The sequence below is a fragment of the Cornus florida genome, unplaced genomic scaffold, assembly GCF_030987335.1.
Source record: "Cornus florida cultivar Cherokee Brave unplaced genomic scaffold, ASM3098733v1 CherokeeBrave_3.0.0_Hap2_Chr03, whole genome shotgun sequence".
NCBI classification, from domain to species: Eukaryota; Viridiplantae; Streptophyta; class Magnoliopsida; order Cornales; family Cornaceae; genus Cornus; species Cornus florida.
The window spans coordinates 19,241,189-19,313,277 of NW_026775573.1; the positions used below are offsets into that span (position 1 = coordinate 19,241,189).

General features: G+C 33.1%; 3 protein-coding genes and 1 long non-coding RNA gene across 6 annotated transcripts in view; 3 read left to right on the top strand and 1 right to left on the bottom strand.

Annotated features, from left to right (window-relative positions):
* The first annotated feature begins 15,026 nt into the window (after positions 1-15,026).
* LOC132301223 (probable nucleolar protein 5-1) lies at positions 15,027-17,533 on the top strand. The gene is made up of 8 exons (XM_059798497.1): positions 15,027-15,063; positions 15,272-15,378; positions 16,032-16,082; positions 16,573-16,680; positions 16,734-16,891; positions 16,944-17,065; positions 17,219-17,295; positions 17,489-17,533. The coding sequence occupies exons 1-8, from the start codon at positions 15,027-15,029 to the stop codon at positions 17,531-17,533; spliced, it is 705 nt and encodes a 234-aa protein (XP_059654480.1).
* A 3,481-nt stretch (positions 17,534-21,014) lies between these two features.
* LOC132299804 (uncharacterized) lies at positions 21,015-30,339 on the top strand. Of its 3 annotated transcripts, none has more exons than XR_009480184.1 (5): positions 21,015-21,879; positions 23,903-24,008; positions 24,113-24,837; positions 29,128-29,214; positions 29,443-30,339. It is a non-coding gene; the product is annotated as an uncharacterized LOC132299804 (long non-coding RNA). The 3 variants fall into 3 exon arrangements; XR_009480186.1 differs by having other exon boundaries at positions 24,113-24,810; XR_009480185.1 differs by having other exon boundaries at positions 21,037-21,879; positions 24,113-24,199.
* A 31,147-nt stretch (positions 30,340-61,486) lies between these two features.
* On the top strand, positions 61,487-66,058 carry LOC132299805 (uncharacterized). Its single transcript, XM_059796626.1, has 3 exons — positions 61,487-62,119; positions 62,202-62,365; positions 65,710-66,058. The coding sequence occupies exons 1-3, from the start codon at positions 61,997-61,999 to the stop codon at positions 65,849-65,851; spliced, it is 429 nt and encodes a 142-aa protein (XP_059652609.1). The 5' UTR covers positions 61,487-61,996; the 3' UTR covers positions 65,852-66,058.
* A 3,226-nt stretch (positions 66,059-69,284) lies between these two features.
* Positions 69,285-72,089, bottom strand: part of LOC132299806 (uncharacterized) — a 3,912-nt gene continuing 1,107 nt past the window's right edge. The window contains exons 5-9 of the mRNA XM_059796627.1: positions 71,917-71,980; positions 71,451-71,717; positions 71,251-71,342; positions 71,067-71,147; positions 69,285-69,694 (exon numbers count right to left, since the gene is read on the bottom strand). Of these exons, the coding sequence (XP_059652610.1) occupies positions 69,554-69,694; positions 71,067-71,147; positions 71,251-71,342; positions 71,451-71,717; positions 71,917-71,980 (645 nt within the window). The 3' untranslated portion in view covers positions 69,285-69,553. The remainder of the gene's footprint in view (positions 69,695-71,066; positions 71,148-71,250; positions 71,343-71,450; positions 71,718-71,916; positions 71,981-72,089) is intronic.

Genomic DNA, 72,089 nt, shown 5'->3' on the forward strand with positions numbered 1-72,089 from the left:
TACAAAAAGGTCCCTACCCAAAATATCTCACAAAATAAATTACAAAATGGTTCCTAAGACAAATATCCCAAGAAATTTTAATTACGAAAAACACCACGTAAAACAAGAATATTTTAGAAGAAACTATGCATCCACGCCCTTGTGGGAAAAGTAAGCAAGTAGCAAATTTTTCTACAAAAGTAAAACTACACATTTTGTGGAAACCAAATATAATGGATGCATGTGAAGTAAAAAATCACATCCGAACTCGAAACCGAACTCAAAAACCTATCACAGGCCTCAAAAACCCTAAGGTTATACAAAAAAAAAAAAAAAAAAATGCCGAAAAAAGGAAAGGAAGGAAATTAACTCGGTCATTATATCACATTAACGATTTAAATTTATTCCCAAGGTTTCTAATGGCTATAGCTATAGTTTTCCACAATTACCTACTATCGGTTTGAAGGATTATTCAATAGTACTTCACTAAAATAACTATAGCACTTGGTGTGATTGGAATTTGAGTATAAGATTAACATCATTGGAAAGATGAATTCGAGCCGATCAGTTTAGACTCAAGAACAACCCAATTTAGGTTTAGAATGAGGAATTTATGATAATTTGAAGTTTGGGCAGCAAAATTGGTGATGAATAGTGCAGTGCTCGAACACAACCCTCTTGTGCTCGAGCTTTTGCCCCAGAGCTCGAGCTTTACACTGCATCACACAATATAGTTCTCGGGATCTCATAATTTTACATGAGAGCTCAAGCTTGTGTGTTTCTTCTTGTTGTTGTTTTTCTTCACTCATGAACCTCTATCTGTGATCTTAGTAAAGAGAACCAAACTCGAGACTCGTTTAATTTTTTATGAGATGCAATTATTTTTATAATTAGGGTTAAGATTTGGTTGAGAATTTTCAACCCAAATTTAAATTAGGGTGAACTTGGGTTGAGGTGTTAGCAACCAGAATCAAACCAAATCCGAGTCTAACCCTTGAATTTTATTTTATTTCTAAATATTATATATATGTGTGTGTTTTAAATTTATGATCACATTTTTCAACTTCCTTTTATTTAAACATTAATTTATTATATATTAATATTTTGGAGAATTAAAATTCTAAAAATAGCTTTGGGTAATAAATACAAATATTATATCACACACACACACACACACACATATATATATTAAGGTATTGTATCATATTTATTATATATATTATATATACATATCATATTATGAAAATTAGACACGCAGGCTCGTATGAGAGTAAAAAGAAACCCAAGTTAACTCATTTGAGAGAAAAACAATTATAATATAACATCTAAATAAAAAATTTCAATTGTTTTATTTATTTGGAATTGTTGTATCTTTAATGGTCATATTAGAAAGGTTTAAATAGTCAATCTATTCTTCTCCCAAAACTTCAAACGAAACCCTAGTTCGAATACCATAAACACCAACTGAAACTGTAGTTCATATTCCATTTTTGATACTTCAAAACAACAATTACCCTAGTTTTTAAAGTTTATGTTCTGTATTTAAATATGCTTTTGAATGTGTTCCTTCTTGTGGATTATCAAAAAAAAAAATTTGGTATGTTGGTCTTTAAGATGATATGATACATGAAGAGACCCTGTTCAGTGAACATGAATAACAAACGGTGACTGAGGTTCCGAGTGGATTGGTTGCAAGTAATACTCTGGAGTTGGTTGATACGGAGGAACTGGTAGATGATTTATCTTTTTGGGTTTCACTCATCTTTTTAGATACTGATTTCATGGAGCTTGAGAATGATGGAATCATCATCAACAATCAGGGTAAGACTCAGATTTTTACAGCTTGTATGTAGCTTTCAAATTTTATTCTGATGCATGTCGTGCTACACAAAGATTTTGAAGCTGCATTATGCAAACATGCAAATGCTGATGATGTCTGGTATGTCTCTTTATTTGATATTTTATATGAACTCCTAATGATTTCTACTTCAATGATGCACCTTTTTACCTATTTATTCCACTTTGACAAATGATAAACCCTGGTTTGAACAACGAAAGAAATGGTGTCGAAAAATGAGTCCCAAGCAGGGAAATAAGTCCCAAACAAAAAACGGCAACTCCCTGGGTCAAAAACCCGAAAATGGAAAAAAATGTCCGAAATGCATTTTTAAGAGTCCGAGCTCAACAAAATGATAAAATGAATCCCGTGCAAGAATCCAAACCAAAAACAAGACATTTTCCTTTAACTTTCGTCAATTGCACAAAGGTCCCCCACAGAAATATCTAAAAAGATAATCGCACATTTGCCCCCAAAATAAAAATATCTTTAAAAAATACTTTCTTAAAAACCCGTTAATGAAAATATCTCCAAAAGATATTTTCAAAAAGATCCCAAACAAACTAAAAAGTTCTACAAACTTAATTACACAAATACCCCCAAATAATAAAAGATAAGCAAAAATAAGGGCAATAGAAATCTCAAATAAAAGAAGTGTCGGAAACTATTCACGAGCACTCAACTCCACAGGATCCGACAAAACCCGAACTCGAAAAAATAATAAAATAAATAATAATAATAATAATAATAATAATAATAATAATAAAAAGAAAATTCATAAAAATGGAAAATGAATCAGTCTCTACATTCTTGATGAGTTAAGACTTAGAAATGATCAATATTTAGAAATCTAACAATGGGGAGGACATGATGGTTGATGGAATTATGGGTAAAACTGCAATTTGCTTTTGTGTGTGTTTGCTTTGGTAGTCCTTCATTATGCTTTGTGTTTAACGTTCTACATACTACAAGAATAACTAGAAAACGCACTAGGGACAATAGATCCTCCGAGGAAAGACCATAATTTTTTTTTTTTTTTTGTAGATGTGTTTCAAGATTAGTGTATATTCTAACCCATAACTGAGAGGTTTTTCACTTTCAAATAAAAAAACATTTATATATATATATATATATATATATATATATATATATTAAGGATTTTGTGCTGTACGACAAGCAAAAAATCAAGTGATTTCGGATTCTGCTAGTTCAACTCTTTCATCCGATAGGAATACCCTAGCCAGACAAAAAAGACAATATAGAATGTAATTCAAATTTTAATTTTCTTGACTATTTTTTTTTTAAAATAAAAAACACTCTTAAAATTATTGACTTTTGCCATTTAATCTTTCACAGGATCTTGTAGGATTTATGGAAATGAAATTTAAAATTTTATTGCTATAAACCTACTTTTATATCAGCTTTTTACAGCTTGTAAGTAGCTTTCAAATTTTATTCAGATGCATGTCATGCTACACAGAGAATTTTGAAGTAGCATTATGCAAACATGCAGATGCAAATGCAAATGATGTGACACTTTACTTGATATTTTATATGAACTCGTAATGATTTCTACTTCTAGTACTATACCTTTGGTTTGAACAATGAAAGAAATGGCGTCGAAAAATGAGTCCCGAGCAAGAAAATAAGTCCTAAATAAAAACGGCAACTCCCTCGATCAAAAACCCGAAGACGGGAAAAATGTCCGAAATGCATTTCTAAGAGTCCTGAGCTCAATGAAATGCTAAAATGAATCTTGTGCAAGAATCCTAGCCGAAAACAAGAAATTTTGGATTAACTTTCGTTAATTACACAAAGGTCTCCCACAGAAATATCTAAAAAGATAATTGCACATTCCCCCCCCCCTCCCAAAAAAAAAAAAAAAAAAACCTTTCAAAAGATACTCTCTTAAAAACACCTTAATGAAAATATCTGCAAAAGATATTTTCAAAAAGACCCCTAACAAACTAAAATATTCTCTAAACTTAATTGCACAAATACCCCCAAATAATAAAAGATGAGCAAAAATAAGGACAATGGAAATATCAAATAAACGAAGTGCCGGAAACTATTCATGAGCATTCGACTCCACCCGATCCGACAAAACCCGAACTCAGAAAAATTATAAAATAAATAATAATAATAATAATAAAAAGAAAATCCATAAAAATGGAAAACGAATCGGTCTCTACATTCTTGATGAGTCAAGACTCTGAAATGATCGATATTTAGGAATCTAATAATGGGGAGGACATGATGGTTGATAGAATTATGTGTAAGACTGCAATTTACCTTTGTGTGTATTTGTTTTGGTAGTCCTCCATTATATTTTGCGTTTAATGTTCTAAATACTACAGGAATAACTAGAAAACGAACCGGGGACAATGGATCCTCCGAGGAAAGACCATAAAAAAAATTGAGATCAAGTAGATTTTTTTTTTTTTTTGGTTGACGCGTTTCAAGATTAGTGTATTTTCTAACTCGTAATTGAGAGATTTTTCACTTTCAAATAACAAAACATTAATATATATATATATATATATATATATATATCTATTTTAAGGATTCTGTGCTGCACGACCAGCAAAAAAATCAAGTGATTCCAGATTCTACTGGTTCCTTTCTTTCATCCGATAGGAAAATCCTAGCCAGACAATAAAACGATGCAGAATGTAATTCAAATTTTAGTTTTTTTGTTTTTTATAAAAAAGTACTCTTAAAATTATTGACTTTTATCGTTTAATCTTTCACAGGGTCTTGCAGGATTTATGGACATGAAATTTAAAATTTTATTGCTATAAACCTACTTTTATATCAACTTTTTATAGCTTGTAAGTAGCTTTAAAATTTACTGTGATGCATGTCATGCTACACAGAGAATTTTGAAGCTGCATTTTGCAAACATGCAGATGCAGATGATGTATGGTATGACACTTTACTTGATATTTTATATGAACTCGTAATGATTTCTACTTCTAATGCTGTACCTTTTTACCTATTTATTCTACTTTGATAAATGATAAACCCTGATTTGAACAACGAAAGAAACGGTGTAGAAAAATGAGTCTCGAGCAGGAAAATAAGTCCTGAACAAAAATGGCAACTCCCCGGATCAAAAACCTGAAAACGGGAAAAATGTCCGAAATGCATTTCTAAGAGTCTCGGGCTCAACGAAATGTTAAAATGAATCCCGTGCAAGAATCCCAACCAAAAATAAGACATTTTGCATTAACTTTTCTTAATTGCACAAAGGTCCCCCACAGAAATATCTAAAAAGATAATTGCACTTCCTCGAATCCCAAAAAAAAAAAAAAAAAAACTTTGAAAAGATACTTTCTTAAAAAACTCCTTAATGAAAATATCAGCAAAAGATATTTTCAAAAAAACCCCAACAAACTAAAATATACTCTAAACTTAATTGCACAAATACCCGCAAATAATAAAAGATGTGCAAAAATAAGGACAATGGAAATATTAAATAAAAGAAGTGTCGGAAACTATTCACGGCACTCGACTCCATCCAATCCGACAAAACTTGAACTCAGAAAAATAATAATAATAATAATAATAATAATAATAATAATAATAATAATAAAAGAAAAATCTATAAAAAGGAAAACGAACCGTCTCTACATTCTTGATGAGTTCGATATTTAGGAATCTAACAATGGGGAAGACATGATGGTTGATGGAATTATGGGTAAGACTGCAATTTGCTTTTGTATGTGCTTGTTTTGGTAGTCCTTTAATATACTTTGTGTTTAATGTTCTAAATATTACAGGAATAACTAGAAAACGCATTAGGGACAATGGATCCTCAGAGAAAAGACCATAAAAAATACAAAGATCAAGTATAGTTTATTATTTTTTTTTTTTGGTTTATGTGTTTCAAGATTAATATATATTCTAACTCGTAACTGAGAGGTTTTTCACTTTCAAATAGCAAAATATTAATATATATATATATATATATATATATATATATATATATATCTATCTATCTATCTATCTATCTATCTATCTATCTATTTTAAGGATTCTGTGTTGCATTGCCAGCAAAAAATCAATTGATTCCGAATTCTGGTGGTTCCTCTCTTTCATCCGATAAGAATATCCTAGCCAGACAAAAAGACAATGTAGAAGGTAATTCAAATTATAATTTTTTTGTCAATTTTTTATTTATAAAAAATACTCTTAAAATTATTGACTTTTTTCGTTTACTCTTTGGTAGAGTCTTGCAGGATTTATGGAGATAAACTTTAAAATTTTATTGCTATAAACCTACTTTTATATTAGCTTTTTACAGCTTGTAAGTAGCTTTCAAATTTTATTCTGATGCATGTCGTACTCCACAGAGAATTTTGAAGCCGTATTATGCAAATATGCAGATGCACATGATGTCTTGTATGACTCTTTACTTAATATTTTATATGAACTCGTAATGATTTTTACTTCTAAGGTTGTATCTTTTTACCTATTTATTCTACTTTGACAAATGATAAACCCTAATTTGAACAATGAAAGAAATGGCATTGAAAAATGAGCCCCGAGCAGGGAAATGAGTCCTAAACAAAAACGGCAACTCCCTAGATCAAAAACCCAAAAACAGGAAAAATGTCCGAAATGCATTTCTAAGAGTCCCGGGCTCAACGAAGTGCTAAAATGAATCCCGTGCAAGAATCCTAATAAAAAACAAGACATTTTGCATTAACTTTCGTTAATTGCACAAAGGTCCCCCACTGAAACATCTAAAAAGATAATTACACTTTTGCCCCCCAAAAAAAATCTTCAAAAGATACTTTCTTAAAAACCCTTATTGAAAATATCTTTTGGAAATATTATTAAAAAGACCCCAATACACTAAAATGTTCTCTAAACTTTATTGCACAATGACCCCCAAAATAATAAAAGAGGAGCAGAAATAAGGACAACAGAAATATCAAATAAAAGAAGTGTCGGAAACTGTTCACGAGCACTCAACTCCACCCGATCCAGCAAAACCCGAACTCGAAAAAATAATAAAATAAATAAATAATAATAATAATAATAATAAGAAAATTCATAAAAATGGAAAACGAATCGGTCTCTACATTCTTGGTGAGTTAAAACTTTGAAATGATCGATATTTGGGAATCTAATAATGGGGAGGACATGATGGTTGATGGAATTATAGGTAAGGCTGCAATTTCCCTTTGTGTGTGTTTGTTTTGGTAGTCCTCCACTATATTTTGCGTTTAATGTTCTAAATACTACATGAATAACTAGAAAACGCACTGGGGACAATGGATCCTCCAAGGAAAGACCATAACAAAAACTAAAATCAAGTAGTTTTTTTTTTTTTTTTGGTTGACGTGTTTCAAGATTAATGTACATTTTAACTCGTAATTGAGAGATTTTTCACTTTCAATTAGCAAAACATTAATATATATATATATAAAGAATTCTGCGCTGCACGACCAGCAAAAAATCAAGTGATTCCGGATTCTGCTAGTTCCTCTCTTTTATCCAATAGGAATATCTTAACCAGACAATAAGACAATGCAGAATGTAATTCAAATTTTAATTTTTTTACCTTTTTTTTTTTTTTTAAAAAAAAATACTCTTAAAATTATTGACTTTTATCATTTAATCTTTCAGACTTTCACAGGGTCTTGCACGATTTATGCATATGAAATTTAAAATTTTATTGCTATAAACCTACTTTTATATCAGCTTTTTATAGCTTGTTAGTAGCTTTCAAATTTTATTTTGATGCATGTCGTGCTACACAGAGAATTTTGAAACTGCATTTTGCAAACATGCAGATGCAGATGATGTCTGGTATGACACTTTACTTGATATTTTATATGAATTCGTAATGATTTCTACTACTAATGTTGTACCTTTTTACCTATTTTTTCTAATTTGATAAATGATAAACCCTGATTTGAACAACGAAAAAATGGCATCGAAAAATGAGTCCCGAGCAGGAAATTAAGTCCTGAACAAAAATGGTAACTCCTTGGATCAAAAACTCAAAAACGAGAAAAATGTCCGAAATGCATTTCTAAGAGTCTCGAGCTCAACGAAATGCTAAAATGAATCCCGTGACCCCACAGAAATATCTAAAAAGATAATTGCACTTCCCCTACCCCACGCAAAAAAAAACTTTCAAAAGTTACTTTCTTAAAAACCCCTTAATGAAAATATCTGCAAAAGATATTTTCAAAAAAACACCAACAAACTAAAATATTCTCTAAACTTAATTGCACAAATACTCGCAAATAATAAAAGATGTGCCAAAATAAGGACAATGGAAATATCAAATAAAAGAAGTGTCAAAAACTATTCACGAGTACTCGACTCCACCCGATCCGACAAAACCCAAACTCAGAAAAATAATAATAATAATAATAATAATAATAATAATAATAATAATAATAATAATAAAAGGAAAATCTATAAAAATGAAAAACGAACCGGTCTCTACATTCTTGATGAGTTAAGACTCTGAAATGATCGATATTTAGGAATCTAACAATGGGGAGGACATGATGGTTGATGAAAATATGGGTAAGACTGTAATTTGCTTTTGTGTGTTTATTTTGGTAGTCTTTCAATATACTTTGTGTTTAATGTTCTGAATACTACAGGAATAACTAGAAAACGCACTAGGGACAATGAATCCTCCGAGAAAAGACCATAAAAAAAACTAAGATCAAGTATGTTTTTTTTTTTTTTTTTTTGGTTTATGTTTTTCAAGATTAATGTATATTCTAACCCGTAACTGAGAGGTTTTTCACTTTCAAATAGCAAAACATTAATATATATATATATATATATATATATATATATATATATATATATTAAGGATTCTGTGCTGCACGATCAGCAAAAAATCAATTGATTTCGGATTCTGGTGGTTGCTTTCTTTTATCCGATAAGAATATCTTAACCAAAAAGTCAATGTAGAAGGTAATTCAAATTATAATTTTTTTGTCTATTTTTTTTTTTTTAGAAATAATACTCTTAAAATTATTGACTTTTTTCATTTAATCTTTCACAGGGTTTTGCAGGATTTATGGACATGAAATTTAAAATTTTATTGCTATAAACCTACTTTTATATTAGCTTTTACAGTTTGCAAGTAGCTTTCAAATTTTATTCAGATGCATGTCGTGCTCCATAGAAAATTTTGAAGCTGTATTATGTAAACATGCAGATGCAGATGATGTCTGGTATGACTTTTTACTTAATATTTTATATGAACTCGTAATGATTTCTACTTCTAAGGCTGTACCTTTTTACCTATTTATTCTACTTTGAGAAATGATAAACCCTGATTTGTACAACGAAAGAAACGACGTCGAAAAATAACCCCCGCGCAGGGAAATAAGTCCTAAACAAAAACGGCAACTCCCTGGATCAAAAACCCGAAAACAGAAAAAAATGTCCGAAATGCATTTCTAAGAGTCTCGGGCTCAACGAAATGCTAAAATAAATCCTGTGCAAGAATCCTAACCGAAAATAAGACATTTTGCATTAACTTTCGTTAATTGCACAAAGTTCCCCCACTGAAACATCTAAAAAGATAATTGCACTTTTGCCCCCCAAAAAAAAATCTTGAAAAGATACTTTCTTAAAAACCCCTTGCTGAAAATAACTTTTGAAGATATTTTCAAAAAGACCCCTAATACACTAAAATGTTCTCTAAACTTAATTGCACAATGACCACCAAATAATAAAAGATGAGCAGAAATAAGGGCAACATAAATATCAAATAAAAGAAGTGTCGAAAACTATTCACGAGCACTCGACTCCACCCGATCCGACAAAACCTGAACTTGAAAAAATAATAAAATAAATAAATAATAATAATAATAATAATAATAATAAATTCATAAAAATGGAAAACGAATTGATCTCTACATTCTTGGTGAGTTAAGACTCTGAAATGATCGATATTTAGGAATCTAATAATGGGGAGAACATGATGGTTGATGGAATTATGGGTAAAACTGCAATTTGTCTTTGTGTGTTTTGTTTTGGTAATCCTCCACTATATTTTGGGTTTAATGTTCTAAATACTACAAGAATAACTAAAAAAACACACTCGGGGCAATGGATAGACGAGAAAACACTATAAAAAAAAACTGAGATCAACCAGATTTTTTTTTTTTTTTTTTTTGGTTGACATGTTTCAAGAGTAGTGTATATTCTAACTCGTAACTGAGAGATTTTTCACTTTCATATATATATATATATATTAAGGATTCTGTGCTGCATGACTAGCAAAAAATCAAGTGATTCCGGATTCTGCTGGTTCCTCTCTTTTATCCGATAGGAATATCCTAGCCAGACAATAAGACAATGCAAAATGTAATTCAAATTTTAATTCTTTTGCCTTTTTTTTTATTAAAAAAATACTCTTAATTTTTTTGACTCTTATAGTTTAATCTTTGATAAGGTCTTGCACGATTTATGCACATAAAATTTAAAATTTTATTGCTATAAACCAACTTTTATATAAGAATTTTACAACTTGTAAGTGGCTTTCAAATTTTATTCTGATGCATGTTGTGCTACACAGAGAATTTTGAAGTTGCATTATGCAAACATGTAGATGCAGATGATGTCTAGTCTGACTCTTTACTTGATATTATATATGAACTTGCAATGATTTCTACTTCTAATGCTGTGCCTTTTTACTTATTAATTTTTCTTTGACAAATGATAAACCCTGGTTTGAACAGCAAAAGAAACAACGTTGAAAAATGAGTCCTGAACAGGGAAATAAGTCCGGAACAAAAAGGGCAACTACCTAGATAAGAATTTTGAAAACGGGAAAAATATCCGAAATGCATTTCTAAGAGTCTCGGGCTCAACTAAAGGCTAAGATAAATCCCGTGCAAGAATCCTAACCGAAAACAAGACATTTTGCATTAACTTTCGTTAATTGCACAATAGTCTCCACTGAAATATTTAATTAGATAATTGCACTTTTACCCCAACAAACTAAAATGTTCTCTAAACTTAATTATACAAATACCCCCAAATAATAGAAGATGAGAAAAAATAAGGACAATAGAAATATCAAACAGAAGAAGTGTCGAAAACTATTCACGAGCACTTGACTCCACCAGATCCGACAAAACCCGAACTTGAAAAAATAATAAAATAAATTAAAGTAATAAGAAAATCCATAAAAATGGAAAGCGAACCGATCTCTACATTCTTGGTTAGTTAAGACTCGGAAATGATCGATATTTAGGAGTCTAATAATGGGGATCACATGATGATTGATGGAATTATGGGTAAGACTGCATTTTGCTTTTGTGTGTGTTTGTTTTGGTAGTCCTCTACTATACGTTGTGTTTAATATTCTAAATACTACATGAATAACTAGAAAACGCACTAGGGATAATAGATCCTCCGAGGAAAGACCATAAAAAAATTGAGATCAAGTAAGTTTTTTTTTTTTGGTTGGTGTGTTTCAAGATTAGTGTATATTCTAACCTGCAACTGAGAGGTTTTTACTTTCAAATAGCAAGATATATATATATATATATTAAGGATTCTGTGCTACAGGACCAACAAAAAATCAAGTGATTCTGGATTCTGCTGGTTCCTCTCTTTCATCCGATAGGAATATCCTGGCCAAACAAAAAAACAATGTAGAAGGTAATTCAAATTTTAATTTTTTGTTTGTTTTTTTTTTTTTTTTATAAATTTTTTTTTTAAAATTATTGACTTTTATCATTTAATCTTTCACAGGGTCTTGCACGATTTATGCACATGAAATTTAAAATTTTATTGCTATAAACAAACTTTTGTATCAGTTTTTTACAACTTGCAAGTAGTTTTCAAATTTTATTCTGATGCATGTTGTGTTGCACAGAGAATTTTGAAGATGCATTATGCAAACATGCAGATGCAGATGATGTCTCGTCTGACTCTTTACTTGATATTATATATGAACTTGTAATGATTTCTACTTCTAATGTTGTGCCTTTTTACCTATTAATTTTACTTTGACAAATGATAAACCTTGGTTTGAACAACAAAAGAAACAGCGTCAAAAAATTAGTCCCGAACAGGGAAATAAGTCCTGAACAAAAAGGGCAACTCCCTACATAAGAGTTCTGAAAACGGGAAAAATGTCCAAAATGCATTTCTAAGAGTCTCGGGCTCAACGAAAGGCTAAAATGAATCCCGTGCAAGAATCTTAATCGAAAACAAAATATTTTGCATTAATTTTCGTTAATTGCACAAAGGTCCCCACTGAAATATCTAAAAAAATAATTGCACTTTTACCCTAACAAACTAAAATGTTCTCTAAACTTAATTGCACAGATATCCCCAAATAATAAAAGATAAGAAAAAATAAGGACAATAGAAATATCAAATAAAAGAAGTGTCGAGAACTATTCACAATCACTCGATTCCACCCGATCCAACAAAACCCGAACTTGAAAAAATAATAAAATAAATTAAAATAATAAGAAAATCCATAAAAATGGAAAGCGAACCGATGTCTACATTCTTGGTTAGTTAAGACTCGGAAATGATCGATATTTAGTAGTCTAACAATGGGGAAGACATGATGATTGATGGAATTATGGGTAAGACTGCATTTTGCTTTTGTGTGTGTTTATTTTGGTAGTCCTCTACTATGTTTTGTGTTTAATGTTCTAAATACTACATGAATAACTAGAAAACGCACTAGGGACAATGGATCCTCTGAGGGAAGACCATAAAAAAATTGAGATCAAGTAAGTTTTTTTTTTTTTTTGGTTGGTGTGTTTCAAGATTAATCTATATTCTAACCTGTAACTGAGAGGTTTTCACTTTCAAATAGCAAGACATTAATATATATATATATATATATATATATATATATATATATATATATATATATATATTAAGGATTCTGTGCTATAGGACCAGCAAAAAATCAAGTGATTTCGGATTATGCTGGTTCCTCTCTTTCATCCGATAGGAATATCCTGGCCAAACAAAAAGACAATGTAGAAGGTAATTCAAATTTTAATTTTTTGTCTAGTTTTTTTTTATTTTATTTTTTTTATTTATAAAAAATTCTCTTAAAATTATTGACTTTTATCGTTTAATCTTTCATAGGGTCTTGCACGATTTATGCACATGAAATTTAAAATTTTATTGCTATAAACCAACTTTTATATCAGCTTTTTACAGCTTGTAAGCAGCTTTTAAATTTTATTCTGATGCATGTTATGCTAAACAGAGAATTTTGAAGCTGCATTATGCAAACATGCAGATGTAGATGATGTCTCGTCTGACTCTTTACTTGATATTATTTATGAACTTGTAATAATTTCTACTTCTAATGCTTTGCCTTTTTACCTATTAATTTTACTTTGACAAATGATAAACCTTGGTTTGAACAACAAAAGAAACAACGTCGAAAAATGAGTCCTAAGCAGGGAAATAAGTCCTGAACAAAAAGGGCAACTCCCTAGATAAGAATTCTGAAAATGGGAAAAATGTCTGAAATGCATTTCTAAGAGTCTCGGGCTTAACGAAAGGCTAAAATGAATCCCGTGCAAGAATCCTAGTCGAAAATAAGACATTTTGCATTAACTTTCGTTAATTGCACAAAGGTCTCCACTGAAATATTTAAAAAGATAATTGCACTTTTACCCCAACAAACTAAAATGTTCTCTAAACTTAATTACACAAATACCCCCAAATAATAAAAGATGAGAAAAAATAAGGACAATAGAAATATCAAATAAAAGAAGTGTCGAGAACTATTTTAAGGATAATAGAAATATCCTCTCTTTCATCCGATAGGAATATCCTGGCCAAACAAAAAGATAATGTAGAATGTAATTCAAATTTTATTTTTTTGTCTATTTTTTTTTTTATTTTATTTATTTTTTATTTTTTATAAAAAATACTCTTAAAATTATTGACTTTTATCATTTAATCTTCCACAGGGTCTTGTAGGATTTATGCATATGAAGTTTAAAATTTTATTGCTATAAACCTACTTTTATATCAGCTTTTTACAACTTATAAGTAGTTTTCAAATTTTATTCTAATGCATGTCATGTTACAAAGAGATTTTTGAAGCTGCATTATGCAAACATGCAGATGCAGATAATGTCTCGTATGACTCTTTACTTGATATTATATATGAACTTGTAATGATTTCTACTTCTAATGTTGTGCCTTTTTACCTATTAATTCCACTTTGACAAATGATAAACCCTGGTTTGAACAACGAATAAAACGGCGTCAAAAAATAAGTCCCGAGTAAGTGAATAAGTCCTGAGCAAAAAAGGCAACTCCTCGGATCAAAAACCCAAAAATAGGAAAAATGTTCGAAATGCATTTCTAAGAGTCTTGGGCTCAATGAAATGTTAAAATGAATCCCGTGCAAGAATCCTAACTAAAAACAGGACATTTTCATTAACTTTCGCTAATTGTACAAAGGTCCCCTACTGAAATATCTAAAAATAGAATCGCACTTTTGCCCCAAAATAAAAATATCTTCAAAAGATACTTTTTTAAAAACCCCTTAATGTTCAAAAAGACCCCAACAAATTAAAATGTTCTCTAAACTTAATTACAAAAATACCCCCACATAATAAAAGATGAGCAAAAATAAGGACAATAGAAATATCAAATAAAAGAAGTGTCGAGAACTATTCACAAGCACTTGACTCCACCCGATCCGACAAAACCCGAACTCGAAAAAATAATAAAATAAATCCATAAAAATGGAAATCGAACCGGTCTCTACATTCTTGGTGAGTTAAGACTCTGAAATGATCGATATTTAGGAATCTAACAATGGGAAGACATGATGGTTGATGGAATTATGGGTAATACTGTAATTTGCTTTTGTGTGTGTTTGTTTTGGTAGTCCTCCACTATGCTTTGTGTTTAATGTTCTAAATACTACAGGAATAATTAGAAAATGCACTAGAGATAATGGATCCTCCGAAGAAAGACCATAAAAAAAACTGAGATCAAGTAGGTTTTTTTTTTTTTTTTGGTTGATGTGTTTCAAGATTACTTTATATTCTAACACGTAACTGAAATGTTTTTCACTTTCAAATAACAAAACATTAATATATATATATATATATATATATATATATATATATATTAAGAATTCTGTGTTGCACGATCAGCAAAAAATCAAGTGATTCTGGATTTTGCCGGTTCATCTCTTTCATCCGATATGAATATCCTAGCCAGACAAAAAGATAATGTAGAAGGTAATTCAAATTTTAATTTTCTTTGTCTATTTTTTTTTAATAAAAAATACTCTTAAAATTATTGACTTTTATGGTTTAATCTTTCACAGGGTCTTGCAGGATTTATGGACATGAAATTTAAAATTTTATTACTATAAACCTACTTTTATATCAGCTACAGTTTATAAGTGGCTTTCAAATTTTATTCTATGTATGTCGTGCTATATAGAGAATTTTGAAGCTGCATTATGTAAGCATGCAGATGCAGATGATGTCTGGTATGACTCTTTACTTGATATTTTATATGAACTCGAAATGATTTCTACTTCTAATGCGGTACTTTTTTACCTATTTATTCTACTTTAACTAATGATAAACCCTGGTTTGAACAACGAAAGAAACTGCGCATGCGTCGAAAAATGAGTCCCGAGCAGGGAAATAAATCCCGAACAAAAAGGGCAACTCCTTGGGTCAAAAACTCGAAAACGGGAAAAATATCCAAAATACATTTCTAAGAGTCCCGAGCTGAACGAAATGTTAAAATGAATCCCGTGCAAGAATCCTAACCGAAAACAAGACAATTTGTTTTTAACTTTCATTAATTGTACAAAGGTCCCCACTGAAATATCTAAAAAGATAATCGCACTTTTGCTCCCAAAATAAAAATATCTTCAAAGTTACTTTCTTAAAAACCCCTTAATAAAAATGCAAAAGATATTTTCAAAAAGACCCCCAACGAACTAAAATATTCTCTAAACTTAATTGCACAAATATCCCCAAATAACAAAAGATGAGAAAAAATAAGGACAATAGAAATATCAAATAAAAGAAGTGTTGGGAGCTATTTACGAGCACTTCACTCGATCCGACAAAACCCGAATTCGGAAAAAAGAAAAAATAATAATAATAAAATAAAATCCATAAAAATAGAAAATAAACCAGTCTCCACATTCTTGGAGAGTTCAGACTCTGAAATGTTCGATATTTAGGAATCTAACAATGGAGAGGACATGATGGTTGATGGAATTTTGGGTAAGACTGTAATTTGCTTTGTGTGTGTTTATTTTGGTAGTCCTCCTCTTCATTTTATTCTTGCTTTTCATATTTAAAGGCACCATATGCACCCACTACTCTCAGCCCAATTGTACTGCCCTGCACGGTTTAATGAGGATTCGGTGGAAATGAAATTGCAACCTCTCCGGAGTCCAAATCGGGGCAGCATGGAGATCATCAGATGGTATTTTGGTTTAGTAGTCCTTGCATAATTTTAGTAATTCTTTAATTATTGTGCAAAAGGTATTTGGTGGTCTGTACAGAAAGTTATGGGTTGGATTGAACCGATAGGGAAATCAGCTAGGTTTATATTGATCTAAGTTATTGAAGTGTGTTGTGTATCAAAAAAAAAAAAAAAAAAAAAAAGGTTTTCTGATGCTTGTTCTTGAAACTATGTTTTTAGAGCTAGGAAATTACTTTCTATTTTGGCCAATGATGGCATTGGTGATTATTAATTTTCATTTTAAATGTTCACAGATATTACCAGAAGAGGTGGAGACGGAACTGATAGAGGCAGCCATAATTTCTATGGGTACTGAAGTTAGTGAGCTTGATTTGATCAACATGAAGGACCTCTGCGACCAGGTTCTGTCTCTTTCAGAGTATAGAGTGCAATTGTATGATTACTTGAAGAGCAGGGAGAACCATTGCCAAATCTTACTGCTCTTGTTGGAGAACTAGTCGGTGTCCGCCTTACTGCACACGGGGACAGTTTATTGAATCTTGCAAAGCAACCTGGGAGTACGGTTCAAATTTTTGGTGCAGAAAAGGCTCTCTTCCGAGCTTTAAAGACAAAGCATGCAACCCCCAAGCACGTACTTATCTACCATGCATCTTTAATTGGGCAGGCAGCACCAAAACATAAAGGAAAATTTTCACGCTCTTGCTGCCAAAACTGCATTAGCAATTCTATATGATGCTCTTGGAAATGGCGAAGAAAACATTATGGGATTGGAGAACAGAGCTAAAGGTACTTGGGATCGATCATAAGTTGGCAAGTATCTATGCTTCTTATTGTACATTCATCTTTTAGTTTTTTTTTTTCTGTCGTGTAATCTTTCACAGCTTGTAGCACGATTAAGGCAGCTTGATGGTTGATAATTGAGTCATTTTGCTGGTTCAGCTAAAGGCAAACCTAAGATAGAATTATATGACAAGGACCGCAAGAAGGGAGCAGGAGCATTGATAACCGCTGCCAAGGTTCTCAAAAGATGCATCTGATAAATTTAGTAAGCTTCAAATGTGAGCAGCATGTAGATACTTCAGAATGCATCTTTTTTTTTTTTTCTTCTTTTTTTCATGTTTATTTTACATATTGATAATAACGAGCAACTACAAGGCTTTAAAATAGTTAGAATAAAGATAATATGTGGTATTTATTTGGTGTATCCAGGAAATATGGAAATGTATAACTGCTTTTCTGACAACCAGCATCTGAGAAATTTCTTTTTTCGTTTCGTTTATTTTATTTTATTATTATTATTATTTTGATAGGTTCTAAGATTTTGAGACTGAAAAACTATGTTTTATGCATTTCATTGTTTCCAATGGGCCTCAGGTGGTACGAGTTCCCAACCCAAAGGGGAGTTTTGAGTGGTCGAGCCCTTTTATGGGTAATAAATTAATAATATATATATATATATATATATATATATATATATATTATATTTACATTTTATACTTTAAATTTTTAAAAATTTATGAAATTTTTTTTTATTTAAATTATAAAAATAGACCCACTGTATAAGTTTGTTCCCATAAATTAAAAAGTCTTTCCGTCTAACAAAATTTTCACAAATTTTTTTTATGTCCGTCAACTAACAGCGTGTAGGTCAAATGCACATTTGCATCCAAACCATAACATTTGGTTATGGTTCTCCATTGGAAAACCACAAGTCTACAACTAATGTTGATACTGAAAATGCAGAAAGTGGTAATTGAGATTGTTGTCAAAACATTGGATCGAGTTAAAAAATGGGTTGGGTGCATCACATTCCATATGTTTAGATTGGAATATCCGATTCGAATATGAATCTTGATATTAAAATATGGATTTACATCTGAATCCGTATGCATCCGCTGATTCTAGCCTTAATCTTCAACTTTAAAACCAATATTTCTACAACAAGTGTAGCATGATTAAGAGAGTTCAAGCAAAAGGGGCACAAGAATAACATTATCAGTAAAATGATGGAAAAATGGATGAAGGGAGAGGGGATGAGACATTCATGGGGAAGGAAAATGGAAGAAAAGATGTCTCATCCATTTTTTTGTTTGGTTAATACTTCTTCTTCTTCTTCTTCTTTTTGTTTTTGTTTTTTTTGTTTTTGTTTTTTTTTTTTGGAAAGGAAGGAAATTAGAGTCTTAATATCTTTTTACCACTAAATCCTCATTATATAAAGTTATAAAAAAAACTATTTTTTTTAAAGGTTAAAATTGATATTTTATATATTTAGGTAGTTATTCATCATTTCTCCCATCCTTCCAACCAAGCATGAGAAAACTCATTTATCCCATCTCTCCTCACTTCCATCCTTTCTCAATCCATCCAACTAAACACCAATCCATCCAACTTAACACCGTATAAGTTTCAGAATTGGTTCTTTTTACGAAATGCTAATGCGGGGATATAAGGAGTTCGGAACAATCGACTTTTGCAAATAATGTTAAAAGGTTAAATTTCTTCAATCCTTTTGACCACCACCTCTTAAAAAAGAGGTTGCTTGTTTTATTATCCATTGGTACGAAGGAAGAAAATTGGATGAAAGAGAGAATATAAGAAATTGCGTCCTTTCTTTTTTTGATTGGATGAAAAAGAACAAAAATACCATATTTTGTTTGCCACAAGCTGTTGCAAAGGTCGTTACCGTATATATAAAAATAAACAAATCGGGGTTAGGTTACGATTTATTTAGTCTTATATGGCCAAACAAATTTTTTTCTTTCCTACGCTCCATTAATATGTTGATTCTACTATTGAGAAAATAAATAATCATTTTGAAAACTAAACCAATTTGTTAAGGGACTAAAGATTTCTCCACTGGTGCAATTACTATTGTTGTAGTGCCGGGCAAGCACTCATATCCTCTTCTATTCTATACACTCACCCTAAGACTTGTTGGCTACAAATGAGTTCCTAAATAGGTATTTTTTCCACCATGAATGACTATGACGCATTCTCATCAACGTTTAAGATTCACTTCTAAAATCTGTTTTATATATTTACAAGGTTACATAACTCTCTATGTCTCTAGAATATTCTCTACTCCACACACTAGTACAACATTCAATAATAATCCTCTAACACTCCACGCAATTACAAAAGACTCTAGAATTTAGTCCTCTACACTTGCTAAATAAGTATTTATTTATTTATATTATTAAATAATTTTTTACATAATTTGAATTTTATTGAGTAATTTGTAATTTAAATTAACACACACACCATTAATATTAATTGATATAAAAAATAAAATAATTTCTCTAAAACTCTACCACAAATTACCTTTTATTAGGGATCTTTTAATGAAAGGAAATCTAATTAGACAATGATATATTTAAAAAAAATAAAATAATTTCTATAAAACTTTACCACAAATTACCCTTTTTATTTTTAATAAAACTGTATCACATTAGACAATGATATATTTAAAGAGTTTCTATAAAACTTTAACACAAATTACTTATTTATCTATTTATTAAGATTTTTTAATGAAAGGAAATCTAATTAGACAAGAATTATTAATATATAAAAATATTTATTAATTAATATAAAAAGATATTTTGAAAGAGATTCTATAAAACTCTAACACATATTACCTATTTATCAATTTATTATGAGTTTTTTAATAAAAGAAAATCTAATTAGACAAGAATTATTAATTGAATTTCTATTTTAAAATTTAATTAAAAATTATTATAATTGAATTTCTGTATTATATAAATATAATTTTTTAAATATTACCTAATAAAATTCAAATTACAAATTACCTTATAAAATTAAAATTATGTAAAAAAATTTATTACTTTGCAAAACTCAAACTCTACCACAAATTTTAGTATTAAAATAATAAAATATTTTCTAATTAATAAAAAAATAAAATATAAATATTTCAGTATTAATATAAAAACCTAAAAGAATTTAGTAATTTACAAACTTAAACTCTACCACCAATTTCAAAATTCAATATTTCAATATATAAAAGCCTAAAAGAATTTAATACTTTACAAGTATATCACACAAACAAACAAATTTATATAATTTTATATGCATAGCTAGATCTATAAATTAAACAGATATTTGTGCGTGTATATATCTATATCAATATCTATACTATTATTAAAAGTGTAAAGAGTTTCAGTATTTCAGTATTTATTTATTAATATAAAAAATATTTATTAATTGATATAAAATGAATTAAAATAAAAGAGATTCTATAAATAAAATGAATTAAAATAAAAGAGTTTCAAATCATTATTAAAACAACTAAAAATAGTTAATTATTTAATAAATAATTTACCAAATAATAAAATAAGTTACAAAACATTCATTACGTGCGCACATGTCAAAAAAAATTTATATAATGAATTTTAACTAAATTATTTGTATATTTTTAAATTTTTTCTTGACGAATAAGTCTCAAAATGCTTTTGAAGAGAACCTTTTATATTTTGGAAGGGGATGAGATAATATTAGACATCGTGTCTTAATATAAATATTTAATTAATATTTGTTGCATTCAGCTCAAATTGCAAGCCCAACACTCTAACTTGCTTCTTACTCGAATCAAAGAATTTTGGAGATAGATGATGGTTCTTTTTCAGAAGTTTCATCTTGGAGTGGAAGTGGTCACTCGCTGCCATTGCCATACCATGGAGACTGCATTATTCCTTGCAGACAAATCACTCTTGTCCGGTATGTCGTTTAGAAATGCCAATTTGAAGAAAGATTAGATTTTTTGGGCGAGAGCATTAAGTGTAGCAGAATTCAATTTGTTAATGAAATGTTACTACCCATTCTTTCACTTTTATTTGCTATGCCCAAAGATAAATTTGTTGTGCTCGTCGTCACGATTAATGAATTAATAACACGTATATAGTAGGCATACGACAAATTATAATGATGTTTCTGTTTTTCTGCCCTTTTGTGATAGATAGTTATATTTACCGATTATGAACCAAATCCCTAAGAAGGAGAAAGATGAAACAAAAAAAAAAAAAAAAAAAAAAAGAGAAATTAAAACAAAAAAAAAAAAATGTACTGATTGACGCAACACTAAATTTTGTGGAGAAAGCTAACTTAATCGGCTTAAACAATAATTTTTGTGGCAAAAACTAAAATAAATGGCACAAATCATAAATTTTCAATGCTTTTCCCCACTATCCCTCTCTTTACATTTTCGAATTCTGTTTGTTGTTCATCACACATTCTATAACCTCATAATGCCTCACTAAACACTCGAATTCTCTCTCCCATATATCATCTTCATACCCCCATAAAACCCTTATCAAATCTCTACAAGATATTGAAGCCCGCCGATCTTGATCGAAATTCTCACCAATGAAGCTTTCATTGCTCCAATCGTTGGCCCAGCCATGCTTCTGCCTCCCAAATCTCGCGAGAACGAGTCAGTGGTGGCATCAAACAAATGGTTAATCGAACTAGTTAGCTTTGCCGAAGCATCTCTGTTCCTCGTACGAAGTTTTCACCGACCAGATCTCTCATTGACCCAAATTTCTCACCAATTGTCAATCTCTCGGTCATCTTTCTCACGGCTTTACCAGGTGAGGTTATATATATATATATGCATTCGTTTTCATGTTGCCTTTTCTTGTTCGATCTATTCGTTTTTCTTTTTCTTTTTTTCTCTCTTTGATAACTTTTTTATTTTTTTTTTTATTAATGCTTTTGGATTGCCAGTTTCTTTCTTTTTGCTTGTTTTGGGTAACAATTGTGTATGTTTCGAGAAACAATTTATAAATATAATCAATGTCCAATATTTTATATATTTTTCACATTTCAGTTAACTTGGGGTTTGCAAATCTAACACAACCCACATATACTATACACATGATAATCTCGTGATACTTTCGTTCTTATCATGTGTATAGTAGTTTTTGCTTATGAAAATGCAAATTTTATAGATTTTGTATAATGGGTTTTCTTACTTTTACAAGTTTTCTTGATGCGGTCAAAAAGGCATTGGATTAGTTCATTGATGCTTTTTGTTTGTATTTATAAAAAAAATTGATGCTTTGTTTGCATTTTCATCATGTTGATTTGTTTGTGCATGTGCATATTCATAATCATCTTAAGATTGGCCAAATAGATGGTTTTTTTTTTTTTTCTTTTTGGGGGTCTATGAGATATATTTTAGCTTGCAAAATCCAATGAACTGCTATTGTGATAATTTGATTTAATAATTTGTCAGAGCTTTCGTTATAATTATTTTCCTTTAATGAAAAATATACTTGCTCATACTTATTCTTCAGCTGTGACTTTCCTCACTGATATGGAAATGGTTATCTATTATTTTCTTCTGGAATTGGAATTGTGTGAGTTGTTTTGAGTGGTTGGTTAAGTGGTTTTCTATTAATTCAGCTGGGAATAATTTGAGAAGCAAGGTTACGAAACAGATTTTTACCACTACTATTAGGCATATGTGGTGGTCTAGAAATAGAAGACTCCATGATGATGTTTATGTGGAATGTATCTGATTCTTTGGGATTGCAGCTGCACGATTTATAGGTCTTCTTAATTGTTGAGCGGTGGGGTTTCTACATATGGGGCTTTGTGTGCAGGGTTCTGGCTTTGAATAAGAAATTGCGGTGATGTGGTTCAGGTGTTTGTGGCCCTGGTCTTAGTTGCTGGGATCATGGTGTTTTTGTTTTTGTTAATCCTTTTTCTTTTTCTGAATTTTTTGTTCTGAAATTTCTTTTGGCTTCCTTTTGTAAGTGGTCCTTTGTTAAGGACCGTTAGTGTATTGTTTGGAGGCTCTGGCCTCTTGTTCTGTTTGTTGAGGTTCTTTGAGTTTTAATAAAATGATCATAGGAATATATATGTATGTAGACACACTTGTTTATCTACGTTTCGAAGTGTCCTGGAATGGAGGATGTAAGGAGGTGGGGAGTTGGATACGAGTGTAAGGATAGGGAAGCATCCTGAATGAGGTAAAAGGATATTTCATTATCTCTCTCTCTTTCTTCTCTATTTTTTTCTTTTTTTTTTTTTTTTTTTTGTTTTTTTTGTTTTTGTGTGTGTGTGTGTGCGTTTGCTGCGTGCGCACTCCGTTTAGTATTAGGCAGGCTTGAAGGTATGATGATTCTTGATCAATTGTTAACTTGGGTGTGTTGACTTGTTTATGTTGACTTCACCAAATTGAGTTATAGAAACTGGATTTCAGAAGGAAAAACAGTGTTGGAGAATGGTGAAATCTGAATGGAATGTCACAACTCACAACTCTAAATTGTAGACTTTTTGTAAACATTAAATGAAACTGACTATTCTAGTGGAAAGAAAATTTATAGCAACTGAGTATCATTGCTATTTTGCTTAATTATTTTAGTATTTGAAATCTTTTCCTTCCAATGAATCTACACTTAGGAGCTCAAAATTAATTTCATAAATGGCTGAAAGAACATTATTTGGTTCTAATTCCTCTGCATTTATGCTACAATAATACTTCACAGTTCTGATTGTTTGTGGATATTTCTCATATACGTATAATGATTTAAAACTGTTTAAATACCTATTAATGTTTCTGTAATTTTGTTCCTTGGTTTTACTTAGTCATGTTATTCTTTTTAGGTGCTTAAGATGTGAAATATCTTTCTTCATCATTTCTTCAGCATAATCCATGGAGGTTGGCCGCTGTAGGAGTTCACTGTTTATATCAGCCAGGATCAACTTTTTAGTACATTGTGTTCTTTCTTCTTCTAGTTTGTATATTCTTCCCCCTCCTTGCTTAGATATGAACTATAAAAGCATTTTTTCTAACATGAACTTGTGTTATTACAGAATCTTGGTAAGGACGAAGCTTACATCGGTCGGACTGTCGGAGTGTATTCGTCTTCATTATTATTATTTTTTTCATCATTTGCCATGGTATGTTCTTTTAAGTTGATAATAGTTATTGCTTAGCTTGGATTTTAAAAGTTTTTTTTTGGGGTTGTTGGGGGGGTCGATGATAGCGTGGAAGTTAGATTACACAACATGTAGAGGAAGTTTTCTCCGAGTTTCAGTAACCATCATCTACGCTTTAATCCTCTGCTAATGAGACTATCTATTTTATCCCTATAGTTCATATACTATTAGAGACCTAATCACAAATTACATTCTTTTGGTAAATCCTTAAGTCTTTCCATCTTCATTGTCCTTCATTTGAAAAAATATTGCGTCAATTTTGGCATATTGTTAGTAATTCACCTTTGCATTTAGTTCATGCATACTGCCATGAATTATTGGAGGCCCATGAATACTGCATGAAGTCTAAGAGAATTGGAAAAGATGCTGAACTTACTTTTGGGTATTAGTAATTTGTCTGCTTAAAGGTAAAGGTCTTGTTCTCCATCTTAATTGAATTATTTCCATTTCTCATCACCAAGGAATTGTTGTATTTTTCTTACTGTTTTCTTCATATTTTTCAAATGCTTAGGAATCCTTTTGAAGAAAATGGGATGATAGATGAAAAGTGCTAATTATGAAAAGGAACCAAGGTCATTTTCTTGTTAATGGATGTTCAGGTTTTGTGATTTTCCTTTATGTAACAACCTAGTAATACTTTCGTTTAAATGATGCTTTTGTTATATTTCTCTATTGTAGCAAGGATTTTGTTTTCTTTGTTTTAAATGTGAAACATGGAGTTCATTTAAAGAAACCAACGTAAATAAGTTTGTTTTGTAGTTTATCTTTTTTCTCCTATTGATTGTATGTATAAGTTAAATAAGTTTGTATTATCATCTTTTTCTCTTTTTGTTTCTATAATTGTTTGTGTTGAGAAAATCAAGATGAACACCAAGAAAGTAAAAAAATTAATGCTGTTTACCATTTTTAGGGTTAATTGCATAAAACCCCCTTGATCTATTCTCTCTCTCAAAAAATTCTCCGGAACTACTATTTGTGCAGTTAACTTTCTAAATTATCCCATTTCTTTGTGAATACCCCAACTGTTGTCTGTTAGAGTTCCATTGAGTGTTAACATTAAAGTGTGTCAGTCACATGACCTAAGCATAAACTTTAAATGACAAAATTAACCTTTTTACTGTTACTATATTTAATGATTTTTAACCCTAAATTGTGTCAGACCTCTTTACCTTCCTCGCCCCCATTCGATCTGGAGGTTACTTTCCTCGCCACCTTTGATCTGGGTATGTGGTTACACGACCTCTTCATCGTCTTCTTGCTTCGAATCCTGCTCTCAATACCATGCTTGCTGGACTTAACACAGTATGTCTAATATATATATATATAGATTTGATCTTTTATCAAACATGCAATCACATTTGTGTGATAGAGATGTATTGGATCTTAAGACTTTTTGTTCCGACCCTCACCGAATAAAAGTCGCAGCTGCCTTGTTCTCTCTCTCTCCATCTCCATCTCTATCTCCATCTCTATCAATTTTATATCCTAAATTGAAGGGTGACTGAACGAGGGAAAGCAAAAGAACACAACTGAATTTCTCGACATTCAGCTCTCTCAATTCATCTCTATCTCTATCTATAAATTTTGTTGAGGTTGGTGTTTGGAGAGGGATTGATCGAAAGAACAGCACATAAAAACTGAAAAGCTTGTGTCTGAGACCGAATTGTTGTAAATTGTGAAAATCAGAGACTGATAAATTATGGTTTAAATTGGTCGATTTCTGGGGTTCAATTTTGTCTTGATGTGAACTGGAGAGGAAGTTACTGATTCACTTCTTAACTTTTCGATATGTATATTGTATACACACATCAAATGGACAAATTTTTAGGGTTTCAATTTGCAGAGGTCAGTGTTGAAGCCTTTTCAATTTGTATGATTAGAGAGAAACTTTTGGGAGGGGGAGAGAGAGAGAGAGAGAGGAGTATCTTGTAAGAGAGAGAAGATGGTGGCGGCGGCAGTGGCGGGGATAGAAAGGGAAGGTGGCCGTTGATGGATGGACATGATTGCCGAAGGAAGAAGAATATTATCTTTATACACACACACATATATGGGGAAAGCTAAGACTTGTCCCAAATTTTGTTGGACAAAAATAGACACATTGGTACATGACACATCGTAAAAATATGGGTATAAATGTAATTTTAAATATAATGCTTCGTTTGATAGGAAGGAAGAAAATTAGATGGAAGGGAGGAGAAGGGATAATTGAGAAATCCCTAGAGAAGACTGAAGAGATTGTGCTCATTCCCTCTTTTTGTTTGGTTGGATGGAAGAGGAGAAGAGACTGTCAATTTACTTTGGTCGGTAGGATAAAAGGTAAGAGAGGGTTTTAAATTTTTTTTAACCATTAAACCCATCAAATTTAAAACTTCTTAATAGGCCCACTTGTCTCCTCTCCTCTCCTCTGCCCATATTTGAAGGGATGAAAATTTGTGAAGAAGGAAGGATGATTTATCCATACAATTATTCTTTCTTTCCTTATTGTATATTTACCGAACAATTTTTTTTTTTTTTTTCCTTCTTTCCTATTTTCCTTCCACCCCTCTTCCTTCCTACCGAACAAAGCATAAGCCCCAACCTACACCTTGAATCACACTAGACCGCCTTGTTGTCTCCTAAGCTCCCAAATCACAAACCTTATCGTCTCTCTATATGTTACCAACAGTCCATCACCAAATCACCGTCACTTATGAGGTTTTGGTGGTGGTGGTCGGCTATGGGGATGGTGGCTGTGGTGGTTGTGGAGATTGGTGGTTCATTCGCCAGATTCGCTGCGACAGCAATCTGCGGCGGCGGTGAAATTTATGTTGGCACCGGCCACCAACCGCAGATCATTGCCGCAGTCATCCATGATTTCGGCCAAGCATCCTTTTGCCGGTGGTGTCAATTTTTTTCCAGCCAAGCATTTTTCTTCCGGTGTTGTCCATTTTTTCCGGTCAAGCATCCAACCCATCGTCGTCCTTGATGTTACATTCTTTTTGCCAGATGACAGTAGTGTCATCTTCACTGATGAAGACGACGTTGAAAAGATCCGCCATTTGGTTCCATGAATTTTCAGATTGCCTTTTGGAATCTTTATGATATTACACCCTTGCCGTAAATTTAATTATACATTATGCTACTAAAATAAGTCATTTTTTGTTATGTTTGAGGACATTTAAGGAATAGAAAAATGGGGATAAGTCTCAACCTCCCCATGGAGATGGGGAAGTTAGCTTTCCCCATTATACACAAGATTGTCTGCAGAAGCTTTGAAGAGAGAAGAAACCAAGATCAGATCAAAAATTAAAATGTATGTATCACATGCATTTTGTGGTTTTAATTCAATATGCATATTAGACGATTAAACAACTATTGAATTGATTATAGTGATACGATTAAACTGGCTATTGGTATGAAGATTCGTTCTTCTGAATTGGATTATTTAAATTTCACGAGTACTATATTTATGCATATACGTCTGTGTATATATATATATATATATATATATATATATATTATATGCTATATATATATATATATGAGATACCGTGCATATACTCGTGTGTGTGTGTGTGTGTGTAAACATGGACAGAGCAAGGATGTAAGGTAAGGTAAGAGGGGGAGGGGTGGCAAAAATGTATTTTAGGGTGGCAATAGTGCATTTTTTTAGAAATTTCAGAAGGGGCAAATGTAATATTTAATGGGTATATTACTAAAAATAAACAAGTTACAAGGGTAGATTACTAAAAAAAAAAAAAAATTCAGTGGGGGAAATTGCCCCCACTGTCATGAATGTACATCCGTCCCTGTATAAATGCAGCAGGAGTTGCAGTTGGGAATTTGTAAGCCATGACTGCATGATTGGGAACCCAGAAATCCTCTCAATTGTGTCATTAAGGATTAAAAAACTCTGAATTTATAGATGTAAATGTTGTCAGGGACTTATTTGTTATTACTTATATGATGTTGGGGCTTATGTGTAATTTCTGAAACTTCTTATTATAAATAGAATGTGGTGGAAGGATGAAAGAATTCTTACATTCCTTCTCTCTTTCCCCATCTCTCTCTCTTTTTCTCTCATCCGCTTTCTTCTTCTTCTTTATCACTTACTCTTAATTTGATTATATCTTAAAGTCAACATGGTATCAGAGCATGGTTTGTAAAGCTCTAGGTGTGTAGTTGAAACCCTAGGGCAAGTTTGTGTAAACCCTAGTGGGTGTGAAGGGTTTTGAAGAGATTCCAAGATGGGATTTGTTTGCAAGGAAGTAGTGTTAATCACAGGACATACAGCAGATCCAACTCTGAACTTGACAACTTTGCACAAGTTTTTAAGCCCAGTCCATACATATAGAATAGACTCTGAATAGTGAACTTCAACCACATCTTTCTGGGATCTTGAAACCGAAAAGTAGAAAGTTGCGAGCTTTTGTTGATCCCAGAGAGATGTTGCAGTGTATATTTCTTCTATCAGATTCTGGGTAATTTACAATTTTTTTTATCCCTCTTTTATCTTCATTTCTTCGTACTTATAATTATATGAACCATAAACATCTTCGTTTCCCAAATTCACTACCTTGATCTGTCTGTATATCTTATCCATGTTATAAATATTGAATTGTTCATTGTTTTGCTGAATTTTGCATAATGAGATATTGGGCTGCCGAGAAGTCGATGGAAAATAAAAGAAAATATAGAATTTAACAATTACCATTCATACCTGTGCCTTTATGTATAAGATTCTGATAGAATTGGAATCAAACTGGTATTTACTATTTTTAGTCATCTGAATTGGGGAAAAAGAATGAAGATATGTTTCCTTATGATATACTTACTGTGATTCCAATCATTGGTTTTTAAAATGAGGGGGGAAAAAAAAATTTGTTTGTGATTTGTGTATGTATTTACAGGGAGGTAATGCTAACAGGCACCGGGTTGATTGGGCCATTTGTGTTTGATTTTGGGAGCAAGCAATCTCTCAGGGTGATCCCTTCAAGGTACCTATAAGAATAATAATAAAATTAATATGTAGTTAACTTTAACATTTTACTGAACATTTGGGTCTCATTTCATTTCAATTTTGAGGGACTCAAGTGCCAAGTGCATTATTATTATTCTTATTTTCCTTAGGTAAGTGCAAAGTGCATCAAGTTCATCAAACTGCAGTATGTATTTTGTCTGCTTATCACTCATGTCATTTTAACTTCTCTGCTGTTAATTAATAGGTTGCACCTGTAAATTGCTTCACCGACACATTACCTTTTCCAAGTTGTTTGCGAGGGTATAACTTTTTTAGCATGCACCCAGGTTGAAATGCCGCCTTTAATGGGAATTGAGGCGAGTTGTTGCATTCTGTTCTAAAAATTTCCTTTTCAGAATGGTGATTATTTCCCGACTTGATTAATGAGAGCTGCATTAATTGAAAATCTTGCAATTGTAAGAACTTGAACTTGGTCTCATCTTGATGAGATTGGTGCTTTTTTCTTTGTTGCTTTTTTTTTTTTTTTTTGGTCCCTTATTCAGAGTTATTAATCAAATATCATTGCTGGGCTCAGCACTGGGTTTCATGTGCAATTAGGTTCCCCCACCAACCCATTACCACCATATTAACTTAGTAACATCCTTGGCAAGCTCGAACTGATAAGTCTGCGAACACAACAGCTAGTTTGTGAAAAATAATGACAAATTTTAGGTCTGTTTCTAATCTTCATCTTCCAAAATTCCAATTAGTCGGCCAGTACTAGGTAACAACCTTTTTCTCCTTTTCCATCTTGGTTGTTTCCAGTGGCATATGAGGATTCATAATTACACGAGACTTTGATTTGATAAGTAGGTCCTGCTTAATTGCATGCTACTGGGGCCATGTTGCATTTATTTAGGCTGTAATTGGTTAAATAGGACTACTGGTGAACTGAGCCAAATAAAGTATCAGATAAATAAAGATAGAACACCAAATTTCATACTGTTCAAACTCGGATCAAGCTCGAGCTCGAGCAGAGCTTGGATTCCCAATGTTTCACATAACATAAGCTCAACTCAACTTAAAAGTTAAAACTCATTTACACAAAACATTAGTTGCAAGGCCGCTCTCAAGCACACTTGGTCTTGAACTTGAATTCCCCCCGCCCAAAAAAAAAAAAAAATACAAATACAAACATATATTGAAGGAGTTTGAGACATTGGCTCGAGCTCAGTTTCTTACATATATATATATATCGGTTGTAATTGTTCTGTAACTCGGTTATTCTCATTGCTTTTATGAGAAGTACTTGTGAGTTCGATCCCTGTTAGGACTAATTTTCTTTTTTCTTTTTGCAGCAAATACGATTCAAAATTAATTTACTTGCTTATTTAGTCCATACGCACCATATATGGAAGAAAAATATCCCAATGAATAAATAACATGAATAGAAAACTGGGTTATGTTTTATTGTTGTTGCAAGGTAGGATTCAACCTGCATTGCATAAAAGTGAGTGTCTTCACCCTGGTTTCTCTTTCATTAGAATTCTAGTTCATTGTGTCCATAAAAGATTCATATGTTGATCTTTAGCCCTCTTTTAACCTTCAATCCCACATTTGGTTATGTACTTAACCAAACATTTCTCAGTACTATTGACTGTTCTGTCAAAGTTGATGTTGAGCTTGACCATACCACTCTTACTACAGGTCCATCAATGCCCGTAGAGCTGAAGATAGATTGTCGTTCTCACAATATGACTATCAGAGTATGGTTTTTAACTAGTTGCAACCACCTTGCTTATTTGTTAAGTGAGTTGCCCATGAATGCAAATACTAAGTCCTCAAAAAGAGCAAATCTTTAGTCCGGGAGAAGCAAAGGAAATAATACGAACATACATATGTAGGTAAGGCTGCGTACATATCTAACCCCTCCCCATAACCCACAATGGGGGCAGCCTCTTGCATAGCAAGCCCTAGCATGTAAATATTTTTCAACTAGTGAAAGGCAAAGGCAGGGTTGTTTTTTAGCATCCACCCACAGTCAAAAGCAACCAGCAATCATTGTTATCGCAAAGTTCTTTCCTATTCGGAGATCCCACTCACCTTGAACTATATCTTCTACCATTTAATCTCTTATCGCAATTCTTCAACCTCAGACCCTACCTAAACTTCCTTTGGACACCTATGTACCTTGATGCATCATCTTATGCTTGCTGAGTCAACTGAACAGTCCAGGACACTCCTCAAACTCAATGCACGACAATGGTCTGACCTCAGGGGTTGCAACACGGTCTAACATGGGATCTAAAGGTTCTATGACACAATTGAAATGGAGGATTTGTCCAGTTGAATATTTTTAGTCAGGTTGTTATCTTGGCTAATCTTAGGGAGAGAATGATACCATGCATCTTATGCGACATGTTCGTCACATGATGCATGCACAACACCACAACAGCTAGCGCCAACTTTCCTGTACTCCGACAAATAAAAGGACTGCCTTAAACAATATTAGAGGAAATGAGCACAACGATGACTTCAGAATTCTCAAATATTTTCTCCATTATTGCCTCTCTCTCTCTCTCTCACACACACAGAAATATGCTTTAAGAAATAGCTGCCCATGCACTAATATTTCCTTCTGTCTGAAACCTAAGCAAACCTGTCAGATGGCTTTGTTTATATTGTATTTTATCCCATCCTTGCTTTTCATCCTAATCACATAATACATCTTCGTGCTGAGAATTTAAATTTGGTCAATTAAGGGGAGATTTTTATTTTTTATTTATTTATAGATATTATATAATTTAGCTACTTTGAAGAATTTAGGTGTGTCTGTTGAGTTGGGTATACAAAGTTGCTCAGGTCTGTTTTAATCTGATTTTGGCTCCTCGCAATCTTTGTTGTTATATGCATTTTAATCTCAAAGGACACTGACTTATTGAATAGTCTTTATCATGTTTATTTATATAATCTTATAATAATGTTGTTGTTCCAAAGTTGAAGCGAGATTCTGTACGACCCGAAATCGCACCGTTTTCCTACAACACAAAGGGGAACCTTGTCCGGAAAATCGCACCATTTTCCTGCAACACAAAGGGGAACCTTGTCCGGCACCAGTGCGGTGCCTATCAAGAGGTCTCCGACCATCAAGTTAGTTGTTGGAGCTCATCTCTCTGTTTCAGATTCCTTCTTCAGTGGCCGAGAGAATTGAAAGATTGCAATGCAACTTCCTTTTTTGGGGGGGGGGGGGGGGGGGGGTTCACTTGGTTCGGTAGGATCAACTGTGCTGTCCAATTCGGTTTGGAGGCTTAGGGTTAAGGAGGTTGTTGCCTTTTAATAAGGTTCTCCTTGGTAAATGGCTATGGAGGTTTGGGATAGAGAGGCATTGGCTTTGGAGGAGAGTTATTGAGAGCAAATTTGGGGAAAGTAGCGGTGGGTGGTGCTCTCTGGCGAGGCGTGGCCCAAGGGGGGTGGGAGTTTGGAATTTCATTCGGAGGAGTTGGGATGATTTCTGCAAGCATGTTCGCTTTCGAATTAAAGATGGAAGGAGGATCAGTTTTTGGAAGGATATCTGGTGTGGGGAACGTCCTCTTGCTCTCGCTTTCCCACGGCTTTATAGGATTGCTTCTCACCGACAGGTCATGGTTGTTTACTGTTATCATCTTGATAACGGGAGACTGACTTGGGATGTTCAGTTCAGGAGGCATTTTCAGGATTGGGAGATCGAGGATGTTTCTCACTTTCTGGAGCTTTTGTATAGCCAGGTGATCTCTTTTGGGGAGTCGGATTGTTGGTTCTGGGTTCCTAACCCGCAAGGCCGTTTTGAGGTTAGATCTTTTTTTAGATGCCTTTCGTTTCATCACGGAGAACCCTTCCCATGAAAGTCTATTTGGCGTTCCAAGGCTCACTGCAAGGTCGCCTTTTTTGCTTGGACCTCAGTCTTAGGCAAGATTTTAACCCAGGACAATTTGAGGAGGAGGAATCAGGTGGTGGTCAATCGGTGTTATATGTGCTTGTGTAATGAGGAGTCCGTTGATCACCTCCTTTTACATTGTAGTATGGCCAGAGATTGTTGGGATTTGATGCTTGGTTTATTTGGGGTTCAATGGGTTATGCCTTATTCTTCTAGAGGGTTGATTGAAGCTTGGAGAGGCATATCCGTTGGGGCTTCCATTCAAGATGCTTGGAGGGGTACGCCGCTTTGTATTTGGTGGTGTATTTGGCTCGAGAGAAATAAGAGATATTTTGATGGAAAAGAGAAGCATGTTTCTATGCTTAAGTTCTCTATTATTTGTACTCTTTTTTGCTGGGTTTCAGGGAGAGATAATAGATCTACAGAGGAAATTATTGTTTTTTTGGCCTCTCTGAAGGTCTAAGGCGCCCTTTAGCCTTTTGTTTTGTATCTTTGGGTTCCGCTCCCCTTTTTGAGCCTTTTTAATAAATTCTTACTTATCAAAAATATATATATACCTCATTGGTTAGATGGAGCTTCTTCTCATAGTTGGATCTCTCTTAGTTTGTTGTAGATACGAGGAGATTTTGTAGGGAGCTTATCAGCTCTTTGAATTTGAACTCTCTTATTGGTTCGTTTCAAGTGATCAAATCAATCTTTATTTGATTTGAAATCAGCTAACCCAGATAATTGAAGGCTTCTTTAGCTGCAAGTCGTACTAACTCTTGGTCTACCTCATCAATTTGACTTTTTGTTTACCTCACTATGAATTACCTTATCACAATGTATTGTGTATGTTTCGTTTTCTTGGATGAAACCGAATATTGTGTTGATATTTGCATATATAAATGTATGTTAAGAAAATGACATCAATTAAACTAGGGTACGGTACCAAAAAAAAAAAACCTCACCTATATACAAAACTTACAGTGTTCAAAAAATATCCTTAGTTTTTCAAATCGAGCAAAGAAGGGCAATTCTTCAATTTGAAAATTGAAATACCTAAATTGCACTTAAATAATTAAAAAAACAATGAAAAAGTAGAGAGAGAGAGATTATCAAGGGTATTTTTGGAATCTTTATAAAAAGTAATTGGTCAAAATTGACAATGGACACATTTTAGAAGACAATTTGCATATATTTTGAGACGTTAGGAACTTGTATACACGTGCTTAAACTACAGTGAGTGTGTTTTTGCACATTGTTTATATTTTTTAAAAGAGAAATGATAGGTTTTCCGATTTGAATTGCCGACTCATTTTCCGAATATAACGTGGTTGGATCACATTGGAACTCTTAAAACAAAACTCCGTAAACATCTCTTTCTTTTCGACTCATTCCCAACCACGTTATATTCGGAGAGTGAGTTGTCAATTGAGGTTAAAAGATCTATCACTTCTCTTTTTAAAATTAATGTTTAGATGTGTTTGGTATTAGTAACATTTAATAGTCATTAATTTTAGTTCCTTTTAAAATTGTAGGTTATAAATTTTAAATAATTCTTTATCGTTAGACAGTTAGACAATTTCGTTCTTTTATATATATTTTTTATAAAGATAGCTACACTCTATTAGAAGATATTATTATAAAATTAGCAATTGAAGTGCATTAAAAATTATTATTACCAAATAAATTAAAAAACTTGTTATAATGTGTCACAAAGCATTTTATCCATTGCAATTTTTTGATCCCTCAATAGCTATTTCCTTTACCGACTCTCAGAACTAAATTTTCCATTTTGATGGATCAGATTCAGAGAAGAATGGGTGAACAAATGGACCATCTTTTATGAATTATGACATTGTCCACTATTTGCGAATGAGGCCACCTAAATAAAAGTTTAGAAGAAATTATTACATAGTTCATGAATCTTTAATCCGATTAACTACGTACTGACATATAAGTAAAAAATGACACAAAATTGATCCATTTTCAAGTCTCAGCACTTTTAAATAATTTCTCCAAAGTTACCCCAAAATACCTTGGAGTCGGAAACAACCCAAAATAATTAATGACATTCAAAACAAAGACAAGTAGGATTAATTAAATGAAAAAACACCATGTACCATGACGTTGCCTTACCAAAAGTGTCTGGTGTGGCCGACTTTCTATCCACCATGGCGGCCGGCTGGGCCATGGCAGCTGGAACGCAAAGCTGATCGTGGAAGCATGGGCGCGTGGAGGTGCAGTGGCAACCAGTGTAGGCTTAGCCATGGCTATCCGTCTGTGGTGTCAAACGAATGATTCAGATTGGAATATGCTACACCATGTGTGAATAAGCCTGTTCCCCCACAGCAATTTGTGGTTGGAGAGGCTGAGAAGGTTAGGATAGGGCTTGGAGGAGTTAAATTTCTGGTGGTGCGGATGGGCGGCGCAGGTACCCTGTTAAGAGTGCCAAGGTTTGGTAAGCTGAGCCACCAGGCCCCCATTTGAGTATGTTGACATGCATTTTCTTCACCTAAAATGTCCAGGTCATTTAGTATGAAAGTTCAGAGTTTAAGAGAAGTAGAGAAGTTTTTAAATGGTCCTCGAAACCATGACAGATTATTGCATGCTTTTACATGTAAGTAAATGTGTTAGCTTTATTTTTGTTTATGTGACGCTACATAATTGGTCGGATCAATGGTCCGGAAACATACAATAATTCCCATGAAACCATTGGCCCCGTTTTTAAATGGTCCTTGAAACCATGACAGATTATTGCATGGTCTTATACGTAAGTAAATGTGTCAGCTTTATTTTTGTTTACGTGACACTACATAATTGGTCAGATCAATGGTCCGGAAACATACAATAATTCCCATGAAACCATTGGCCCCAACCCATCATTATTGACTATATAAGGGAAAAGCTGTAAAAAAAAATAAAAACAAAAAAACATACATTTTTTACACAATTACTTATGTGTCCGTTGGGTGATTGGCCTAAGACCAATGATTCTAACTACAAAAGTTAAACCTATAGTGAATCTAAAAAGTTTCACGAGACACGAACAATTTGAAAAGTTAAACCTATAATGAACCTAAAAAGTTTCACGAGACACGAACAATTTGAAAATGTCTTACATAGCTTTGCCTTACATGTTTAATATGAAATATTCACACTTTCTCGATTCGTGTAGTCTCGGTTCAAATCTACTATGAAGATGCATGATAAATTATCAAGATAAATAGGTAAGAGAAATCTCATCCCATAAATCAAAGCTATCAATGTATATATGCGCAGACACATATTACCAATTCAGTATTGAAGATACCTAAGATTTCCATTGTACAACATGGCATTACATAAGAAATATGGCAAGCATAGACAGTTATTTTTCACAAACCCATTATTTACAAGAAACACAGAGAAAAGCACAAGTATCATTAAAGCAAAATCACTGAGTGGATAAGCAACAAGTCCTATTAGTATCTGGTTTTTTTGGTTCTCGTCCCAGAAGAAAGAGTCCTAGCTCCAGTATCTGGTTTCATTCCTTCGGCATCTCCTAAGTGCTCGGCGGATGGCAGAGATCCCACCACCCCAAGTCTGGTGGCCATTCCATCATCTACGGCTACCCTCTACACATTGGGAAAGAAAAAAAATGGTGAATTTAACCAAGGACATGTTATGCGAAAAATTAGTAAACAACGTCGCTAATGCAATTCTTAAGACATCATGAAAGCTTGTAAAAGCAGAACCAGCCCTTCAATACTCAGCTGCTAGAAAGTCACATACAAGTTTCAAACTAAAGAATATGTGACAAATTATTTCTTGCAAATGCAATAAACAAAGAGACAGAGGCAATTAATTGGGAATACATAATGTGATTAAAATGGGTATGGGAGATCCCATGGCAGCAAATGCATTATAATTTTTACGTACATAAAAATATAAACATTCAGGGGGGAAAAAAACACTGTTACAGATTGCATTTACATATAATAATGCAATAAGAGAAACAAATAAATACTGCACAAAATAAAATGTAAGAAAGAGAATCCCTCATAGCACATAGCTTCTTTTTTTATTTTTTTGTTTCTCCCCAAATTAGAGTTATACTAATACACAATGTTATAATACCAAAAAAAAATTCCCTAAATGTTATAATACCAAATTAAGAATCAAATCACAAAATTATTTTCCAAGTTCTACTTACAAGATGCAACAACATCAAAGCAGCTTTAAGATGGGAATTCTCACCATGCTCAATTATTAACCATAACACTATCTCATAAGTAGGACAGTTAAAACATAGTGACACCTCTTTGTATCTCTCTCTCTCTCAAACACACATAAAAACCTAAATTTTAACACGGAAGTACTAAAACCTATTGGCTAGGACACAGAAACTACTCGTTTCATTTGACCTTAGGTTTATCTATTAAAAAGGGGAAGCAGAGATTCGGCACCCATAAAAATTTATCAGCGTGGATAAAAAGCTTAACAGTCCTGCACTCAGTGAAAACTATCAATCTTAAGAAGGAAATTTGTAATATGATTGTGGGAAAAGCCATAACACGCTAGACAATCAAGAATTAAATGTCCCGGCATGGGTTAAACGAAGATGGTCATGAAAGCTGAGAATGAACATGTGACATCCCACATCACTATGGGAGACAAGTCGCTGGCATTTATAAGGAAGGATGCCAGCAAGCTATGTTACCTGGACTTGCCATGTTAGTCCACAAGGTCCGTGTCGTGTCCACGACATGCACATCAGCACAGAATATGGGTCAAACACACTTTCGCATATATCAGATTAGGTTGAAGAAATGCTCATGGAAGACTATTTCGGTGGATTCTTGTGATGGATTTTGAAAATTTTCAATGTTTTTTTATTAGATTGTCTGTCAATATCCGACATTTCCATGGAGGTTTTTGATTCGAGAATAGTATACACACACACACACACACAACTCAAACTTATAAATTAAGCCCCTAAGAACAAGAAGTGGAAGCAAAAGACTTTGGTATGACAAAAACATTCCTCAATTTTATTTTTTATATTGAATCAATTTATGGTCATGCTTCTCTAGAGACTACAAAAGAACACCATCAAGTCAAATACCTTCTCTTTGATCCCTTTAGAAGTAGTATGCAGAGCTTGACCCATTGTCTTATCTTCGTCTTCTTTCATCTCTAACAGAACCACCTATTTCTCAAACAAGGATGACATAAAAATTATGTAACCAAAAGATAAAAATTAAAAGAGAAAAAGAAAAACACAAACCATTAACCATAGATCCATAAGAAATCCAATCACTTATTTAATAAACTTCTCCATCAGAAATAAGTAACTTACTCCATCACCAGTGCTACCCCTAGCTATAAAGTGTGACACATTCCTTCGGGTCCACCAGGTGCGTCACTTTGGAAGCTGAAGGTCTGGTTCCCTGTGGAATGAACCACAAAATAGTAAAGATAGGAACGTACTGATATTACAAATCTAAAGTCTACACAAGGAAAACAAACCTTCACTCAATTTGGGTAAAGCCTGCAATGTATCCACTTTGCCATCTGGACTGAGCTTCATGGTAAGGGAATGGCCCTACATAAGTAACACTAGTCAAGCCCTGAGTAAAGACTTCTTCTCTAGTTTCCTAATGTAGATGACAACCCCTATTTGGTTCCTTTTTCTACCTCTCTCTTGAATTTCTAAATCAATTGGTACCCAGTATGGATCCTCAAATCACGCTCAAGTTCTCATCCATGGCACTATGATCTTTTACCACTGGACCGACCGACCAACCAACAAGCCCTCTTCTATTTTAAAGCAATATCAAGATAATATATATATATGAACAAACAAAGGGGGAACAGAGACTTCCTAACATATATCAATTTATAGTCATGCTTCTCAAAGACTACAAATGAACACCAAGTCAAATACCTTCTCTTTGATCCCTTTAAATGTAGTATGCAGTGCTTGATTCATTGTCTTATCTTCTTCTTTCATCTCAAACAGAACCACCTATTTCTCAAACAAAGGTGACATAAAACTTACATAACCAAAAGAGAAAAATTAAAAGAGAAAAAGAAAAACATAAACCATTAACCATATAACAAATCCAATCCCCTAATTGATAAACTTCTACATCAGAAATAAGAAACTTACTCCATCACAGGTGCTACCCCTAGCAAAAGAAGTGTGACACATTCCTTCGGGTCCACCAGGTGTGTCACTTGGGAAGCTGAAGGTCTGGTTCCCTGTGAAATGAACCACAAAATGTTCGATCTACTTGTTAGCAAATAAAAAATGATGATATATACATTCAAAACAAAGGCGCATAGGATTAATTAAATGCAGATACTAGGTACCACTAGCATTTTCACTGGTGAATGTAAGGGTGTGCTTTCACTTGAGATAGAATGCCTATAAGTGTTACCTTCATAACGTAATACTTCATCTTCCTCAGAAACACAAAAGATGTTAGCAGGATCAGTGAACAATGGGTGCTCAAATGGATCACCTTCTCCAAATAAGGACGTGGACCATGACTTCCGAATGAGGTCCCTATGAATAAGGTCACCTGAACAAAAGTTAGCCCAAAATACCCGAGAGTCAAAAACATCCCAAATATAAACAATGGCGATATCTACATTCAAAACAAAGGAGCCTATGATTAATTAAATTAATTAATTAAAACACCGATTACCACTAGCATTTTTATTGGGGGAAGTAATAATCGGTTTTTCAACTGAGATAGAATGCTTCTTAGAGTTATCATCTACAGCTACCTCCTTCAACTTACGCTCAGACCTAGATTTTCGAGAAATACGTGCAGCAGCATGAATAAAAGATAGATTAGTGAAGAATGGGTCATCAAATGGATTGTTTTCTTTAAAGCCCGCCGCCATTATACCCAAACTAAGAAACAGGTCACCTGAACAAAAGTTGGACCGAAATACCTCAGAATCAAAAGCAGCATATGGAATCCAATATAACAGTGTGTGTGTGTGTGTGAAAACCCAGAACTACAAATATATATATATATATATATATATATATATATATATATCTGTGTTTGTATGGACGCATGAATTTATCAGTCGAAAAACCCAAAATTAGAACCCAGAATTCATACAACTCCGTAAATAAACCAAATTTATGTAACCTAACATACATTTCGAAATCAAATCTCGGTGTGGAATAGAGATTGTAGAAGATGTAAGCAAGCACAAAATATAATCATCATTCAAATAACATAACCTCTCTCTCCGTGTCTTGAAGAGTTGCGAGTATTATTGTATTTATAGGCTAATGGCAGGGCAAATGCTTTCGAAACTCCCCTGTTTAATTTTTTTTTAAAAAATAAATATTGATATATTTGTCTGGCTCGAAAACGAATTTGTTAAAAAATCATGAGTTTTTCACATGTATATTATTTACACGGGTATACTACAAATACATCAAAAATATATACCTATATAATATAATATATGTATATAATTAATATTTTTTTGCTCATTTTATTAACACTGCAAAATGGACACGTGCTGCCGTGACTAAATATTTATGAAATTTTAATTTAAAATTAACTATCTGAAAAAATAAATTTTAAGTTTAACATACTCACTTATTATATTATTACGGAGATTTGTGCCTCTGGATCTAGTGTACTTTAAAGTATAAGCCTTCGACTCTCTGCATATACTAATCTAAATTTTAATATTTCTTACCTTAATAATAAAAAAAATAAATAAAATAAAAAATAAAAAATAAATCCATTTACTCCCTTTTGTCATGCACAGTAATATATGTATATATATATATAGACATAAATACACACGCGCGCGCGCCTATACTGCTCATAAAAAATGTTTAGACCTTTTAAATTTTCAAACTGAATAAGAGTTAATAATTAGGGTAAATTATAGTGACAATTCTTGAGAATAGGTCAAATCTCACCTAAACGAAGATTTTGGTTTTAACTTTCACTCACATTTGAAGGAGTGATTCCTTATTTCACTCACACCTCAAATGTTATTTTTTAGTGGTGTCATAGTAGTTTTTAGATGTAAAATGATTATGCTGCCCTTTTGACTTTATGTTGACTTTGATTTATATATAAAATGACTCAACTACCCCTAAGAGGCCATTTTTTAACATACACATATTGTGATACCCCATAATTTCGGAATACGAGTTGATCAAATCCGCTCACAAAAATAAGGAATATCAAAACAATTAAAGTATCTCAAACAAACACGGAGAACAAAAAGAAATAAAAAGAATAAATAACTCGCTGAATGAAATCTATTAAATAAAAGTTCCAATAATAATTCTCCAAAATTTACAACTCGGGAATCCCCTAACTCAAGGATCCCTTAACCAAAAGTTACTAACCAGAATTTCAGAAATAAATACTAACATCAAATGAAATAATAATAATATTTTACTTTTAAATAAACCAAAATAATGGATAAGTCCTCCAGCTGCGGATCCGCAACCCTTGAAACTTGAACTTTAAATAACCTAAAAAATAAATCGCAGGTTAAACCCTATGAGCAAACTCTCTCTACCAAGCCTTTGAAAACCAATAAACAGATCATCTCCACCAAATCCATCCCTATTAAAGCTTTAACTTTAATATACGATGCTACAAATATATATAAATACTTATATATATAACATAATAATCCAATCTGTTAATAGGTTCATTAAATTGTCAAAACCATTCACCAATGATTAATTATTAATCATACCTAAACCAATCCTCCATTTATAATTTTCTTATAAAATAAACTCCACTTACCTTAATTCCATCCTAAATAGTAATTTAATCATTTAAGTAATAAATTACAATTAAATGAATAATCCAATAAATCCAAAACCCAGTAATACTTTTGATTGTTTAATTTATATATCCAAAATTTAAGTTTTGACAAATCATCCATATCTCCACCAATATTATTTTATTAATATATATAAAATAATATATTAACATGTAAATACTAGACTATTTTAATTTAAGAATATCTAATCCTAATCCAATCTATATATACAATAACCATAGATGATATTTTAATCATCTAACACAGAGTAATTTAATTACACTTTGGCAAATCAACCATGCCATCATAAATATATTTATTTATATATTGACAATTCAACCATGCCTCCTTTAAGTATATATATTTATACATTGGCAACTCAACCATGCCTCCACAAGTATATTTTTTTATACATTTAACCCAGCAACTCATCTATGCTTTCTACGTATGTATATTATTCATACAAATATTTAGGCCATATGTTTAAGCTTTGACAACTTATCTATGCCTACAATTCAACCACGCACCAAACCTTAAAAGTTAATTTATCAACCAAACAATTCTTACATAAACATTCCATGCATATCATATATATATAATTAATTTAATAACTAACCTATCAAAATATACCAAATAAAACTAATAATATTAATTATCATAAATAATATATACATATACACATATATATATTAAATAATATATGTGTATAACACATTTCTTAATAATCCTTGATTATTTAAAATCATATTTACATATATATATATCAACAATTATATATATCTATATACCTCCATCCATACAACTCATAAATTAATTAAACCGTATATACACATATATAAATAATTATATATATATATATATATATATATATATATATATATACATACCTCCTTCTATCACCAATTATTATTTTATTATATAAACACACATTAAATACTGTAGAGCTACTCTATGACTCTCAAAACACTAAGAATATCTCATCTGGTTGCTTCCAACCCTAACAACTTAAATATCAATTCTAGGAATTCATCAGACCCCACAGGAGCTTTTCGGGACCTCACACTCATTCCTACGCGCCCCCATGCGCCGCCACGCACACCTAAACCACCTACACGCGCTTCCCTATACTGGCAGGCGCTTTTACGCGCCTACACGCGCTCCCACGCACGTTCTATACTCTCGGTGTGAGGTGGCGTCCTCTAGTTGGTTGCCTCCATTTTGCTTTGGTGAGCTCGCCACACTGGATAAATCTACTTCATTATACATTATCCAATGGTCATAAATCCATTCGCAAGAGAACACGCCCACACTGGATTATCCTACTCCCATCAATTCCATCCAACGATCCAGATCAGAGAGTGCAGCCTCCTCCCATGTGCTTAACCATACTAGATTATTCGTTGGTCATCAGGACCATCCTATGGTCCTAATTTGAGGCGCACTAAAGTTCTGTGTACCGCATCATACCAGATCCCTCTCCCTATGGTCAAACTGCATCCATGGGTTAGATCTGCAGAACACCATAACACATTATTTTACAGATGCAGCCTCCAGTTATATATATATATATATATATATATATATATATATGTATAATTTTTCAAATAAATATAGGAACATAATCAAATAAATTTTCAAAAAAAAAAAAAGAAAAATTTCAGAAAAATCCAGAAAATCCCAAAAAAATCCAAAAACCCTAATTAATCCTTTTGAACCACAGATCAAGTATAACAGCTGATTTTATAATATATACAACCTATATATATAATTAAAATCTAACAATTCTAAAAATAAAATAATAATAGAACATGTTTTTAATACTCCGATTTAATCAAATAAAATTAACTTAATACTTTTTTATTAATCCGTTCAAACCATGATTTTAAGCAAATAAAATTAATCTAAACATTGATATTCAAGGTGAAATCCTTATGAGTTCTAAGAGAAAAGTTAGAGAAAAACTCGCCTGAAAGTTTCGAAACGAAACTGACGTCTCGAGCCTCAATTGTCTCTTCCAATTCTGGTGTCCTCTTTCTCTGATCCGGACTCCTCTTTGTCAATCTTCTCTTCTTCTTCTCTCTATGTCTCTCTTATTTTTCTAACGTGCAAAACTCTTTAACCTTAAACCTTATGTGTATATTTATACACCTTAAAGTCTAAATCCTATTCCTAGTAGAACTACCGAATAAAATAAATGATAATTATTAAATAATATATATATACACATATATTATATAATATATATTTGTATATTTCTTTCCATACTAATCCTTAATTAATTAAATCATATACATATATACATATATCGATATATATATATATATATTTCCTTTCCTAATAATTATTAATTAATTATATTTATATACATATAATTATATATATATATAATTATGCGAAGAAAATTATTTAAATGTCTTTATAACCATGGGCCTTATTAATTAACTCAACAAGGCTTTCTTCAAGCCCAAAACCACATCCCTTGGTCCAACTTCCCTTAAGCCCAAATTCAATTAATTTAAATAAATTAAATAATTAAATAAACGCTTAAATTAAAATAAATAATTATATGAAGCACCTAAACAAACAAGAATTTACAACTAAGTCATACCATACCAATAAAATAAACACGCCAACAATTGAATCAATAATTAAACACACATACAACAATTATCATATCAATAATTCACGAAATATAAATAAGATAAAATAATTAATCTAAGCACCCAATAAAACAAATCAATTAAAACTTAAAATAAACGCAATTAATTCAAATTAAATCAAATAAATCATTTAAAAATAAATAAAAGTAATTAATCCCAATTTAATAAATCATTTAAAATATCGGGGTATTACATTCTTCCCCCCTAACAAAAGAAATTCTGTCCTCCAAATCCACGAATTTATGAAATAAAAACTTTGATTATTTAATTTCAAATTTCATTGTTGTCTTTATCCGTGTGGAAATTAACCGATCCACATATATTCATAATTAGCAAGCATATCTCGTAATTGGCTAATTCCATATTTATATAATTGATAAATATAAGTACACACTAGAGACTCTCACTGGACTAAGGCAGTCTCAACCGGATAGTGGGTATCCCATGCAAAAAACACACAAAGGTGGTCACAAGTACTCCTTCTATCAGGGCCCACACATCCTTAAATCCCGCTAACTATCTCAATCGGCAATATACGCCTCCATCCTAACCACTGATTCTGAGACTCAAGCTCATATCGTGGCATATATCTATACATGTATAAAATTCATTCTATCCAACCATATTATTTCAATGGCATGCCATCTAACTATTCCGTTGACCTGACACGAATAAGTAGGACTTAACTCTATGGTTAATCTGTTCCCTTATAAATATAAATAGGTAGGACTTAACTATTCCATTAATCCGTCCCTACAATACACAAATAGGTAGGATTTAACTTTTCCATTAATCCGTCCCTAAAATACCTCCATATTATTTTAATGGTGTATAAATCTATAAAATCCATAATTAATGCAACATATATAATTATACATCAAATAATCCAGAAGTGAGCATAATAAAAAATCTGATAAATACATGATTATATTATATGTCAATACATTATTAAAATCACATAAATCTACATTGAAATTGCTAGAATAATATTAAGCAACTAAATCATTCATTCAAAACATGTAAGCTAATTAAAATTCCATATTGTTCAAGTCATTAGCATATTAATGTATATTATGTATTTTAAGATTTTAACTAGTCTATTTTAACTATTTAAATCACCTAATTTGATTTAAATAAACTTGGAACACCCCAATCCTCAAAACATAACTTAAAAACCAATTCTGTAACAGCATGCATCCTCCTTAAACAATACTGAGTGGAGAAGTAATAACTTTCCCCAATTCAGTAATCTACTCTATCTCGCATCTGTGTTTACTGTGTGAATGTAAACTATTGACCTTCGTAGTCTATGTCATTCAATTAGTTTTCACAATAAATATTGTCTCCCTACATATTGATTTATCATATTATTCTAGCGCCTATGCTCATTCCTCCTCAAATACCTTCCAAATCGGTGTCTTAGCATTTTCTGATAAGACTTAACGATTTACCATTAGGACGCACTAATGGACCAAATATAGAATACAGTGAATCCTAAACTTAAACTCTAAGAAAAGAGTACACAACGCGGAAGTCACACAACGAAAGACACCCTAGGGACACTTGAACCTAAAGTGCTCTGATACTAACTGTGATACCCCCTAATTTCGGAATACGGGTTGATCAAATCAGCGCACAAAATTAAGGGATATCAAAATAATTAAAGTGTCTCAAACAAACACAGAGTACAAAAAGAAATAAAAAGAATAAATAACTCACTGAAGGAAATATATTAAATAAAAGTTTCAATAATAATTCTCCAAAATTTACAACTCGAGAATCCCGTAACTCAAGGACCTTTTAACCAAAAGTTACTATCCAAAATTTTAGAAAATAAATACTAACATCAAATGAAATAATAATAATATCATACTTTTAAATAAACCAAAAGAATGGATAAGTCCTCCAGTTGCGTATCCTCAACCTTGAGACTTGAACTTCTAATAACCTGAAAAATAAATCGTGGGTTAAACCCTACGAGTAAGCTCTCTTTACCAAACCTTTGAAAACCAATATATAGATCATCTCTACCAAATTCATCCCTAATAAAGCTTTAACTTTAATATACGATGCTACAAATATATATAAATACTTATATATATATAATATAATAATCCAATCTGTTAATAGGTTCATTAAATTGTTAAAACCATTCACCAATGATTAATTATTAATCATACCTAGACCAATCCGCCATTTATAATTTTCTTATAAAATAAACTCCACTCACCTTAATTCCATCCTAAATAGTAATTTAATCATTTAAGCAATAAATTACAATTAAATGAATAATCCAATAAATCCAAAACCCAGTAATACTTTTGATTGTTTAATTTATATATCCAAAATTTAAGTTTTGACAAATCATCCATGTCTCCACCAATATTATTTTATTAATATATATAAAATAATACACTAACCAGTAAGTACTAGACTATTCTAATTTAAGAATATCTAATCCTAATCCAACCTATACATACAATAATCATATATGATATTTTAATCATCTAACACATAACAATTTAATTACACTTTGGCAAATCAACCATGCCATCATAAATATATTTATTTATATATTGACAATTCAACCATACCTCCTTTAAGTATATATATTTATACATTGGCAACTCAACCATGTCTCCACAAGTATATTTATTTATACATTTAACCCAGTAACTCATCCATATTTCCTATGTATGTATATTATTCATACAAATATTTAGGCCATATATTTAAACTTTGGCAACTTATCCATGTCTGCAATTCAACCACGCACCAAACCTTAAAAATTAATTTATCAACCAAACAATTCTTACATAAGCATTCTATGCATATCATATGCATATAATTAATTTAATAACCAACCTATCCAGATGTACTAAATAAAACTAATAATATTAATTATCTTAAATAATATATACATATACACATATATTATTTAATATATATATGTGTATAACACCTTCCTTAATAATCCTTAATTATTTAAAATCATACATACATACATATATATATATATATATATAATTATTTATATATGTGTATATACGGTTTAATTAGTCTATGAGTTGTATGGATGGAGGTATATAGATAATAATCCTTGATTATTTAAAATCATACATACATACATATATATATATATATATACACACACATACACACACACACACACCTCCTTCTATCACCAATTATTATTTAATTATATACCTCCATCCATACAACTCATAAACTAATTAAACCGTATATACACATATATAAATAATTATATATATATATATATATATATATATATATATATACACACACACACATACACACACACACACACACACACCTCCTTCTATCACCAATTATTATTTAATTATATAAACACACATTAAATACTGTAGAGCTACTCTATGGCTCTCAAAACACTAAGAACACCTCCTCTGGTTGCTTCCAACCCTAACAACTTAAATATCAATTCTTGGAATTCATCGGACCTCACAAGAGCTTTTCGGGACCTCGCACGTATTCCCACGCACCCTCACGCTCTTCCACGCGCACCCAAACCACCTACACGCTCTTCCACGCGCTTCCCTATACTGGCAGGCACTTTCACATGCCTACACGTGCTCCCACGCGCGTTCTATACTCTCAGTGTGAGGTGGCGTCCTCTGGTTGGTTGCCTCCATTCTGCTTTGGTGACTCGCCACACTGGATCCATCTACTTCATTATACAGCATCCAATGTTCATAAATCCATTCGCAAGAGAACACGCCCACATTGGATTTTCCTACGCCCATTAATTCCATCCAACGACCCAGATCAGAGAGTGCAGCCTCCTCTTATGTGCCTAACCACACTATATTATTCGCTGGTCATCAGGACTATCCTATGGTCCTGATTTGAGGCGCACTGAAGTTCTGTATATCGCATCATACCAGATCCCTCTCCCTATGATCAAACTGCATCCATGTGTTAGATCTGCGGAACACCATAACACATTGTACCGCGCCGTACTGGATTACACACTCCTTTAAGGTGCCGATTTTACAGATGCAGCCTCCAGTTGTATATATATATATGTGTGTGTGTGTGTGTGTGTGTGTGTGTGTGTGTGTAATTTTCCAAATAAATATAGGAACATAATCAAATAAATTTCCAAAAAAAATAAAGAAAAATTCCAGAAAATCCCAAAAAATTCCAAAACCCTAATTAATCCTCTTGGACCACAGATCAAGTATAACAGCTAATTTTATAATATATACAACCTATATATATAATTAAAATCTAACAATTCTAAAAATAAAATAATAATAGAACATGCTTTTAATATTCCGGTTTAATCATGATTTAATCAAATAAAATTAACTTAATACTTTTTGATTAATCCGTTCCGACCATGATTTTTAAGCAAATAAAATTAATCTAAACATTGATTTTCAAGGTGAAATCCTTATGAGTTATAAGAAGAAAGTTAGAGAAGAACTCGCCTGAAAGTTTTTAAACGAAACTGACGTCTCAAGCCTCAATTGTCTCTTTCAATTCCGGCATCCTCTTTCACCGATCCGGACTCTTTTTTGTCAATCTTCTCTTCTTCTTCTCTCTCTGTCTCTCTTATTTTTCTAACGTGTAAAACTCTTTAATCCTAAACCTTATGTGTATATTTATACACCTTAAAGTCCAAATCCTATTCCTAGTAGAACTACCGAATAAAATAAATAATAATTATTAAATAATATATATACACATATATTATATAATATATATTTGTATATTTATTTCCATACTAATCCTTAATTAATTAAATCATATATATATATATATATATATATATATATATTTTTTTTTTTTCTTCCCTAATAATTAATAATTAATTATATTTATATACATATAATTATGCAAAGATAATTATTTAAATATCTTTATAACCATGAGCCTTATTAATTAACCCAACAAGGTTTCCTTCAAGCCCAAGACCACATCCTTTAGTCCAACTTCCTTTAAGTCCAAGTTCAATTAATTTAAATAAATCAAATAATTAAATAAACGCTTAAGTTAAAATAAATAATTATATGAAGCACCTAAATAAACAAAATTTACAACTAAGTCATACCATACCAATAAAATTTAAACACGTCAACAATTGAATCAATAACTAAGCACATACACAACAATCATCATATCAATAATTCATGAAATATAAATAAAATAAAACAATTAATCTAAGCACCCAATAAAACAAATCAATTAAAACTTAAAATAAACGCAATTAATTCAAATTAAATCAAATAAATTATTTAAAAATAAAATAAAAGTAATTTTTCCCAATTTAATAAATCATTTAAAATATCGGGGTATTACACATTTCCCTTAATAGAACACTATAAACAATGTAATAGTAAAGGTCATTTTAGTCAATTTACAATTTTACATATATCATCTTTTTCCTTTTTTATCATCATTATAATCACCCTAAATCAACTCAGAAAGTTGTGCTCAAGGTTTTTATCATCATTATAATCATCCCAAATCAACTCAGAAAGTTGTGCTTAAGGGGTCTTCGGAAGAGATTTGGGATTGATTTTAAGACTTTTAACTACAGAGGACGCCAGCATTTTTTCCTTTTTTATTGTCACTGTAATTACCCTAAATCAACGATACCACCACGCCGCCACCGATAAGGCGACAATATTACCGGTGACTTCACTACATTGGTGGCTTTGCTACCACCACAATCGATGCCCAGGCTGCCACCATAACCACCACTGCTATTCTTATTGTAACAAGTTAACAACCCTCACTCTAATCAGACACAATATTATCCAATTTTGGTTCCCTGGACTAGAGACTTCCCAGGGGTCACCCATCCTGGTACTACTCCAGGTTAAACATGCTTAACTTTGGAATTCTGGTAGGTTCACGGCCATCACAGCTTTAAAACGCGTTTTGTCATAGAAGGATGTTAAATCTACATATAACACTTGCCCTATCTACACCCAGCCGATGTGAAATTGTGCAATATAGCTTGCCCAGTGTGGTAGCCTACTAGGGCCACCTGTACACGTTCACAAACACCTGCCCACAAGGTTGCCATACCCAACCACCTCCACGTGTATTCTGGCGAACAATAGCCCCATCATCCTCATCCCTAACTGTCACTAATATTCTCTATCTCCATAACAACCACCACCACCACCAACAACCATCATCTCTGCCCATAACCACCACCCCAACACCTTTAAGTTGTTAAAAATAACCTTATTCTAACCGACACCTGAACCAGAAACGAGTCGACGATCATCGATGCAATTTTCGACGGTGGCGGTGGCAACAACAACAATATGTGACAACGATGATGATCCACGACAACAGTGATGATCTTCGACAACGATGACCATCTGCGATTGCGGTGGCTACAACGATGATCAATGCAATTTCGAGCGGTGACATCATATGGTTTCTGATGCCCTGTTCCACATTGTGATATGTAATACTCCTAATTTTAAAAGGATAGTCTTGGTATTTATTTATTTGTTTTAATTGCATTTTTAATTATTTAATTGTATTTTTAATTGTTTAATTGATTATTTGGCTAATTGCTTATGTGTTTAATTGATTTAAGTTTTATTTGATTAATTAGTTATTTGTCTATGTGTTATTTGTATTATCTGTTTAATTAAATTGTGTGTGTAAATGATGTGAATTAATTGTAATTTTATTTGGTTGATTAAATGTTATTTTATTTTATTTTATTTTATTTAAATTAAAAGACGTGGATTTGGATAGTTGTAATGGACCAAATAAATGGGTCGTATGGACTACTTGGATAGAGCCTAAATGGGTAAGGATTATGACCTATGGGTAATTAGTATGTTAATATATATATATATATATATATATATATATATATGGAGATTATTATTATTATTAAGGAGGATTCAATTATATATATTTATATATATAATTATATTAAATTTATAAATGAATATATGTATATGTAGATACGTGATATTATATGATAGTATTATTATTATTATATTAGTTGTATTTTATTTCTCTTCTTCTTTAAGTCAGACTTAGTGTTAATATAGAATTAGGGTTATATGTTGTATAGCCTATATATATTCATTAAGTCTGACGAGGGAGCTTGTGATATTTCTGTTTTTCATCATTTTTCATTTTTCTGAAATTTTCTGTTTTTGGGGGGCATTTTTGTCTTTTCTCGTTTTGCTTACCAGACACCGTGGGGTATGCTGGATGTGTCCGAGAGATGAGTTGGGGCATTTCTTTGTGTTTAGGACTCTCAGAAATACAATGGTTGCCATTTTGGCATTTTTTAATTTTTCGGGCCAGACGGTCCCGGGTGGGACCTGCTACCAAAATGATTATGCGCGGGGATTTTATTTCGGGTCCATTGCATACCATGCATAATTATTTGTGCATAATTTTATTGTGTAAATTTAATTGTATGGTTGTATTATATTATAGCATATATATGACTTTGTGGTAGAAAATTAAGTTAAAAAGATTTTTTTAAAGTGGTGAGCCCCACCACTTCATTGTTTAGTGGCCAAGTGGCCATATTTGGCCTCACTTTTTCTCTCTCCCCATAAAGCTCTCTCTCCCTCTCATTTCTTTGTTTTTCTTTTTTCTTTTCTCATCAAACTTCAAGCCTTGATTTATCTCTCAATTTTGAGAGTTTGTTGGTGTTATTTGCGGCAAAACAGAGAGCTCGTCGAGGCTATTATTTTGATAAGAGCAAATCACATTTTTAGCTAACCTAGGGATTTCGAAATTTTGGGCTCATTTTGGAGATTTTTGCATTTAAATGAGGTAGGGATTTCTAATTCACAATTTCTTGCATTGTTGTGTTTTATTCATCATTATTTGTTGTCAAGCATGCTTAATTTGGGTTGATTACCCTTAAAATGATTTAATTGTTGTATATGAAGTCCATGACTATGTGTATTAGTTGATTTATATGAAAAGTATGCTTAAGTAGTAATATTCCATACCTACTACATATAATTTACTAGAAATTATTATATGGAAGTATGTTGGTTTATGGATTATGAAATTCTCTATTGTTATAGCATTAGAAAGTATGAGACATTCATGCGTTTCATTGGGCATGGAATGGGAAAGAATTGTTTTGAAATGGAAAGAAAAGGGAATTTTGGGAAAAGTTTTGATAAAGGGTTTGCGAAAACCCGGATGCCTAGGGGTTACCTAGGGTCCGTGGCGTTAATGTAACCTAGAGGGAACTAGGAAGTTCATCCTAGCGTGTTGAGTTATATAGGCCCCAAATGACGTTACGGGGTTACATGGGTCAAGTACAGTAGCCAATTATTCTCTCGTGTCGCCATGAGGTCACCATGAGACAAGTTGTGTTAACGGTTTGAAAAGTGATAAATGGAATGTATTTTGAAAGTGGGGAGTGACATAGCATGACATTACATTCCATGGCACGACATTGTTACTTATGACCTTGAAATTGTATAGTATTCTTCCCAGTATAGTATGATCCCGTTCTCCCTATTTCTATTCATTGTTTGAATTCACGGAGTCACAAGAGGTGTCTCTTAGGCACTACCTACTGAGCAATTTGCTCACCTTTTTATATTAACATTTTTTCAGGACACGACAAAGAAGTGGCGGATGACGGTCCACCACAAATTTAGTTCGGAGAATTGAAGTTCACTTTTGCTATCTTTTGTAACTTGGGGAAAACATTCTTTTGTAAAGTCTCAACCTTTGGAAAAATGTATTTGTTTTGTAAAGCATAGTCTTGTAATGTAACTATGATTACTTGATAATATTTTGATGTACTTGAAACTATGTTGGCATTTTGTAAAGAATGGGGTAATGATGATGTATTGTATCAAATTGTGAATGTATGTAGTTATAACATGGAGTTTTGTCAATTGAAGTGTTTTTAGAACAGGTTTTGAGCAGATTTGCAAAGTTTCTAGTCCACTTTCATTTGCACTTTCAGAGCAGTCCAGTAGCAGGTTTTTAGCTTGTAGAGCCATTTCAGCTTCATCGAAATGACTGTTTCGGTCGACCGGTTATTGTTCATTCACAATTCCAGTAGCCTCGTAAGATTTTTGGCCACAACCGGTTGATTGGTTGGCCATTTTGGTCGACCGGTACAAGGGGTCACTTTGGCCGACCGAAGTCCCACTTCAATCGACCGAACTGTGGCTGTTTGGTTTTCTTTGTTCCTTCTTCCAGCATAATTCATCCTAAGTCTTGGAAGGTTGCATAGAGCCTTTGTAAAGCTTAAGTATGACCTAAGAGTGATGTTTTGACACTAGACATGACGGGATTAACTTAGGTGACCTCAAGTCCAGTTAAAGACTCGGTTAACGGTTTGGACCCACGAGTTTGGGTTGTTATAGGGCTATAGTTTATATTACGTGAGTATTATATAGAGAATGAGAGAACAGAGAGAGAGAGAGAGAAAGAGAGGCTCAGCTAAAGGTAAAGGCCAGACCAAGGAGGAAGGAATGGAAGCTGTTCGGGGGTTTAGGACTGAGCAGGAGAGGCTTCGACGGCAGCCACGGATTTTCGAAAAAGCTAAGAAGAAGAGGTTAAGGTTTCAATCTGAAACCTTAAGGCAAGTTCTTCTCCTACTCTCTCCCTTAGATTTTGTGTTCTATACATGCCTAGGTTAATTTCAAAGTTAATTAGATATTAAATCGACTTAATATGCATGCTTAATTTGAATTGAAATAGTATATGTGTATTTATATGTGTTCTTGATTAATCTTGAAATTAACTACATGGAACTTTGTTTTAATTCGTATGTATAATGCATATGGACTTTATAAAATTATTGGGATCGTTTGGGACCTAGAACAGATGTTTAGGAACCTTATCGGAGGAGTACAAAGTGTCTGAAACTCGCCGGAGACAAAGAAGACGGAGGGTAACAGGAGTAGAAGTAGCTCCATTCGGAGTGGAGGCAGCTCCATTGTGGGCAGAGTCTGCTCCATTAATTTGGGAGCATGCTACATGGCTGGGACTTCAACGGGATGTGTAGTTTAGCTACTATTTTGGGGTTTTAAGGTTCCAGTGATGGTTTGGATGATGATGGGGGTTTAAAATATTATTATTTGACATATTTAAATCCTAGGAAAAATAATTTACATACATATGCTATGATATTAAACAATATTACATTTTAAGTAAATTTGCATATTGTTAATGGATGGTTTATTTGCTTAATTTTGTTTTAGCAATTTAAATTAAATGTTATATGATCCTAATCATATATTTGCAGTATAATATAATCGTGCACTGTAACTGATTTTGATTATACTTGTTTATGGATTTAATTGATGTATTATTTTATTATTTCATCAATTATTGGATGAAATGTAGGATTTAATTGCCTAAAAATAACTTACCAATTAATATGGATGTTATATGATTTTAATCATGTATTGGCTGTATAATATGATCATGTATATATCTAATTTCTATTATGCTTGGTTATGGATTTATTTGATGTAATATTGTACATGTTGCATCATTTATGGATTGTATGCATTATATGCACCAAAATGGGATGGTGGTATATTAGGGACGGATTAACTAAAAACGTTAAGTCATACCTATTCATGTATAACGGAATGAATTAAATAAAATGTTAAATCCTACATATATTCATGTTAAGTCAACTGAATCAGTTAGATGACATACCGGATATTTATTTTATGTTTTGGATAGGACGGATTATATATATATATAGTTATATGCCATATTATGAGCTTGAGTCTTAGGATCTAGAGTTAGCGAGCGTATAATACCTTGGGAAGTCTCGTTGGTTATAGGAGTGTTGAAAACCCTGGTAGGTCGAAGTACTCATACCCACTACATATGCGTTTTGCATGTTATCTTCTATTCAGGTTGAGTCAGTCATATAGTCTAACGGTAACCCGTTAATGTGTACCTGTATATGTATTTATGGACTACTAGATTAGATATTGTTGGATTGACTAAGGTGTATACATGTATCGGATCTCTGTTTGGACTGTAGTAGGGTAGAACTTGTTTGTGGGCCTAACCCACCATTATTTTTTAAGTATTCGTCAAGATTAAAGATTGTTCGTGCTTAGCAGGGATCAGTTTACTTCACTCTTCTGGATTATCTACATAAGAGTTTCCTTTATGATTCAATATTTAGTTATTGATCGTTGATTATTCAGTTTTGATTTTTCTAGGGATTCATATAGTATGGATTCCCGAGTTGTATAAATTGGAAGATTATTTGTATCACAAAAATTTATTAATGAAAATTTATTTTGAGGAATTATTGGATTATTATTTTAGTTTCTTTTCAGCATTTTATTTATTCTTATTTATCATATTTGTATTTTGTGTTCATTTATTACTGATTTGTCTTTGATATCCTCGGGTTTTCGGGGCGTGAGCCTGACAACCCGCATTCGAAAATTCAGGGGTATCACATGATACCCCCTGATTTCTAGGCTGTTGGTTGATCAAGTCCAAGCCCAAAAGCCAGGGGATATCGAACAATTAATGTTTTAAATTGAACACAGAATACAAAAAGAATAAATAAATAAATAAATAATATCGCTAAAGGAAAAACTAATAAATAATTAAAATAATATTCTCTGAATAAAATCATTTAATCCTCAAAGATAAATAATAAAATGCAAATAATACAATTCGGAAATCCTCAAACATGGACTCCTAATAAAATCCCATAACTAAAAAATAAATAAATGTCTAATAACTGAAATAACTAATCCAAAGATAGAATCCTACATCGATGACACCGGAAGAGTGATGATGCCAAGTCTCTGATCTGCACGAATAACTGTTAATCCTGTTAGTAATGAGGACTTGAAAAATATAACAATGGTGGGTCAAAACCCATAACAAGTCTTTTTTACAACAACCCAAATAGAGACCGGATAAAACTATACATCTATACCTAACTCATGCAATAACTACATAGTCAATAAGTATATAAATATACACACTAAAGACTCTCACTGGATTAAGGCAGACTCAACATTGTAGTGGATATCTCATGTAAATCACACACAAAGGTGGTCACGAGTCTTCCTTCTACCAGGGCACATACATCCCTGATCCAACTACCCATCTCAATTGGCAATATACGCCTACATTCTAACCACTGATCCCAATATCTCGAACTTGTATCAAGGTACATATAATATCATTATAGATATAATTAACCATATCCTGACAATGGTTTACAGATAACAACCATACCCATATCCTGACAATAGGCTGGAATTTATAAAAATATAATATAATAGCCATATCTTGACAATGACATGTTATCCATATCCTAATAATGGCCTGACATAGAATGAGTCTAAGCTTATTAGCCACCTCATCAACCTAATGCAAAACAAAGCCATATCTTGACAATAACATTCATAGAACCAAATCCTAACATTAGTCCTCAAACAAATCCGAATATATAAATATATATCATGTTTCAAGATTATAAATTACAGTTATGCAATTGATTATAATCATATCATATCATAACAACACAAAACATATAATTTCATGTTATCAAATCACATGAATGAGTTATAAATTCATTTAAGCTTCGTACATCATTTATTTCACATAAACCGAATCTTAAACATGCTGTAATTTATATTTACATCTAAGTAAGCATTCTCCAAACACATCACATAATCTCAATTGTTAAAATAAATTAAAATATTAAATTCATCAATTCTTTATTAAATAAATTTAAATTGCATGCATTGTTGTATTCATGCATGCTTATTTAAATTCACATATCATCATACCTAAGTCCCTATTTAGTATTCGAGACTTTATATAATCAATTCGGGGTCAATTTAAACATTTTTATCAAAAATCCCTAGAGGGTGCTCGAGTAACCTCTTTAGTGCACCCGAGCACTGTTTTCCAGAACAATGTGCTCGGGCACTGTTTCGTGAAACAGCTCGAGAAACCAATTTTAAGCCATCCACATTTTCGTGTGCTCGAGCATAGTTTCGTGAAAATGTCATTGTTGCGGCCTAGGGTGAACTCAGGTTAACAAATGATGAAGATACAATGTTGTGGAGAAGAAGACTATAAGGAAAATAAGAATAAGAGAGGTGAGGCGGCAATTTTGAGTTCTTTGGCTAGGTTAGGATTGATAAGAGTAAAGTTACTCAATTGTATAATTGTATATTATATTATATAATATTAACATGTTATATAGTAAAAAACTAAACTGTATATAATTGTATTATATAATATTAATATTATATATATATATATATGCTACGAATCGGATTCACGGATCGGATCGGATTTTAACAACCTAATCCGTGAATTACGGATTCAATTTTTTTTGAATCTGCTACTGATCCATGGCTCTAGCAATCTGATCCGATCCGTATAGATTGGATGGGATCCACAGATTCGCGAATTTTTTGCCCACCCCTAATTCCAAGGCTATTTAGATCGTATTAGATGATTTAAATGGACCCAATTAATTCCCAAAATGCATAATATACAATAGCATGCAACAATATGAAGGTTTATGTAATTTAATTGAGATGTAAGTTAATTACTTGTTTTGTAAGTTAACTACATGCTACTTAGAATTGTTGTGTCTTGTTTAATTAAATGCAATAGATCTTTGTATGATTATTATCATGTCTATTTCTTGAACATTTGATGTACATGCATGCTTGCATCATTGGATTGGGAACCATTGTCAGGATATGATTTTGGATTTATGCACTATTGTTAGGACATGGGGGCATATTATGGATGAGCTGGCTAATAAGTTTAGTCTCATACTTCGTGTTAGGTCACGGATTCATATGTGGATGACATTCCATTGAAAGATTATGATAGATAGTTTATTTTATATTTGGATAGGATATGGATATGTGTCACGATATGAGCGTGAGGTCTCAAGATCAGTGGTTAGGGAGCGTATATTATCTTGGGGATGTATAGTTGGATCTAGTAGATTGTTATGTGCCCTGGTAGATGATGGTACTCATGCCCACCTGGTGTGCGTTTTGCATGTTACCTACTATGCGGTTGAGTCCACCCTATAATCCAGTGAGAGTCCTTTAGTGTGTATCTATATCTATATATATATACGGACTACGTAACTATTGTATGAGTTGACTAGGATGTATTCGTGTATAGGGTCTCTTTTTGGGATTTAGTAAAAATGACTTGTTCGTGGGCCTGACCCAGTATTATTTTTCAAGTGTTCATCAAAATCAGGCTTAGAGATTCTTCGTGCAAAGTAGAAACTAGTCTTCATCACTCTTTCGATTATCTACGTAGGATTCTATTTTATGTTTTAGTATTTGGTTCAAATAGTTTTTACTATTATTTAATTTTCAGTTGGGATTTATTAGGGGTCTACATGGTATGGATTCCCGAGTTGTATTCTAGAGGATTATTAGTATCAGAGATAGTTATCATTTAATGGATTTTATTCTTGGAGGATTTAATTGATTAATTAATATTTAGTTTTCTTTTCAGCGTTATTTATTTATTCTTTATTATCCTTTTGTACTCTGTGTTCGTTTATTACCTAATTGTTTTGATATCCTTCGGTTTTGTACGCGGACCTGATCAACCTGTGTTTTGAAATCGAGGGCTATCACAATTTCTTACATATTTGACTCATGTTTACTTGTTGAAGCATATGGAAATTCCATGCCTCTTATGTGTTTATATGTGATAATTGTGCTTTCCTTCTTGCTATTTGAGAAATTCATGATCAATATGACTAATTTGTGCTTTCTTACTTTAAGGTTAAATGTATATTCATTTGGCATGTTATATGTTTGAATAAATGCCTACATGAATTCTCATTTGTTAATTGTGGTAAGGAAAAACATGCCTATGATTAGCTAACAATTGTGAAGAGACGAAAAGTATTGATCATTTCATGTATGGCAATGTTTCATTTCATGACATTCATATACTTTATAGGGTGTGTGAGTGGTGATGTGTATGAGAATGTGGAATGTGGAAATTGAATTTGAGAAGTTTATGGAGAAAAGTTTTTTTCAAACCTGGAATTGGTGAGGTATCCCCCTTTATTCGGAGGTGCTAGTTGGCTTATAGGGGCACTGGAGGTACCTAAGAGTAATTTAGTGACTTGAGCCCCAAATGATAATAGGAAGGTACCCCATTGCCAGGTACGATTGCAAATTCTCCCTAGAAACGGATGAAGGTATCCAAAGCCCTGTTAGTTAGTACATTTTCGGTATGGGTGTATGTATGGAATTGGATTGTGTGAGTGGTATGCGGTTTCTATAATGCATTGCATGCATTTCAATGTTTGAGCTATATGAAATTCTATAATGAATTAAGTTGTGTTTCAAAATCCCTTAGCATGACCATTTTAGTGCATACTGTTCCTGAAATCTCCTAAACCGTAGGGGCCTATTTGTGGAAAACCATAACTACAGTCACCGAAAACTTATGGAATGCGTTTAATTGATTAATGTGATTAGAATGAACTCAATTTGACTCATTTAGAGTTAACTCATCCTCCATCCTTAGTAGAAAATGATTGTTTTAACCCTAGTACGATCTTGGTCGAGTAAGGATCCGGGATCGGATCATTGCCTGTTGACGACTTGGATCCACCGGATTTGGGTTGTTACAGATCGTAATTCTATCGAGATTCGAAATTGACGAGGTGCTTATGGTGATCGAGAAATACTGGAGATGGGGATAGTGGTGATGCAGTATCCGGTGGTGGTGTTGCAATCGTTGGAACCCATGGTCGGTGATGATAATATTACGCAAATGTTTGGCATCGGGTGGCTACGGTATCGCTTGTTAAAGTTTTGTTGGCTTAATAGAAGGGAGGTGGTTGTCTCTATGCTGGGTGCTCTATGGGGTTCAGGGCTACTTCCCCATTTTTATGTCTGTGACATCTCTAGACTTGCAAATATCCGTGGATAGTGGAGATGAAAAAAAGGAAAAAAATAAATAAATATAAACTGTGTTAGTTTAAAATATATATATATATATATATATATATATATATATATATATATAGGGCATTTTTGTCATTTAAGATTATAGATAATTTATGTATTAAATTGTATTAAAAATTAAGGATAAATGGATCAATTCGTAGGTGTCAGAGTCCAAAAGGCAATGTGGGGTGTAATTGAAAGTTAAAACTAAAATATTCATATAGTTGAGATTTGACCTAATTTGAAGGGGTGCCAATGTAATTTACCCTAATAATTAAGGCAATGTTTATTAACTTATTATTCAATTTCGTTTCACTTTTAATGATGTTTTTAACAAAAATAAAAATGATTGGAAATTAAGAAAATGCTTACACTTTTATAATAAAAAAATGCCTCGACCATGTAGAATTCGAAACGGAATAATAGTTAACAATAAACTCTTTTAATGATAAGGATTTTGTTTTTCAAAAAGTAAGAAATGTTTAAAAATTAAGAAGATGCCTTACACTTAATTCATCTAATAGTACTTGCATAATAACATGTGCGATTCATATAAAAACCTTTAAAATAAAATAATTTCTTTTAAAAATATTCATCTCTTTATAGAGAGGGTTTATAGATTCACAAGAAAATTTTAGTAGGATCTACTCAAAATTTCGTTAAAAATTTGTGTTTTGTAAGCTCCGTTTTCAACACTTACATTCTGTGTAAGTGTTTTTTAATTTGAATGTGTTAAATAACTAATAAAAATTTAAGTTTTTTAAGGGCATTCTGAAGGCATCATTGGATAAGAGTCAAATTTTACAAGGGAAGTGAACTGATATATTTGAAATTAGAGGGGTAGTATTTGTAATTTAATAGGTCTAATTATCGGCCAAAGGCCCAAAAGCCCACAACGCAACCGAAGGTTTTAAACTTTAATCTCTGTTCAGACATCCTCATAGGGCTAGGGTTCAGCTCAAGAGAAACACCATGGCGGGCGAATCTTCAAAGCGGATGAAGATAGAGTGCGGCGGTTCCGGGAATCCACTGCCACCGCAGCCAGTTCCGTCGCCACCAGGTCCTCCGGTGCCCTTGCCGGTTCTGCCGCAGCCAGTTGAACTTGACGCCATTCAACTTGACGCCATTCCTAACGATCTCCCACGTTTTGGTGTTGTGTGCGTATGTCCTACTGCATACAGGTTCATACTTGACAGAAATGACTATGCTTATCGATTCTCGTGTGAGGATTGCGAGAGGTATTACTTATTCAAAGCCTTTGCTTCTCTGGAGAAGATTCAGCCGCAACCCAAGCCCCAGCTGGAGCTCCCACCACAACTTCCAATAATACAGGCACTAACCTCTTTTTTTTTTTTTGGTTCAATCGACTGACATAGCCATTTTCTTGTTTAGATTGTGAACTGTGAATGTGCGACCTTCCATAATATCAGTGTTTCCAGCAACAATGTCTTTTTGAATGTCCAATGTATGATTTGTCAAGGAGAAGTCAACTTTCATATACTAGAGCAGTATCCGGACTCTGTCTCCAAAGCCCTCACTGCCGCGGAGACCATTCCATATAAAGATTTACCGGACGTTGCGTGTGTTCATGTAAGATTACAATCTTTTCAGCATTAGTTGTTTTTCCCTTTCTTTTCCAATTATAACTCTTTTTTAGGTTTAATTACCGCAGGAGCTACTCTTTACATGTCATTGCTCAAAACGTCACATTATCAAATCATCGTCAGGGGATCTCCGTTTTTCATTTGCCTGCCTCCAATGCAAGTGGAAGTACCTCTTTGTCCTTGCGGGCACATACCAGCTGCTGGACCAGAATTTCTACCAGAATTTCTTCCGGTATATAGTAATGCAGTGTATTTTAATTTTTTGGTCTATTTGAGAAATTGTCTTGTGTTTTGTTTTGATGATTTGTCTGTGGTTGCTTAGTAACATGCCTAAATCATGAAATTATGGTTAAAAAAAAAAAAACATGGCAAGGTGCAAATTGATGGTTGAGTAGACCAAGGGGAGGTTTGTAGTGGGGTTGGGTGGGTGGTGTGATCAGTCATGTGGGAATGTTTGAGTCTATTACCAATTGAAAGCTTGAGGAGAGTATGGAACTCCCCTTGGGACGATAAATAATTTCAATTTAGAAAACAAAAAAAATATACAGTAGGGTTCTACTTTCTACCAAAAAAAAAACCTTAAAGATAGTTTAGCATTGCATCTATTTATTATAAAACAATGCCTCTAATTCTAATTTATTTATTTATTTATTATATGTATAATTTTAGTATTATTTTAGTATTGTTTTTTGTGAGGCTGATATTTCCCAGTTGAGGTATCTGCGATGTGTCTTGGTTTGCTTCTAGGCTGTTTCTGGTTTGAAAGTTAACGTGGGAAAGAGTGTGATTGTTCCTGTGGGGGAAGTTTAGGAGGTGGACACTCTGGCTGCTGTTCTAGGATGTGGGACACAACGCTTTCCCATCTCGTACTTGGGTTTGCCGCTGGGGGACTCGGCTAGGAGGGTGGGAAGTTGGAACCCGGTGATTGAGCGGGTCGAGAGAAGATTAGCGGGTTGGAAAAAACAATATCTGTCAAAGGGCGGTAAAGTTACGTTAGTGAAGAGCACTTTGTCAAGCCTTCCAACGTACTTTCTTTCACTTTTTTGTATTCCAGCCTCTATTGTAGGAAGACTAGAAATGCTCCAACGTAATTTCCTTTGGGGGGGTCGCGGTGAAGAGTTCAAGTATCATCTTGTCAAATGGGAACAGGTTTGCAGGCCTATTTGGTTGGGAGGGCTTGGAATTAGGAGATTGGCCACTTTCAATTGTGCTCTTCTTGGTAAGTGGCTTTGGAGATTTGGTAAGGAAAGACATAGATTATGGAGAAAGGTTATCTCATGTCGCTTTGGGGAGGAGAGAGGAGGGTGGTCAGCTAGATCAGTCAGGTCTGTTGGCGGAGTGGGGGTGTGGAGGGCCATTGGTAAGGGATGGGATGCCTTTTCCAAACATATTAGATTCAGAGTTCGGGATGGAAGAATTGTCCGGTTTTGGGAGGATCCATGGTGTGAGGATAGGCCTTTGCCCTTTTGTTTCCCAGGCTTTTTAGGATTGCTGTTGACAAACATGCAATGGTTGCTAACTATTATCGCCTTGATAGTGGAAGGTTGTCTTGGGATGTGCGTTTCCGGCGAGCTTTTCAGGATTGGGAGCTGGATGATGTCACTGGGTTTTTGGCTCTTCTTTACGGACAGGAGGTGGAGGGGTCTGGGGCAGATTCCTTGATTTGGGTGCCTTCTTCTCAGGGGATGTTCCAGGTCCGGTCCTTTTTTGTGTGCCTTTCTGGTTTTCATGGTACCTCATTCCCATGGAAGACGGTGTGGAGGTCTAAGGCGCCTCTTAAGGTGACCTTTTTTGTGTGGACTGCTGCTTGGAGTAAGATTTTGACATTGGACAACTTGAGAAAGAGAAGACATATCATTGTTAATAGGTGTTGTCTTTGCAAGATTAATGGGGAGTCGGTGGATCATCTTTTGTTGCACTGTCCTGTGGCTCATGATTGTTGGAGTTTGATGTTTGGCCTGTTTGGTATTCATTGGGTCATGCCTCGGACATCTTAGGAGTTGTTAGATATGTGGAGGGGCCAATGGGTGGGGGCTCAGGTCAGAGTTTTTTGGAGGGTGATCCCTTTTTGTATTTGGTGTAGCCTTTGGAGAGAGCGTAATGGAAGATCTTTTGAAGGAAAGGAATCCTCCATTGGGGTGTTAAAATTTTCTATCATTTGTAATTTGTTTTGTTGGGGTCAGGGGAGAGACTACTCCTCTCTTGAGGAGATTGTTGACTTTATGAGTTCTTTGAATTCATAGGCTCCGTTTTGTCTTTGTATAGTTTGGGTCGCGTTCCCCTTTTTGAACGCTTTTTATACAATTTACTTATCAAAAAAAAAAAGAAAGTATTATATTTTATTTGCAAAAGTTGAAACTCGATCACAGACTCAATAAAGTCATTGCCTTAGTTGGATGTAAAGAAGGTACTAATGGATTGCAACACTTGGTCGTCACTACTAGGTTGATAGTTAAAATTTAGAAAAGAGATGAGATTGATTAAGGGCAACAAATATTTGAGTAATGAGTCTAGAGCTTTCTGTTGTTCTCTCAACAACAAATGGATGCTGATTTGAAGGGGTTACCAACTTGAGGCACATAAACACAGGCAAAGGACCAATAACCCAAATGTCCAAAAGGCATGAGAGGTCACCAAGGGGGAGGTTTGTAGCATAGAGAATCAAAAGTGTGATAAGGTTGATGACACTTTTGATTGGGCTGGGTTGATGGCATTTTTTATGATGTTCTTTTTTTTTTTTAGAGAGTTAGAATGAAAACGAAAGAGAAATTCCAACACCCATCTCGCCAATTTCAAGAAATCCACAACTTGATGATAAAGATTTAAGTACAGATAACCATAAAATGTTTAGATCAATTGGAAGTGGAGTTTTTTGGTTTTCCTGCTGCTTCATCAATGGCTGCAGTTTCAACTCCCCGGCTCTTATAAATATATATATATATATATATATATATATATATATATATATATATATTCTAAATCATACATAACAGAGTATAGATAATACTTTATTTGTTTTGTTAAAATCAATAGTTAAGGAAGTTTTGGTTATTAAAATGATTTATAGTTCTATGAATTTTTATTTTGTAATTTAGATTTATGGAAACACGTGAACAAGTAATTTTCAGAGTTTTTAGTATCCTGCTTGTGAGGGGAAAGAGGAAGTTTTTTTTCTTTGTTTTCTTTCCTTTTTTTTTTTTTTTTTCCCTTTCAGTTATACCACCATGTAAGAGAGAGTCTTTCTTTAAGACTGGCGTAATGACGTGGCCTTTCTCTATCATTAGTGTAGTTATTAATTGTTATACCTTGGTTGTTAGCCTTGGGTTGTTTAAGTTTATATTAGTTGTTGATTATATATGCTTAGTTGTTAATGATAGATAGATAGATAGTTAATTGTATACCTTGTTATTGGCTACATTTTGGTTAATGATACTCTGTAGTAGCCCCTTTTATATGTCAAGTTAATTACAGTATGTTGGTTATTAATTGTTATACCTTACTTTTTAGCCTCAGCTTGTTAAGTTTATATTAGTTGTTGATCGTATATGGTTAGTTATTAATGATAGATGACAACAGTTATAGGAAGGAGGATGAACCAAATTGCAGAGATAGTACTCTCCAGAAGGAAAGATCTGTAAGTCACAACTTTGTGTTGGTTTGCTTTTATTGTGGACATTACCTTTATGTGTTTTTTCAGTTTGCTTTCGCCCGTGGATAGTTTTTGCTGAAGAAGATCAAAGTGAATTTTTTTTGGATACATGTATAGTGGGAGGTTTAGTAAGCCCACTGTTTTTAATAATGTGGGCAATGGCCAGAGAGTGAATGGGCAATTTTAAAATTCTTGGAAGCATGTTTGTAATTAATGAATTGACTTTTATTAGTGAATGATCGTTGATAAAATTCTGGGAAGCATGCAAACATTATACGGATGGAGTTGATTGACTTTTATTAGTGAATGATCATTGATTTATTGATTTGTTTGTGAATGAATGAATGTTGAAAAATATGATGTTGGATAACTTGATCAGTTTATCTGCTAGTGTAGTGGTGGGAGTTCTTGTTGGTGTGGTAACATGCCTAAGTATAGTTTTGTAATATGCTACTCAAAGCCACATAATTTTATTTTGGGTAAATTCCACCTACACACCCTCCAAGTTTCATTATTCCACCAACTTCCCTTGAGGTTTGGGTTTACCTAGCAAGTTACTCCCTGTCGTTAAGCCATTGACGGTGTGTGCTGATGTCATCATGAAAAAATCGGTAGAAGGTCAATTTTGCCCTCTAATACTTAAAATGACATCTTTAACCTTATTGACAATGCATAATTACAAAACTATATATACACACACACACTTATGTCATGTATGTGTGTCTGTGTGTGTATGTGTCTGTGTACATGTGTATGCGTATATGTACGTGGTGGTTAGTGGTTGGTGGTCGACCGTGGTGGCAGGTCGAGGTGGAGAAATGGCAAGATTGGTTTTGTAACTCTCCGGATGCTTAGTGGTTGGTGGTCGACCATGGTGGCAGGTCGAGGTGGAGAAATGGCAAGATTGGTATTGTAACTCTCCGGAGATCGCTTCACTCAATTCAGTATGGCGATCCCAACTTAGGTGAAGTTTAGTTCAGTCCAGCGAAGCTTGCAATGGTGGACGGCAGCTGTGATAAGAACCCGTGTCGGAGTGGTTGCACTTCGTCGATCCCAAGACCGGTTATGACAAGGACAACACGAAAGGAAGCTCTGACGACAGTGACTCCCTCTACGATGCTAACTCTTGTCGTAACTCCACCGACCTCTTCGGTGGAAACTGATTTCTCGACTACTGGAGTTCTGTCGCCATCATTTTGTCCGTTCTTCACCACTAAATACGTCGAGCTCAAAGCTAGAATGAACCAAATTTGACAAAACCCAATTCAGTCCAGCGAGCAGCCGTTTAGGCATATCACTAAAGTGGAGAAAAATCCAGCGAACTGTCCTTGCAATTGAACGGTGGGCAGTAAGGACTGAAGCTTGAGGTGCTTGGCGAGGAGTAAGGACTGAAGCTGGAGGTGCCGGCAAAGACTGAACGGCGATTTTGAAAACCTGAGGAACTGAACGATAGGCAATACTCCAAGCAGAGACCAACTTGGCGATTCTCTCCGTCGTCTGATTACCATCCATACACACACCCTAGCTGCAATAGCAACAAAAGAAGCCGGCGATGAGTCAAGACCCTTCTCGTTGCAATACGAACCGAAATCACCGATCTCAGACAACAATATCATCACTGACCCACTTTGAGTTTTGGTCACTGGCGTTTGCATAATTTTTTTCGGTGGTTGCTGTTTGTGTATTCTATCGGTGGCATAGATTCTTTGTTGCCGGCAATAATGAGGAAGAAAGGAAAAAAAAAAATGAAAAAAAGAAGAAAGGATATATGCAATGTGTATGCATGTGTCTGGGGAGTAAAGAGAGAGATAAATAGAGTGTTAAAGTCTTTTCCTTTTAAGTTATAAATTTTTATAAATATTAATATATAATTCAAGGGTAGAATAGTAAAATTATATATTTTCGTAAAATTATACATTTCCGTTAGTAAACTAGACGGTGCGGTTACTGACGAGGTGTAGGTGAAATTATGAAATGTAAAGAGGATTTGTGTGAAATATTGGCAAATGTCAGGGTGTAGGTAAAATTTACCTTTTTATTTTCTTGAAGATTCTTCTTTATATTGCATATGGGAGGACAATGACAAATGGGATCATCAATGTTAGATAAGTTCTTGATGCAAATTTTCGGAAAAAAAAAAAGGTTCTTGATGCAATAGTTGAGGCTGTAAACCACGATAAGAATACTAGCAAAATAAGTGATTATTGTATTAGCATGCCAAATCAATTAAGCAATCTTAATTTCACTTATACTATGTTTGGAAAGAAAAAGTGTAGAGAGAAGAGAAACGAATGGACAAATTTATTTTGTTAAGTAGATAAAAGGAGAATAGGACTCCTTTACGAATTTTTATCCAATCAAAAATGGGTAGAGGACAAGAGGGAAGATAAATGAATTGTTATAGAAGTTTTAAATTAAATACTATCTTAATTTCTACAAGTTTAAAATTACAGTATTATTCTATATAAATTACTCCCTCCGTCCTTTATTAGTAGTCCATTTTTCTCTTTTTACATGTTCCAAATTAGTTGTCCACTTTGAAAAGTCAAAGCATCTTTTCTTTATATTTTCATTATTGTCTTTTATCTTTTTAAAAAATTTCAAACTTTGTAACTATATATATTTAAATTAAAAAGGATAATTTGGTAATTTTAAAAGGGGACAATGCATTAATTGCATATCCCCTTAAAAAGTTATTAAATCAAGAATGGACAATTAAAAAGGGACGGAGGTAGTATAATATTATAAATATTATTGAATATAATGATAAAATAATTAAAACTTTCTCTTTAATTCTCTTGTAACGAACATAGTAAATTAGGAGTTAATTTTTTTCTCTTCTATCCAACAGAACAAAAAGAAGGAAATACATAATCAAAACAGGACATTTAGAGCTAAACGACCGTGTTATTACTAATCTTGACCAGCCTTATAAAATTTAAATGCCTAGGGCATCCAAGGGTATAAAAGGCAAACTAAAAACAAAATGGGGCTCCACAACTTTTTTCAACAAAATAGTTTACATATTTTGCATCCCACAGTCCATTTGGGTATGAATCTCCAGGTATTAGCGTGCTTTCTCTCTAAAAGAAAGAAGCCATCATATCATTTAAATTTCTAGATTTATTGAAATAAATTCCATTATTTCAATTTATCTTAAACCTAGTTTCTCCCCAAACCTCCAACTTAGCTTTATCTCCTTCTCTGGTTTCATCGACTAAAACAATTTCATTAACCATCTCATATTCGACCAATGATGATGATCCTTGAAGGAAGCCTACAATTATTCAAAATTCACTTGTTTAGTTAAAATGTCCCGATACTGGACAGTTTTTCTTGACTGAACCTAAAAAGGCAACGTTTAACATTTTCAAAGTGTATTTTTTCTTTGGCATACCTGAACATTCTAACAGAACACACACACACCGTAAATCTCCAAGCTATCAAACATGTATAAATATGCGCAGACACATGAAATATTCATCGACTCTTTTCTTGTGTTTTCAGTTACAATTAACTATGAGTTCGTCTAGACGCATAATGAATCATCAAGATAAACTGATACCATAAATCTCCTCTCATAAGACATATCAACAATCCACTATCGAAGATACCTAAGATTTCCGTTGTTCAACTTGACATTACACAAAAAAGTTAGATGGCAACAAGAAAGTTACACAGTTACTTTTCACAAACCCATATTTGTAAGTCAGATTGGAGGAGAAGAACCACAAGTATCATCAAAGCTGAACCACTAAGCAACAAGTCCTGTTAATATCTGGTTTTTTTAATTCTCGGCCCAGAAGAAAGAGTCTTAGCTCCAGCATCTGGTTTCATTCCTTCGTGCTTGGCAGATGGCAGAGACCCAATCATCCCAAATCTGGTGGCCACTCCATCCTCTGCGGCTACCCTCTACACATTGGGGAAAATGGTGAATTTAACCAAGGATACGTTTCAGGAAAAAATCGTAAACAACACCGATAATGCAATTCTTAAAGCCACATCATCAAAAGACATCATGAAAGCCTGTAAAAGCAGAATTAGCCCTTCAATACTCAGCTGTGAGAAAGTCACATCCAAGTTCCAAACTAAAGAGCAGATAACCAATTATTTCTTGCAAATGCAATGAAGAAGCAGACCCAAGCAATTAACTGGGAATACAACATGTTATTTTAAATGGACCATGGGAGATCCCATGGCAGCAAATGCATTATGATTCTACCTGCATAGAAAGACAAACATTCAGGGAAAAAAATACCATTGTTACAAATTGTATATACATATAATAATGCAATAAGAGAAACAAATAAATGCTGCACAAAATATAATCCCTTATAGAACATACTTATTTCTTTGGTTTTTTCCCCAATTTTAGAGTTATACTAATACGCGATGTTATAATATCAAATTAAGAATCAAATCACAGAATTATCAGAGTGCATGAACTTTTCAGTCCTGCAATCAACGACGCCTATCAAACTGAAGAAACAAACTTGTAAGACGATTGTAGGATCAGCCATAATACGATAGACAATCAAGAATTTAATGTCCTGGCATGGGTTAAACAAAGATGTCAAGAAAGCAAAGAACATGTGACATCCCACATAACTTGGGAAGACAAGTTGCTGGCATTTATAAGGGAGGATGCAAGGAAGCTATGTTACCTGGACTTGCCATGTTAGACCTCAAGGTCCCTGTTGTGCCCACGACACGGACATCGACATATAATATGGGTCAAACACACTTTCGAAACTATCAGAGTCGATTGAAGAAATGCTCATGGAAAACTGTTTCGGTGGATTCTTGTGATGGATTTTGAAATTTTTATTTAAGAGATTGACTGTCATCTGACATTTCCATGCAGGTTTCTGGTTCGAAAATAGTTTATATATATAAAGTTTTGAAATTGTTCTTATATGAGACAATTTCACTCAAATTCAATTACTTATAAAAAATAAAAAAAATAAAAAAAAAATCACTCAAATTCAACTCAACCTTATAAATTAAGCAGTCACAGTGTTTATTATTAGATCCCTATCCTTAAAATAATTTATTGGTGTAGGATAGGCCCCTAAGAGCAAGAAGTGAAACCAAAAGACTTTGGTATGATACAAACATTCCTCAAAAAAATAAATAAATAAAAATTAATTATATTGAATCAATTTATGGTCATAAGTGGGATCCTCCACTTACTTATAAATTAAAAAAATTACCAATAAATAAATAAAAAACAATTTATGGTCATGCTTCTATAGAGACTACAAAAGAACATCAAGTCAAATACCTTCCCTTTGATCCCTTTAGCAGTAGTATGCAATGCTTCACCCATTGTCTTATGTTCTTCTTTCATCTCTAATAGAACCACCTATTTCTCAAACAAAGGCAACATAAAAATTATGTAACCAAAAGATGAAAAGAAATCCAATCCCCTAATTGATAAACTTCTCCATCAGAAATAAGAAACTTACTCCGCCGGTGCTACCCCTAGCTGTAGAAGAAGTGTGATACATTCCTTCGGGTCCACCAGGTGCGACACTTGGGAGGCTGAAGGTCTGGTTACCTGTGGAATGAACCACAATTTGTTTACTTATTAGCAAAAAAACTATGATGACATATACATTCAAAACAAAGGCGCATAGGATCAATTAAATGCAAAAACACCAGGTACCACAATCATTTTCACTGGGGGAAGTAATAATCGGTTTATCAACTGAGAATGAAAGCTTCTGAGAGTTATCATCAGAGTGCAATTCTTCAACAGCTATTTCCTTCAACTGCCGCTCAGAACTAGATTTTCCATCAAATTGGTGATAAAGACGTGAAGCAGGATTTAAAAAAAATGGACGAACAGTGAAGAATGGGTCATCAAATGGATTGTTTTCTAAATTTTCTTGAAGGATCACTGCTACTTCACGCAAGCTAGGATACAAGTCACCTGAACAAAAATAGACCGCAATACCTTAGAATCAAAAGCAGCATATGGAATCCAACATAACAGTGTTTGTGTGTGAAAACCAAGAACTACAAATATGTGTGTGTGTAGATGCAAACATTAATTTATCAGTCAATAAACCCAAAATTACAACCCCGAACTCATACAACTCTATAAATAAACCAAATTTAGGTACACTAACATAGATTTTGCAGTGGTTGACTCATTGTCTTATCTCCTTCTTCTCTCGTCTCTAATAGACCCACCTATTTCTCAAACAAAGGCAACATAAAACATATGTAACCAAAACATAAAAAATAAAAGAGAAAAAGAAAAACATAAACCTTTCATTAACCATAAGAAATCCAATCCCCT

Bases quoted from the DNA above. Each gene is read 5' to 3' on its own strand.
- LOC132301223 (XM_059798497.1), top strand. From the start codon at position 15,027: ATGAATATCCTAGCCAGACAAAAAGATAATGTAGAAG. The intron at 15,379-16,031 runs GTACTTTTTTAC...TTCGATATTTAG, and splicing joins TGATTTCTACTTCTAATGCG to GAATCTAACAATGGAGAGGA. The intron at 16,892-16,943 runs GCATGCAACCCC...TTAATTGGGCAG, and splicing joins TTCCGAGCTTTAAAGACAAA to GCAGCACCAAAACATAAAGG.
- LOC132299805 (XM_059796626.1), top strand. From the start codon at position 61,997: ATGATTTGTCAAGGAGAAGTCAACTTTCATATACTAGAGCAGTATCCG. The intron at 62,120-62,201 runs GTAAGATTACAA...TAATTACCGCAG, and splicing joins CGGACGTTGCGTGTGTTCAT to GAGCTACTCTTTACATGTCA. The intron at 62,366-65,709 runs GTATATAGTAAT...AGATGACAACAG, and splicing joins TTCTACCAGAATTTCTTCCG to TTATAGGAAGGAGGATGAAC.